The sequence below is a fragment of the Aristolochia californica genome, unplaced genomic scaffold, assembly GCF_029961685.1.
Source record: "Aristolochia californica isolate CCGP_79_NKW_82.1479 unplaced genomic scaffold, dmAriCali1.0.hap1 SCAF_10, whole genome shotgun sequence".
Taxonomy (NCBI): Eukaryota; Viridiplantae; Streptophyta; class Magnoliopsida; order Piperales; family Aristolochiaceae; genus Aristolochia; species Aristolochia californica.
In genome coordinates, this window is record NW_027181771.1 from 26,932,473 (window position 1) to 27,004,561 (window position 72,089).

The 72,089-nt window shown below is 36.7% G+C and overlaps 2 protein-coding genes and 1 non-coding gene across 3 annotated transcripts; 1 reads left to right on the forward strand and 2 right to left on the reverse strand.

Annotated features, from left to right (window-relative positions):
- Positions 1-19,571: 19,571 nt before the first annotated feature.
- On the forward strand, positions 19,572-19,678 carry LOC137943283 (small nucleolar RNA R71). Its single transcript, XR_011110622.1, has one exon. It is a non-coding gene; the product is annotated as a small nucleolar RNA R71 (small nucleolar RNA).
- A 3,997-nt stretch (positions 19,679-23,675) lies between these two features.
- Positions 23,676-24,348, reverse strand: LOC137943015 (uncharacterized). Its single transcript, XM_068788716.1, has 2 exons — positions 23,902-24,348; positions 23,676-23,750 (listed from the first exon to the last, which is right to left on the reverse strand). The coding sequence occupies exons 1-2, from the start codon at positions 24,346-24,348 to the stop codon at positions 23,676-23,678; spliced, it is 522 nt and encodes a 173-aa protein (XP_068644817.1).
- A 13,756-nt stretch (positions 24,349-38,104) lies between these two features.
- LOC137934944 (telomere repeat-binding protein 5-like) lies at positions 38,105-43,973 on the reverse strand. Its single transcript, XM_068779546.1, has 10 exons — positions 43,744-43,973; positions 42,103-42,334; positions 41,148-42,009; positions 40,811-41,020; positions 40,661-40,723; positions 40,467-40,546; positions 40,071-40,306; positions 39,638-39,952; positions 39,399-39,462; positions 38,105-38,553 (listed from the first exon to the last, which is right to left on the reverse strand). Exons 2-10 carry the CDS (start codon positions 42,181-42,183, stop codon positions 38,383-38,385), a joined length of 2,082 nt encoding a protein of 693 aa, XP_068635647.1. The 5' UTR covers positions 42,184-42,334; positions 43,744-43,973; the 3' UTR covers positions 38,105-38,382.
- Positions 43,974-72,089: the final 28,116 nt, after the last annotated feature.

Genomic DNA, 72,089 nt, shown 5'->3' on the forward strand with positions numbered 1-72,089 from the left:
ACTAGATCTTGCAACCACATTTTGCTTCTTGCTTCTCTATGTATCCAGGTTCCCTCCAACAAGAGTGCAATATCCAAAAATGAACTTCTTGTCATCAGATGATTTAGCCCAATCTGCATATGAGAAACCTTTAATGTTGAAGTGACCATTTTTCTTATAAAGTAATCCTCTTCCTAGAACTCCTTTTAAGTATGGTAATATTATTTCCAAGGCTTGCCAATGGGTAAGTTGTGGTTTATAAATGTACTGACTCACCATACTTACATCATATGATATGTCTAGTCTAGTTACCGCGAGGTAGATAAGTTTACCCACAAGTCTTTGATATTTGTCAATATCAATAACTTCATCAGAACTTGCACATAATTTAATATTCGAATCCATTGGTGTGTTAGTTGGGCATCACCCCATCATTCCCGTTTCTTCGAGGAGGTCCAAGACATACTTTCTCTGAGATAATATTATCCCATACTTGGACCGAAGAACTTCTATGCTCAGAAAATAATTTTAGAAGTCCAATATCTTTAGTTTTAAATTCATGACATATCATGTTTTTGGCTTCTTGTATGCTATTCACATCATTGTTAGTTAAAACAATATCATCAACATACACAACCAATAATATCTTTCTTTTGAGGTATCTTTAATAAATACCGAATGATCTACTGAGCACCAACGAAATCCAAACCGTAGTAGTGTTTGGCTAAATTTATCAAACCAGGCCCAAGGGGACTGTTTGAGCCCATATAATGACTTCTTTAAGCGGCTTATGGACTCCCCCTCAACCAAATAACCAGGTGGTGGAATCATATAAATTTCCTTGCGTATATCACCATTTAAGAAAGCATTTTTTACATCAAGTTGATACACGGGCCATGAAGAGTTAGCGGCAAGAGATAACAGGATACTACTGTGTTTAACTTGGCAACAGGAGAGCAATGGACCCTTTAGTGAAGAGGCGGGCCTTAAGGTGAGCAATGGACCCATCCAAATTACGTTTGACGATAAAAACCCATTTACAACCCTCTGGTTTCCTACTTGTTAGAAGCGGTGCGAAGTTCCATGTCTGATTTTCATCTAAGGCTTGCATTTCCTCATCCATAGCTACCTTCCATCGTAGATGTTTCAAAGCCTCCTGATAGGAATGCGAAATAGAGATGGAAGTAACAGATGCAAGGAACTGATAACATTTGGAAGACAATGGAAGGTGAGACATAAAGTTGGAGAGGGTGAGAAGTAATGCAAGTAGAAGGTTCTTTTCTTAGAGCAATGGGTTGAGTATCAAACTGTGGACCAAATGGAATAAGGGAAGAGGACTTAACTTGGTAGGATCCGAAAACTCCATAGGTGTGGTGTCGGCCGATGCTTCGGGGGGCATAGTGACATCAGCATTAGAGGGCAAAATTGGATGAGGAGTGGTAGAAGGCAATGAAAGACCTGGAGGATCGTCATTCAAGGAATAGAATGAGGTGTCCTAAAAAAAGGTCACATCCCTAGACACAAGTAACTGCCAAAGGGTAGGATTATAATAAACATAACATTTTTGGGTGTGAGAGTAACCCAAGAAAATGCACTTCATAGAATGAGGAGAAATTTTACTTTTCAAAGGATATGTGAAATGAACAAAACAAGCACACCCATAGACCTTTATGGGAAGAGAAATGGGTCTTGACTAGGAAATAATATAGAATATGGAATCTTATGACAAAGTAAAAATGAAGGTAACCTATTGATAAGGAAACATACCGTAAGTATTGCATGTGGCCAATAAAAGTAGGGTACCTTCATGGAACAGAGGAGGCCTCGAGCAACCTCAAGGAGATGGCGGTTCTTTATTTCGGCAACACCATTCTGTTGAGGTGTGTAGGCACATGATGCTTGATGGATAAGGCCATTATCTTGACAGAGGGACTGAAACTCACTAGACAAGTACACTTTAGCATTATCAGACCTAAGTAGTTGAATTTTGTTGCCAAAATGGGTTAATACCATAGCATGAAAAAGCTTAAAGATAGTAAATATTTTAGTATCTTTCTTTAAATAGATATAGCCAAGTAACTCGAGTAAAATTATCAACAAAGTAACAAAATATTTAACTTGAGAAATATTGGAGACACTCAAAGGTACCCATACATCAAGGTGTACTAGAAAAAAGGGAGCAACACTTTTATTGGTAGAGCAAGGAGAATATTTACTCCTCTGGTGTTTGCTTAATTGACAAACCTCACAATTTAAAGTAGACAAAGACTTTAAAGAAGGAAATAAATGCCGAAGAGAAGATGTAGAAGGATGGCCAAGCAGATTGTGCCAAAGTTGCGCCTCAGATGGAGAGGATGAAAGTGCAACTAACAGATGCAGATCCAAGTAATACAAACCCCCCTTTTCATGGCCTTCATGAATCACCCGCTTCGTTGTTAGATCCTGAAATACACAAGAAAAGGGTGAGAAGGTGACAAATCAATTTAGATGTTTGGTGAGCTGACTTACTGAGAGTAAGTTTAAAATGAATTGAGGAACAAATAGATCATCTCGAAGTGGGACAGAGGGTGTAATAGAAGATGATCCATTGCCAAGTACCTTGTTTTGGGTATCATTAGCTATAGTAACAAACTTATCGGGAATACATGGAGATAAAAAAATTAGCATATGTTTGTTACCTAAGAGATGTTCGGAGGCCCTAGAGTCTATTATCCAAGATGAAGAGGAGGAAGTGGAAGAAAACATACCTGAAGCAATAATGGTAACAACCATATGTAAAGTTGTAAGGGAAGACCCCATGAATGACTTCATCTTCTGAAATGTTTCATAGTTTTCATGAGTGAGAGTCATTTTCCTGGTTTGTGATTCAACCTTTTTTCCTGTTTATCATTGGTAATGGAGGCTGGAGTAGTTGTGGCCCATTTTGGTTTGTCTTGAGGCTTCCAACAAGTTTCCACAAGGGGGTTTTGATCACCACAATAAGTGCATATTCGAGGCTCTATGCAAGAGTAGCTAGGACAGGTTCTACCACCTCTTGTTCAGCCTCCTCTATAATTTATGCCACGACCTCGGTTGGAGGATAGTGTACCTCTATTACTTGAATACATAGTAGATGAAGCATCATTATTTGAGTTAGGAGACAGATCAGGGATTTGAAACAATGTGGCACTTATAACATCAAAGGACGAAAGTGAGGAGGAGCTATGAAGTTGGGTCTTAGCAACTTCAAGGTATGGTTTGATATTTGTCAAACAAATTGTTATCGCTAAAGCTTCCCTTTGGCTTTCTTGAATTGAAATATCAGTGGAATATGGTTGAGTGATCATCCACTCTCGAAGTAAACCTCAAAACTGAGCCAAATATTCATAAATATTGTCTCCTTACTTAGTATTGAGCATCATTTTGCAATACATAAAATAACTTTTGTAAAGACACCTTACTAGAGTATAACTTAGTACAAGTGTACCAAATCTGTTTGGCCGATTCTAAGTGGGCAACATTGTTGGCTATGTGCTCTTCCATACTATTAATAAGCCAACTAATCACCAAATTGTCATCCTTAACCCACTTTAGATAGGATTGACTTTCTTCATCAATCGGTGGTGAAGGCTTGGTTAAGTGACCAAGAAGGTTTCGAGTAATAAGAAACCTTCTAACTGATTGAGACTAACTAAGATAATTGGATTATCCTCTCAAGGGAGTGGTAGTAATTTTGAGTATGTCACTCTGACAACTTGTATTTTCTTCAGCCATCTTAATTTAACAAATACTTAACAAAGCACAAACAAGAAGGGCTACAATTCCAATTGAGATCCAATCAAACTAAAATCCCAATTTAGATGGCGCCAATTGCTATAATCCTCTATTGAAGAGCAGATTGGGATTGAAGTAATGTCACTTTTTACAACTTGAGAACCACTTAAAGCAATGATATGTTGTCCAAAAAAAAAGGTAACCCGACTATGGGAATTTTCCTCCCAATTCGAATTTTAATCCAAGAGGGACTTTTAAGGGTTCAAAAAAATTCGAACTTGTATTCAAACCAAGACCTCATTCTTGGGAGGCCCATGTTTGCCAAAATCCATAGTTCAAATTTGAAAATTGTCCTCTTAATCAAATTTGAACAATCTTCTTTCAAATACCAACCACTTTAAAATAAAGATAAGTTATTAATCTTATTTTAAATAAAGATAAGTTCTTAATCTTATTTTAAATAAAGATAAGTTCTTAATCTTCTTTCAAATACCAGCCACTTTCAAATAAATATAAGTTCTTAATCTTCTTTCAAATAGCAACTACTTTCAAATAAAGATAAGTTATTATCCACTATATCAGCCACTAAATCAGGCTCCAAACACACAAAAAACAGCGCCTTAAGTGGAGTAAATCAATTACTCATTCAAATATCAATTCAATTTTTTTTTTCTTCAAAAGCTCAAGAACTCGTGGCTGGTTCTTCACCCAAGCTTGGCTTAACTTGTCCTTATGACAGGTATCATATTTATCACTTACAAAGACACGTTTCCCTTACTCATTTCAAAAAATCCTTTAGGCAATGAAATTGCTCATAAGTCTTAAAGGGTTGGAGAAGGAATTAGAAATTTCCAAAATTCATAAATCACAAAAATTAACTGCTTTTTGAGCTTTGAAAAAGTTCCACAAACAATTTATTTATTTTTGGAGAACCCGAGTACTTTAAATCACAAAAAAACTTGATTTAATCCAAAAAAATGTAGTAAACTATTGGTCTTGAATAATGAGAGATCAAGCTAAGTCTTATGAAAGTTTCAAATCATTATTCCATCATATTACCATCAACTTTATAATCAATAAGTCTTCATAACCTTGTAGGCAACCGATTTTGATCAAACTTGCAATATTTGAGTGCAAGAAGATCAAGGTCATAATATCATTTAAACACCTAGTATTAGATTTCACAACTTCTTATATGAAATCCATTTATTTCTTTATGTAATATAGAGATTAAGGGCTCGGTACATAGTATCATTGGATGAGAAAAAATAACCAGAAATTACTTATCTTTCCATGGTTAAATCTCTTCCTCCAAGAGCACCTTGCATGAAACCTTCAAAGGTACTTAAGCATCACTTTAACGTGGGAGTCATAAATCATTAGTTATGATACCATGTAGAATTTAGGACTCCTTCATATTGATCTTGAGCCAAAGAGGGAGAAGAGGAGGAGAAGAAGGAGAGGAAGAAGAAAGAAAGGAGAGAGAGTTTAGAGATCAGAATCCAAGAGAAGAGAGAGGAGAGTTTGGATGAGATTGATAAGTGAAGAGAGATCTTATCCAAGGGCCTCTATTTATAGTTTTTAAAATTCCCTTAGGGCTACAACATTATAGGAGAAGAGACAAAAATAGACAAGTAATTACATATTTATGTCATCTGTATGAGAAATCTTCTTATTTACTAATATGCCACCTCTTGGATGTGTGGGCTTGAGCCCATATTATAACAATAACCTTGGTTTGGACCAGCTAATGTCTAATTTTTATGTGTTTTGATTGAGAGTGGTGAATCAGGTTCTTACTTAGACTTATGGCGCTCATTTTGTCACAATGGATAGGAATTTCTTTTTGCTCTAAGCCGTAATCATCTAGTTGTTGTTTCATCCAAAGAAGTTGAGCACAATAATTTCCCCATGCTATGTATTCAACTTCGGTAGTAGATAGTGCGACAGAGTGTTGTTTCCTGGAAACCAAGAGAGAAGCATATTTTCAAGTAATTGGCAACTACAACTTGTACTCTTTTCCTCAATTTTGCAGTTGCCAAAATCAGCATCTGAGTAACCGACTAGATCAATGGCTGAAGAGTGTTAGTACCAAAGACCTAAGTTGGGTGTCCCAAGTAGATAATAGAAAATTCTTCTTATTGCCACTAAGTGAGATTCTCTAGGATCAGATTGATATCTAGCACATAGGCATACCGAGAATATTATATCTGGTGTACTCGTTGAAAGGTAAAGTAGGGATCCTATCATTCTTCTATAAATATTTTGATCTATGGCCCTTATGGAGTTGTCCGAGTCAAGTTTCAAGGACAAACTCATGGGTGTGCTAATTGACTTAAGATTTTCAATGTTGAATGTCTTAACCAATCCCTTAGTGTATTTGGACTAATTTATGAACGAGCCATTTTTGGTTTGAGTTACTTGAGTTCAAGGAAGAATGTGAGTTCACCCATTAAACTCACTTCAAATTCATTTTTCATTACATTAGCAAATTCTTCACAATGAGAGGGATTTGTTGAACCAAATATGATATTGTCCACATAAATTTGAACGATAATTAAGTCTTGATCATGGTTCTTAATAAATAGAGTCTTATCTACGCTTCTTAATAAATAGAGTCTTATCTACGCTTCTTAATAAATAGAGTCTTATCTACGCTTCCTCTCCCTCTCCTATAGCCATTCTTTTTTAAAAATTTGCTTAGTCTTTCATTCCAAGCTCTTGGAGCTTGTTTTAACCTATATAATGAAGGTTTCAAGTAATAAGAAACATTTTAACTGATTGAGACTAAGTAAGGTAATTGAATTATGCTTTCAAAGGAATGGTAGTAATTTTGAGTATGTCACTCTTACTACTTGTATTTCCTTCAGCCATCTTAATTTAACAAATGCTTAACAAAACACCAACAAGAAGAGCTGCAATTCCAATTGAGATCCAATCAAACTTAAATCCCAACTTAGATGGAACCAATTGCTATAATCCTCTATTTAAGAGCTGATTGGGATTGAAATAACGTCACTTTTTACAGCTTGAGAACCACTTAATGCAATGATATGTTGTCCAAAAAAGAAAAGGTAACCCGACTAAGGGAATTTTCCTCCCAATCCGAATTTTAACCCAAGAGGGACTTTTAAGGGATAAGAAAATTTTGAACTTGTATTCAAACTGAGACCTCAATCTTGGGAGGCTCATGTTTGCCAAAAAAATCCATAGTTCAAATTTGAAAATTGTCCTCTTAATCAAATTTGAACAATCTTCTTACAAATACCAACCACTTTCAAATAAAGATAAGTTCTTAATCTTCTTTCAAATTATTGGAAGAACTCCCATATCTAAGAGTATTTTAAGATGGACCACACGACCAAGGAATGTCCACATATCTAAGAGTATTGTAAGATGGGCCACACGACCAAGGAAAGCCCACATTTCTAAGAGTATTGTAAGATGGGCCACACGACCAAGGAAGACCCACATATCTAAGAGTATTGTAAAATGGGCTCAAGCACATAAGAAGTAGGACCCACCATGATTACCACGAGCTAGCATCCTTATCACATAAGTTGGAAGATCAAGAAGGACTCACAAAGATAACCATAAGCCGGTTGGAAGATCAAGTAGGACTCACAAAGATAACCACAACCTAACATCTTTATCTTATGGTCACGTCCTCAAAGAAGAGTTTTAGTTTCAGTTATGTTTATCTTATATTTATATTGAGTTATTCAATTATGCTAAGACTTATCTTTAAGTGTTAGAGTTTGGGTGTAATTGGAACAAAGGTAGTTTTATTGTAATTGGACTCTACTACCTTCCTCTATTATAAATAGTGGTTCATGTGCTCTGATTATAATAAGTCAATGAAGTATTTCTCTTTTCCATAAATTCAATATGGTATCAGAGCAGGTTCTATGAGTTGACTTAGTCAACCCACAGAGGTAATGTGATTCTTTTCTGATCTATTATCTCTAGCAATTAGGGTTCGTATTTATTTTTTCTCTTTTTTTTTTCAGTCCCTATACCCGTTAGTTGTTTTATGTTTTTAACCTCTAAACTGAACTTTTCATATTGAAAATTATATATTGACGGAAATTTATTTGAGTCTTTTTCCAAGGAAAAATGAATGTTTTCAATCTAAATTATCTACAAAGATAATTCGATATTTGAATTAACGAAGGTCAGATTGCAAAAAAGGTTTGAGCAATAGTAGAAAGCTTCAACTTCTGAGGTATTTTATGCTACCAAGAACGAGACTTTATATGGATAATTTTATATTTAAAAAAATCTATAAATCTATTTTCTTACCTATTCAACCAATTCTCGATCCGAGTTATCTACCAAGAGAAATCGATATTTGAAGTAGCGAAGGTCAGATTGCAAAAGAGCTTCGAGCAGCAACAACAAGCTTCAACTTCCGAGGTACTTTATGCTATCAAGAACAAGACTTTATATGGATAATTATATATCAAAAGAAATATATGTAAGTATATTTTCTTACCTATTTAACCAATTCTATATAGTTAATTTTTTATATGGAGCTATTGATCTTGGAAGAGTCAATGGTCATGCTATCAGAAGGAGAAAAAAGTACATCGTTCGGCCAGATTATAGTGACCGAAATCTATCAGATTATTTATCTCAAAAGAAGTATAATTTATGAAGTGAAGTTATCCTTGAATAAAATTTATTTATGCCTAGTTTAAGAAGGAGAAAATTTCATGTTAATCTGATGTATATTTAAAGATATATTTACATTAGAAGAATCAAAGGTCATGCTGGTATCCTATTTCATTGAAAATCCGAATTTAGGCCAATTTTTTTGCGTCACTTTTGATTTGCTATATCAGGAAATATCTTACTTCTCCCTAGTTTGAGGGTTAATTAGTACATCTATGTTATTTGGGATATTGCTACATCTATGATACTTGGTTCAAGTTGGGATCACTGCCATTATCTCCCAGCTTGAGGGGGAGAAGTAGAAAAAGTACAAGAAAAAGGTATTTTATTCCATATGTTGTATATAAGTTTTATGTGACCAAAATATTCAAGAAAGGAGGAGCACAAATGAAGCTTGTCCATCTAAGAAGAAATTTTTATATCGAATTATTTCATGGGTCCTTTTACAAGGTTTATTATTTTGGTTTGTGTTATATGTGTTGGAAGATGGTTGTGTTATATGGGACTAAACCCATTTCACTTGCAGCTATTGTATCACTTTGGATGAGACATTATTATTGAAGAAGAGGTGGTCACGTATCTATGTTACATCATTGTGACACTTGAGAGTCGTTGTCCTGTGGAGGGACACGGTGATGGAAGAGTTTTATTACACTTCTGAGCATTGCGTATAGACCCACTACCTATAGAAGATAGCAGTGTGCCCGAAGCACTGTTATACGGTTTTGAGTGATTTTACTCTCATATCTTATGCCAGCTAGGCCTCATGGAAAAACCAATGGAGGATTGGAAAAACCAGCAGCGTGAGGGGGAGTGTTGGAAGATATGGAGGACTGTCATTTTATACAAAAATATCCTATACATGATTTGCAGCAAGTTGGGAGTTCATGATGTTCTCTCACCCCCAGCTTGAGGGGGAGTGTTGGAAGAGTTCACATGTCTAAGAGTATTGTAAGATGGGCCACATGACCAAAGAAGGCCCACATATCTAAGAGTATTGTAATATGGGCCACACGACCAAGGAAGACCCAAATATCTAAGAGTATTGTAATATGGGCTACACGACCAAGGAAGACTTACATTGCTAAGAGTATTGTAAGATGGGTCACACGACCAAGGAAGACCCACATATCTAAGAGTATTGTAAGATGGGCCCAAGAACATAAGAAGTAGGATCCACCATGATTACCACGAGTTGACATCCTTATCACATAAGTTGGAAGATCAAGAAGGACTCACAAAGATAACCATGGACCAATTGGAAGATCAAGAAGGACTCACAAAGATAACCATGGACCGATTGGAAGATCAAGAAGGACTCACAAAGATAACCACGAGCTAGCATCTTTATATTATGGTCACATCCTCAAAGAAGAGTTCTAGTTTCAGTTATGTTTGTCTTCTATTTATATTGACTTATTTAATTATGTTAGGACTTATCTTTAAGTGTTAGAGTTTGGGTGTAATTGGGACAAAAGTAGTTTTATTGTAATTGGACTCTATTGTTTTCCTCTATTATAAATAGAGCTTCATGTACTATGATTATAATAAGTCAATGAAGTATTTCTCTTTTCTATAAATTCAACATAAATAAAGATAAGTTCTTAATCTTCTTTCAAATACCAACTACTTTCAAATAATGATAAGTTGTTATCCACTATATCAGCCACTAAATCAGGCACCAAACACACCAAAAACCGTGCCTTAAGTCGAGTAAATCAATTACTCATTCAATATCAATTCAAATCTTTTTTTTCTTCAAAAACTCAAGAACTCGTGGCTGGTTCTTCACCCAAGTTTGGCTTAACTTTTCCTTATGATAGGTATCATATTTATCACTTAAAAAGACATGTTCCCTTACTCATTTCCAAAAATCCTTTAGGCAATGAAATTGCTCATAAGTCTTAAAGGGTTGGAGAAGGAATTAGAAATTTCCAAAATTCATAAATCACCAAAACCAACTGCACTTTGAGCTCGAAAAAGTTTCACAAACAATTTCTTTATTTTTGGAGAATCCGAGTACCATAAATCATAAAACAACTTGATTTAATCCAAAAAAGCCAAGTAAACTATTGATCTTGAATAATGAGAGATAAAGATAAGTCTTATGACAGTTTCATATCATTCTTCCTTCATATCACCATCAACTTCATAATCAATAGGTCTTAATAACCTTGTAGGCATCCGATCTTGAGCAAACTTGCAATATTTGAGTGCAAGAAGATCAAGGTCATAATATCCTTTAAACACCAAGTATTAGCTTTCACAACTTCTCATATGAAAGCCATTTGTTTCTTGATGTAATATAAAGATTAAGGGCTCGGTACATAGTATCATTGTATGGAAAACAATAACCAGAAATTACTTATCTTCCATGGTTGAATCTCTTCCTCCAAGAGCACCTTGCATGAAACCTTTAAAGGTACTTAAGAATCACTTCAATGTGGGAGACCTAAATCCTTAGCTCTGATACTATGTAGAATTTAGGACTCCTTCATATTGATCTCAAGCCAAAGAGGGAGAAGAGAAGGAGAAGAAGGAGAAGGAGAGGAAGAAGAGAGAAACGAGAGAGAGTTTAGAGATCGGATTCCAAGAGAAGAGAGAGGGGGGCTTGGGCGAGAATGAGAAATGAGGAGAGAGATTAGCGAAGGGCCTCTCTCTATAGTTTTTACAATGCCCTTAGGGCTACAACATTACAGGAGAAGAGACATAAATAGACAAGAAATTACATATTTATCTCGTCTTTATGAGAAATCTTCTTATTTACCAATATGCCACCTCTTGAATGTGTGGGCTTGAGTCCATCTTCTTACTATAACCTTCGTTTGGACCAGCTAATGTCTAATTTTTATGTGTTTTGATCGAGAGTGGTGAATCGGGTTCTTACTTAGACTTATGGTGCTTATTTTGTCACAATGGACAGGAATTTCTTTTTGTTCTAAGCCGTAATCATCTAGTTGTTGTTTCATCCAAAGAAGTTGAGCACAACAATTTCCCCATTCTATGTATTCAACTTCGGTAGTGAATAGTGCAACAGAGTGTTGTTTCTTGGAAAACCAAGAGACAAGCATATTTTCAAGTAATTGGCAACTACCACTTGTACTCTTTTTATCAATTTTGAAGCCGCTAAAATCAGCATCTAAGTAACCGACTAGATCAATGGCTGAAGAGTGTTAGTACCAAAGACTTAAGTTGGGTGTCTGATGTAGAATTTAGTTACATCGGCTTTAATACCTCGCAAGCGTACGAATCATTCATGTAATTTAGCGGGAAGCGAGGGTCATATCCACAGGGAGGACTGAATTTTGTGTATTCTTCAGTCAACTAGCCTAACCAAATATGATGAATTAATATTAACTAAACACTAATTATATCCTAAATTATCGATCAATCATCTGGTTAACTACCTACACAACAAGAAACATCAACTCTGGATTTTACGGTGATTCGTGCCTTTCTCGAGCGCCACGTAACCACGGATCTGATTTCTCAATCCTTGCGTCTAGCCCCTCTTGGGCGCATAGAGTGAAAGACAGAAATCGGATTAAAATACCAAAATCCAACCTCAATTATAATTCTACCCTAATTAGCTAATTTAATCAAATATTCGAAAAACAAATATTCCATAAATATTAATTATCAAATCAAATTCAATAAACATTCAAAACCTAAGTTCAAACTATATAAAAAATTAAATTAAAAAATGATGAATTACTCCCCTTCTCCTTCCTCTCGCTCGGGCAGCAACTCGTTCTCACGGGTGCTGCAATTTCCCAAAATCAATGGCTTCGGGTTGGCAAGAGTGAGTGGCCGAAGGTAGAGACGACGCCGGTGACGAAGGTTGGAAGCCGACGGACAAAGGTAACATCCGGCGAAGAACGAAACAGAGCCGACGTTCTCTAACCGGCTCTCTCGAGTCTCGGTTGGAGTCGGAATAGCTCCGGGACTGGTCAAAAATATGTAATAGACGCCGGAGGATAGTCGGAAAGCGGAAGTGGCACCGGAGAAGCCCTCTCGGATCACTTCTCGACCTGGCGAGTGACGACTGTCGAACTCACCTCGACGGAGACTCTCTTGAGCTCTCCTTGGGTTTGTTCTTGGTTGCTGGACTACGGTGGACGACGGTGGACGACGGTGGACGACGGTGGCGAGGCAAAAGACAGTGGCCCGGCGAACGACGGTGGGGAACTCCTCTCAGATCCTCCCTTGTTTCCGGTCCCAACTCCTCTGTTTTGGTCTCTGTTTTATCTTGACGTTGTCCTCTCACTCGTTCGACACTCTCCTTCCCTTTAATATCCTCTTCTTTATTTTAAAACGATTTGACCTAAAAATCACCTCCATTTCACTAAGGGCATTTTGGTAAATATCTCCTTCTCCACCAAAATTCTCCTAAAATTCCATAATTGAATCTATAAAAAGCATTTCAGGAAGAAATAAACCTTAAAAACAATGAAATATAATTCAGGAGAGAAAAATATGCAATATCGACAGTGATTAATGCCAAATTCAATAAATGCTCATTTCATTTGAAAACCGATAAATAACCACCTATAACACAATTATAAAGGTTATTCTATTATAATTAACCTAGCTCTCATGTCAGAATATGGCATCTATCACACCCCCAAACCTAAATCTTTGCTAGTCCCTAGCAAAACAACAATCGAACCAAAATTAAGCCCAGGAAAACAAAATGCCACTTTCGTAGGGAGCACGATTGCATTTAGCGCATGCAACAAGCCGTTAAACCCCTACTCTGCAGTAGTGGACGAGTTATGTCTCGTGAGGGTTTGCATGGAATTTACCCACAAAATTCATCTAAATCAATAATATAAAAAGAAAAAACTGAAGAAAATTTACTCCTCATTAGCATATGACTAACACTTAGTATCGTAAAATATCTGAAAATCATATGAGATCTTGCGCATTTTGAAAACCTGTGTAAAATATAGCATATTACCAATCCAAATACACTCATTGTTACTCCACCTGAACCAATGTGACCTATAAGCAATTACTTCAACAGAACAAAGAGGCAACAAATAACAATAAAATCCTGGTCACATCACAATTAAGAGAAAATAGTAGAGTAAGCCTGTTGTCTGACAATCTCACAAAAGAAATATACCAATTTCAATCTTGACTTGCAACTTCTTTCAAATTACAATTCATCATCAAAGTTAAGGAAACTCATTGCTTCCAGATTTAAAACCATTTTATGCTATTACCAGCGCACTTTTGCTATTACCAGCGTAATTTTTGTTTCACTGAATACTTCTGGTATTACCACCATTTTGTATTCGTCTTCACTGCACATGCACTTATTTTTAAGTAACTGACTGTTCCGGTGCATGTCCCTGGGTTAGCCCACCCTGTTTCTGAAGTTATCTGTCTTTTGCAAGCAAGAGCATTTCCATTTACATTCATACATTACAACAAGGAATTTCACTGAGGTATAAAAAGGAATGAGTTCAAACAGGCATACAAGACTATTCAGACTAACATAGATCAACACTAGATTTACATGTTCTCTTTTGCAACTAAGTTCCAAGTCTAATGCAATAGTAAGTTATCCCACTGAATTCTCATGGATCCCAACAAATGATATCATATTTCTAATAGGCATATTCTACACAGTTTTATAAAAAGTTTTGAAACACATTTGAGCAACTTATTTTAACTCTACTAACGTTAACCACATACTAAAAGGAGTAATTTGAAAACCACGAACAAAAATCAAAAGAAAAATCATTGTTAAGATATAAAGAGTCGTTCCTCCCCCCCGCAAACCTAAACCTGACATTGTCCTCAATGGGGAAAAGTTAAAACACTAGAACGACTACAAAAAAGGAATAACAACTTAGTCAGTTATACTCCAGCAGGGTGAGGGTTAAGCTCCCTCAGGGCTCCTAAATCCATAGGTGGGACCATATGTGTTTGGTCATCAACAATAATACCGAAAAGTCAATAAAGACCCCCAGGAATGATACATAGTCTCCCTCAAAAAAGGTTTACTCGTATCAGCCGTACCCGTAGGTAATCATCCGCAGATGAAACCGCTATCCCACATCACACTTTGATGAAATCTCCGTGTGACTGGCCACTCAAGGCAGCAGGAATCACGCGCTAAACACAAGTCCTTAAGTTACTCACCATAAGGTTTTCATTCAATACTTCAAGATCGAACTGGTCAATCCCAGAACGGTTGTTTGAGTACAGGCCTCTCAAACTAGGGACCAAAAGTCTGGTCATCGACTACCGGAACCATTTATGCTCTCAGCCAGCAAATAAGAATGAATAAGCCAAAAAAATAAAATAAAAATAAAACTGTAATGTACAAAGGGATAGAAACGTGGGGATTGCCTACAATGTGCTAAGTTTATAGTCGTAAGCAAGACTCTGACGCATTCAAGATGCTAAGACAGGTTCCTCCAAGAAAATCACCATCACCTCCTCCGGTGTGGGGACATTCTCAAGATACGGTTTGAGCCTCTGACCGTTAACTTTGAAGACCGACCCATCTCCGTGATTGCGGATCTCAGTAGCACCATGAGGAAACACCTATGTAACTTCAAATGGACCGGACCACCTGGATCTTAGCTTCCCTGGAAACAAATGTAATCGTGAGTTATAAAGTAAAACATTCTTCCCAACAGTAAAGACTTGCGAAAAATAGATTTATCATGTAAAAGCTTTGTTCGCTCCTTATACAGTTTGGCATTCTCATAAGCATCCTGACGTATCTCCTCTAACCCATTCAATTGCAATTTTCTCTCCTCACCCGCTTGAGTTAAATCAAAATTCAAAGCCTTAATGGCCCAATAAGCTCTATGCTCAAGCTCAACAGGTAGATGACATGCTTTGCCGAACACTAGGTGAAATGGAGACATCCCAATAGGAGTCTTATAAGCGGTTCGATAGGCCCATAAAGCATCGTCCAATCGAGTGGACCAATCTTTCCTATCAAAGCGAACCGACTTCTCCAAAATCTGTTTGATCTCCCTATTAGAGATTTCCACTTGACCACAAGTTTGCGAGTGGTATGGAGTGGACACCCGATGAGTGATGGAATATTTCTTCAATAAGGTCTCAAATGCTCTGTTACAAAAATGAGATCCCCCATCACTGATGATCGCTCTCGGGGTACCAAACCGATTAAATATATTTTCTTTTAAAAACTTTACCACCACTTTGTGATCGTTTGTCTTACATGCAATAGCTTCAATCCATTTAGAGACATATTCAACAGCAACAAGGATGCATTGATAGCCGAACGAGACAGGAAAAGGACCCATGAAGTCAATACCCCACACATCAAACAATTCAACAATAAGAATGGGGTTAAGAGGCATCATGTTCTTCCTAGACAAACAACCAGTTCGTTGGCGTTTATCACACACCTGACAAAACTCATGGGCATGTCTAAATAATGATGGCCAATAGAAACCACATTGCAAGACTTTAGCTGCGGTCTTTCTAGCACCAAAATGTCCACCACATGCGTGGGAATGACAAAATTCAAGAATGTTGGCAAAGTCTTGCTCATGTACACAATGCCTAATGACTTGGTCAGAACACACCTTGAACAAATAAGGGTCATCCCAAAAAAAATGTTTGACTTGGGAAAAGAATTTCAACCGATCTTGTTTACTCCAATAATCAGGAATCTTATGAGTTACAAGATAGTTGACTATGTCAGCAAACCAAGGCAACTGGGATACTTGGAGAAGTTGTTCATCAGGGAAGGAATCATTTAAAGGAAGGAATCCTTCCTGAGGTACTACACAGATCCTAGATAGATGATCAACAACAACATTCTGACAACCCTTCTTATCTCGAATCTCAAGGTCAAATTCTTGCAATTGCAAGATCCATCTAATCAAGCGAGGTTTAGTGTCCTTGATGGATAATAAGTACTTCAAAGCAGAATGATCAGTGAACACTATAACCTTTGACCCTAACAGATATGATTTGAATTTATTCAAGGCAAACACAACAGCTAGTAACTCCTTCTCAGTGGTAGTGTAATTCAATTGAGCATCATGAAGAGTGCGGCTAGCATACTGAATGACACAGGGCATTTTATCCTTCTTTTGCCCCAAAACAGCCCCTAATGCATAGTCAGAGGCATCACACATCAACTCAAAAGGCAAAGACCAAATAGGGGGTTGGACAATGGGTGCAGTGGACAAACATTTCTTCAATGTCTCAAAAGCATGAATACAGGCATCATCAAAGGCAAAAGCAACATCTTGAGCAAGTAAATTCGTCAAAGGACGAGAAATTTTGCTTAAGTCTTTAATGAAACGTCTATAGAACCCAACATGGCCAAGGAAAGAACGCACCCCCTTCACAGAAGTAGGTGGTGGCAGATTGGCAATTAGGTCAACCTTAGCTTTGTCCACTTCTACACCCCGCTCAGACACTACATGTCCTAAAACAATTCCTTCTTTCACCATGAAGTGGCATTTCTCCCAATTCAAGACTAAATTGGACTTAATGCAACGGGACAATACGAGTGAAAGATTGTGCAGACATGTATCAAAAGTAGAGCCAAACACTAGAAAAGTCATCCATAAAGATCTCTAAAAATTCACCAATCATGTCAGAAAAGATACTCATCATGCACCGTTGGAAAGTGGCGGGCGCATTGCATAAACCAAAAGGCATGCGTCTGTAAGCATAGGTGCCAAACGGACACGTGAATGTGGTCTTTTCCTGGTCTTCTGGAGCAATGGGAATTTGATTGTAGCCGGAGTATCCATCTAAGAAGCAATAAAAATTGTGGCCGGCCAATCGCTCTAGTACCTGATCAATGAAAGGTAGTGGGAAGTGATCCTTCCTAGTGGCGGAATTAAGTTTTCTATAGTCAATGCAGACACGCCACTTGGTGGTAGTTCTTGTGGGAATCAATTCACCACTCTCATTTTTCATTATCGTTATCCCCTCTTTCTTAGGGACAACTTGAATTGGACTCACCTAGGTGCTATCGGAAATAGGGTAAATGATTCCTGTCACAAGTAACCTGATGACTTCTTCTCTCACAACCTCCAGCATATGGGGATTTAACCTACGTTGGATCTCACATGAGACTTTAGTCCCCTCCTCCAAATGAATATGATGCATGCATATGGAGGGGCTAATCGCTTTTAAGGCATCAAGAGTCCATCCCAATGCCTCTCTATGTGCTTGTAAAACTTCAGTCAATTGTTCCTCCTGCTCAGTACTCAAATCAGAGGAAATAATGACTGGTAATGAGTTCATGGGCCCCAAGAACGCATACTTCAACGTGGGAGGAAGTGGCTTAAGATCTAGCTTGGAAGTTTCAAGAGGTTTGTCCAAGTCAAGAGGAAGATCCTGTGGATAATCAGTTGTGATAACCTCATAGGCTTCCTCCAACAGAGGTACAAAATTGAGTAAAGAATTAACCTCTCGGAAATATGTTTCCTCATCAAAATAGTCCATGTCTACAGATGTTATGCAAGACTCAAAAGATTCAAGAGTGGATTCGTCATCAAGCATAACAGTTTCTATCTTAAATGCAGGACTCAGATCATCAGACTCAAGTGGGTGGTGCCCGACATTAAATACATTCAATGAGACCTTAAAATTTCCAAAAGACAACTCCAACTCACCACTTTTACAATGAATGATAGCATTAGATGTGGCTAAGAAGGGACATCCTAGGATGACAGGAATTTGGTTGGTCACATTGACTACTGGTTCTGTATCAAGAACAATGAAATCAACCGAGAACAGAAATTTGTCCACTTTTATCAAAACATCTTCAACTATTCCTCGTGGTATCTTGACAGAACGGTCAGCTAGTTGAAGTGTGATGGGAGTAGGCTTCAATTCCCCCAAACCTAATTGCTGGTACACAAAGAAAGGAAACAAATTCACACTTGCTTCTAAGTCAAGAAGAGCTCTCTGGATGGTATGTTCACCAATGACACATGAAATTGTGGGACATCCAGGATCTTTAACTTTAGGAGGAGTGTTGTGCTTCAGAATTGAGCTTACATTCTCAGTAAGAAAGACCTTTTTGTTAATATGGTGTTTTCTTTTCTGTGTACAAAGGTCTTTAAAAAATCGGGCATAGGCAGGGACTTGCCTAATAGCATCAAGAAGTGGAATGTTAATGTGAACCTTACTAAACAGTTCCAACGTTTCATGCATGCTATCTCCTTTCCTAGGTGGGCCCGATAACCTCTACGGATAAGGAGCTAGTGGGACTTGGTTAGGGATCTGCTTGGCTATTGGTGGAGAACTTGGAGGTTCTCCACCCAATGATGTGTCCCCATTGTCATCCTTTGACTCCTTAGACTTAGTGGTCCCTACCCCATTGTTCAACTCACGACCACTCCTAAGGGTGGTTATGGCTTTGGCTTGCTCATGGTGGGTTTGGAATTCAACCCACTCTCATGTGTGCTTTTGGGGTTAGGAATGGTTTGACTCGGGAGTCTATTTTGTGCTTGTTCACTCATGTGGCTGGCCAACTGACTCACTTGCATTTCAAGTTTAGCAATGGAGGACTGTGTATTCTGCATGAATAATTGAAGTGTGTCCTCAAGTGAAGGTTTTTTGTGGAATCAATGGCTGTTGAGTGAAGTGTGGGCGCGGAGCTTGGGGTTGAGTAAACCCTGGAGGACCCCCAACCTGTGGGCCCTTGGACCATGAGAAATTTGGGTGCCTAGACCAACCCGGATTATATGTTTCTGAAAAAGGATCGTTCCGATTTGGTCTATGAAAATTCTGGACTGCATTCAAGTCCTCGATGAGCTCTGGGTAGGATGAACTAGATGGACACATTTGTGTGGGATGAGATGAACCAGAGCATATGGCACAGACAGTAGATGGGTTAGGAGCAGGTGAACTCTTGGACAACATAAGGGCATCAATTTTTCTAGTCAACCCCTCAATCTTGGCCATGAGCATGGGTGTTTCACTAACCTCGTAGAGACCCCCTCTTTTGGCTTCGTGGGATCTCCTATCAACATTAAATGACGAACCCCATTGCTGAGATTGATCACTCAACGTTTCAAAGAAGTCCCACCTCACTAGCACTCTTACCCATCAAACTCCCACCACTCGTTGCATCTACCATGGATCTAACCTGGGGTGTAAGTCCTTGATAAAAGTATTGCACTCAATGCCTTTTCTCAAACCCATGATGCGGACACCTACGGATCAAATCCTTCCATTTCTCCCAAGCTTCATAAAAGTGTTCACCCTCTTGCTGCATAAAGTTGGAGATTTCTCTCCTGAGGGCTGTAGTTCTCTGAATGGGAAAGTACTTGGATAAGAATTTTGTGACTAATGTATCCCATGAAGTAATGCTGCCCACCTCCAAGGAATTAAGCCAAGACTTGACCTTATCCTTAAGTGAAAATGGAAAAAGTCTTAACCGGATAGAGTCATCTGAGAAATTCTGGAATTTAAAAGTTGCACAAATATCTAAGAATTCCTTGATGTGGTAATATGGGTCCTCCTTCTCCAACCCATAGAATGTAGGGAGGAGTTGGATCACCCCCGGTTTCAACTCATAACTGGCGGCAGTAGTGGGTGGCAATATAATGCAAGAAGGTGATGTGAAGTGGGATGGGATAGAATAATCCCTCAGGGCTCTACAGTCACCTGCTGCAGGTAATTGTAATGGTTCGCCCTGATTGGCCATGGTAGCTCCTAACTTGACTTCGGGTGTTTTCCTACAAATATGTTCTACCTCTTCAACAAAGGGAGATAATGGTCCACCTAGGGAGCGGCGCCCGTGCATAAAAACCCAAAAAGAAACAAAATGTACTATCAAATTAAGCTAACAAACTCACTACTAAAAATATGAACTAACTAGAAGAAATAAAAATAATTCCATAAAAAACACCAAGCTAAAATTAAGAAAGCAAAAAATAAAAAATAAAAAATAAAAATAAAAATAAAAATAAAAATAATAAAAATAAATAAAATAAAAATAATCCTAACCTAAGACTATGGAGAACAAAGAAATACACTTAATACGTGCCTCCCCAGCAACGGCGCCAAAAAATTGATGTAGAATTTAGTTACATCGGCTTTAATACCTCGCAAGCGTACGAATCGTTCATGTAATTTAGCAGGTAGTGAAGGTCATATCCACAGGGAGGACTGAATTTTGTGTATTATTCAGTCAACTAGCCTAACCAAATATGATGAATTAATATTAACTAAACACTAATTATATCCTAAATTATCCAGCAATCATGTGGTTAACTACCTACATAACAGGAAACGTCAACTCTGGATTTTACGGTGATTCATGCCTCTCTCGAGCGCCACGTAACCACGGATCTGATTTCTCAGTCCTTGCATCTAGCCCCTCTCGGGCGCATAGAGTGAAAGACAGAAATCAGATTAAAATACCAAAATCCAACCTCAATTATAATTCTACCCTAATTAGCTAATTTAATCAAATATCCGAAAAAAATATTCCATAAACATTAATTATCAAATCAGATTCAATAAACATTCAAAACCTAAGTTCAAACTATATAAAAAATTAAATTCAAAAATGATGAATTACTCCCCTTCTCCTTCCTCTCGCTCGGGCAGCAACTCGTTCTCACGGGTGCTGAAATTTCCCAAAATCAATGGCTTCGGGTTGGCAAGAGTGAGTGGTCGGAGGTAGAGACGACGCCGGTGACGAAGGTTGGAAGCCGACGGACGGAGGTAACGTCCGGCGAAGAACGAAACAGAGCTGACGTTCTCTAACCGGCTCTCTCAAGTCTCGGTTGGAGTCGGAATAGCTCCGGGACTGGTCGGAAATATGTAATAGACGCCGGAGGATAGTCGGAAAGAGGAAGTGGCACTGGAGAAGCCCTCTTGAATCACTTCTCGGCCTGGCAAGTGACGACTGTTGAACTCACCTCGACGGAGACTCTCTCGAGCTCTCCTCGGGTTTGTTCTCGGTTGCTGGACGGTGGTGGACGACGGTGGCGCGGCGAAAGACAGTGGCTCGGCGAACGACGGTGGGGAACTCCTCTCGGATCCTCCCCTGTTTCCGGTCCCAATTCCTCTGTTTTGGTCTCTGTTTTCTCTTGACGCTGTCCTCTAACTCGTTCGACGCTCTCCTTCCCTTTAATACCCTCTTCTTTATTTTAAAACGATTTGACCTAAAAATCACCTCCATTTTACTAAGGGCATTTTGGTAAATATCTCCTTCTCCACCAAAATTCTCCTAAAATTCCATAATTGAATCTATAAAAAGCATTTCATGAAGAAATAAACCTTAAAAACAATGAAATATAATTCAGGAGAGAAAAATATGCAATATCGATAGTGATTAATGCCAAATTCAATAAATGCTCATTTCATTTGAAAATCGATAAATAACCACCTATAACACAATTATAAAGGTTATTCTATTATAATTAACCTAGTTCTCATGTCAGAATATGGCATCTATCAGTGTCCCAAGTAGATAATGGAAAATTCTTTTTATTTTCACTAAGGGAGATTCTCTAGGATCAGATTGATATCTAGCACATAGGCATACCAAGAATATTATATATGGTCTGCTAGTTGAAAGGTAAAGTAGGGATCCTATCATTCTTCTATAAATTTTTTGATTTATGGCCCTACTGGAGTTGTCTGAGTCAAGTTTCAAGGACAAACTCATGGGTGTGCTAATTGACTTAAGATTTTCGATTGTGAATCTCTTGAGCAATCCCTTAGTGAATTTGGACTGATTTATGAACGAGCCATTTTCGGTTTGAGTTACTTGAAGTCCAAGGAAGAATGTGAGTTCACCCATTAAACTCATTTCAAATTCATTCTTCTTTACATTAGCAAATTCTTCATAATGAGAGGGCTTTGTTGAACCAAATATGATATCATCCACATAAATTTGAATGATAATCAAGTCTTGATCATGGTTCTTAATAAATACAGTCTTATCTACGCTTCCTGTCCTATAGCCATTCTTTTTCTAAAAATCTGCTTAGTCTTTCATACCATGCTCTTGGAGCTTGTTTTAACCTATATAATGTTTTATGTAATTTGTATGCACAATAAAGCTCACTCACATTTACAAATCCTTTGGGTTGTTCAATATATACATCTTCTTGTATGTACCCATTTAAAAATGCACTCTTTACATCCATTTGGTACAACTTGAATTTCATGTAACAAGTACATGCTAGGAGGATTCGAATTACCTCTTGTCTTGCCACGGGTACATAAGTTTCTTCAAAATCTATACATTCTTCTTGGTTATATCTTTTGGCAACTAACCTAACTTTGTTTCTCATTACTTGAATTTATTCAATTGCTTTGTTGGTAAAGACCCATTTTGTTCCAATGACTTGTTGATTTTTGGGTCTAGGTACTTGAGTCCAAGCTTTGTTTCTTTTAAATTGATTCAATTTTTTTTTTGAATTTCCATAACCGAAAAGTCATCTTTTTCGGCTTCGGCAAAACATTTGGGTTCTATTTGAGAAATGAAGGCACTATTTGCCATAGTTTCATGAGTTGCTCTTCTAGTTGCAATCTTGCCTTGAGGGTCACCAATAATTTTTTCTAGAGGATGATCAGCCATGAACTTATAGTTCTTTGGCTTTATAGGTGGCACTTCTTGGTTATTTGGGTCAATTGGGTTCTCTTCAAGATTTTGGTCTTGAGGTTGAGATCTTGGGGATGATTCGAAGGGGTTTCCCTCTTTGTCATAATAAATTGGAGTTGGAGTTGGATTTGGCGAATCTGATTTGTTAAACTCAACATGAACCGACTCCTCTACTCTCATAGATGTCTTGTTGTAAAATCTATAAGCTTTGCAATCAGTAGAATAACCCAAGAAAATTCCTATATCAGCTCTAGAGTCGAATTTCCCTATTTTTTCCTTTGGTTCTTTCAATATGAATACTATGCATCCAAATGTTTTGAAATAAGTAATATTGGGAAGGGTGCCCATATACGACTCATAAGGATTTTTATTGGGAAGTGGCCATATGCGATAACATGCGGTGTTCACAGCTTCGGCCCAAAACCTATGTAGCATGTTGTATGAAAGAAGCATAGCTTTAGCCATTTCAATTAAGGTTCAATTTATTCTCTCAATAAAACCATTTTACTAAAGAGTTCAAGGGGCTAAGAATGTATGGTCTACACCATGCTTTGTGTAACATTTCTTGAAATGTGATTTTTCAAATTCTGCTTCATGGTCGCTCCTAATTTTCATAATGCTATAACTTTATTCCTTTTGAAAATTTTCACATAATTTAACAAAGGCAGGAAAAACATCATTCTTGTGGGCTAGGAAATCTACTTATGTCAATCTTGAATAGTTGTCTTCGACCACTAGGGTGAAATACTTCCTATTTAAGCTTAAGGTTAGGGCAGGTCCAACTAAGTCAATGTGGATTAGTTGAAGAGGATGAGAGGTAAAAACTAAATTTTTAGCTTTGAAAGAAGTTTTATGATGCTTTTCAAGTTGGCAAGCATCACAAGGTTAGGTTTCTTTCTTACAATTTTTTTATCTGGTAGTCCTCTCACTAGGTTTTTTGTTGCTAATTTGTTTAAAGAATCTATTCCTATATGTCCTAGTCTCTTATGCCATAACCAAGATTCATCAATTTCGGCACCCAAATAGATGGTACTAGTTGATGGTATATTGACCATGTTAGCAACATAGAGATTTCTGTTTCTATGTCCCTCTAGAACTAGTTTGCCATTTTCTTTCTTTACTAAGCATTTGTCCTTTTTAAATGAAATCTTATTCCCTTTATCACATAATTGACTAATTCTATGTAAATCATGCATCAACCCTTCAACATAATATACATCGGATAAGAAAGTGGTTGAGGTATAAATTTTACCAATTCCTTTTATGGTACCTTTGCTACTGTCTCCAAAAGTTATATGATCTCCATCTTTGGGGTTGAGTTCAATGAACTTCTGTTTATCACCAGTCATGTGCCTTAATCAACAGCAATCCAAAATCCAAACATTTTTAGTGCCTTGGCTCAAAGACTTACCTACACCATAAGAGATTTAACCCTTAGAAACCAAATTAAGGGTGGTTCCCTTTGGGTTAACATTTTAGGTGTTAGGTGATTTGGGCATCCAAGTTTGTTTGCCCAAGTTCTTTGGGTTACCACAACCTTTTCAGTTGATTTGGGTACCCAAGTATGTTTGATGTCGTTTTAATTCTTAACCTTGCAAATGTAGGAATAGTGACCTGACTTATTGCAATAGTAGCATCTAATATGAGCAATGGGAGAGAACTTCTTATTTTTCTTTGTTTTGTTCTTCCCAACCTTCCTCTTGGGTGTGGATTTGAGAGAGAAAAGTTTGACTTTCTATTCTAAATCCAAAATTTTCTTCTCAAAAGCAAGCCTATCACATGATAGTTTGTCCATCAATCCACTTTGTCTTAAAGCATTAGTTATGTGACTTTCATTTGCCTCCTGCAAGACAATTAGCTCTTCCTTGATCTCATGTAATCGAGCATTGCATTTTTATACTTATTTAGACTATGAATGGATTTTTCCAAAAGTAATTCAAGTTCATGCTCATAGTTTGAGTCACTTACCTCTTCGGAAGTTGTAGACTCGTAATAATTTTCTTCAAAAGTCATGAGTCCTACGATACTTTCTTCTTCTTCTGAGTGGCTAGACTCTACCTCAATTGCATCCCAAGCTGAGATCAAAACTTTCTTCTTTATGTTCTTGGGATCTTTGCTTGAGGTTGGGGTTCTTTCTTCAATTTAGGACATTTATCCTCACAACTAACACTCATTGAAATTTCATCTAGATACGAGATGATGTTTCCATATAAGCATAAGTGCATACAATCATTAATTTCAGTGTTATTACTAGATGTATTGCACAGAGAGTTTGAAGAGCAACATTCTTTGTTCCAAGAAAAGTCAATTTCTAATTTTTCCCGTAAATCCTTGGCTGATTTACAACATGTGTAAGAATCAACTATTTCATCACTCAAGGAACTCAAAATGAGTTCCATAGCCTTGGCAATGTCAAGGTCATCCCAATCACAAATAGTTTTTGGAGTGAATCTTCCCTTTACATTTACTCATGATAGCTTCCCATAGTTCATATCCAGTGGATTGTAAGAAGTGCTCCATTGTTAGTTTCTACCATTGGTATTGTGTAGTAATTTCTACTTGAGATGCCATATATCGTTTTCAAAATCAAGGAGATTTTGAGTTCAATTAATATCTTGGGCTGCTCTAATACAAATTGATGGCCCAAGTGGCTTCTCAAGAGGGTTTAAATTGAGATATTCAAATTAAATCGATTTGTATGTGTAATCAAAATTTCATGCGTAAAAGTAATTCAATGAAAGTAATAATATACACACACCATAGGGACAAAAAAAAAAAATTGTTCTCAATGTTCCCCTAGTAGTAGTCACTGCCCAATAACCCTTGTTTGGAAAATTTTTTGCTATTACGCTCTAATAGCTGGAAAATTATAAAGAGATGTCGGCTCTCTTTGGTCATGTGTAGTTCAATACACGATTTGAACACAAACCAATCTCCCCAAGAGATTGCGGCTATATTCTAGCTCTAGCTAGGTCTTTCTATCTAGATTAACTGGTTCTAGATAAACCTTTCACAAATTCATGAAGAGAAAGAGAAAAATTACACCCTCACTTGGAGAGATGCTTCTCCTTGAGACATTCAAGTTGCCTCCTCCTTTTTTGCACATTATGCAATGATCAAGGAGCTTGTACTATGATGCGTGCAAGGATGATTGAAAGTGATAGAAGATTTTCAATGGTAAGGCTCTCTTTCTTTCTCTCCAAAACACTTTTGATGAGAATTTGCAAGATAAAGATTTGTAACTTGAGGATATGTCAATTAATGCTCATTCACTTCTTTGGTCATGGTTTGGTGGGGGTATTTATAGCTTCCCCAACTCAAACTAGGCGTTATATAGCCATTTAAAGAAACCAAACCATTGATTGGTCAATCAATGGTAAGTGATTGATCAATCAATCGATCATAACAACTACTTTTCTATTAGATAGTGACTTATTGATCGATAGACTGATTGATCAATATGTTACCTTTGGTCAAGAAAAGTTAAGTTAATCGATTATTTCCAGTGGTTGATCAATGAATTGAGATTCCCTCTAGCTGTGCATTACAATTATGGTCGATCAGTGTATTTTCATTTGATTAATCAAGTTTGAAATCCCTTACTGGCATGGTTCTAACTGATCGATGAATTTGGAGGGATGATCGATCATGCGTTATAGGGAAATGATCATGTCCTATATGATCGATCAATCAATTATAGTTGATCGACCATGCTTTATATTTCTGACTTGCATAGTTCTGGATGATCGATCACAGTTAAGAACTGATCAGTCATTCCAATGCCAAATTAAACATTTATATTTTACAAAGCATGATAATTTCTCTCTAAGTGCTTTAACATGTTTCTAAGTAATGTGTATGATGATTTTAAACATGTGTATAAGAAATTTATATCATAAAGCTTTGATTTCACAAGTTCTTAAGGAATAGGAGTTAGAATACTCTCTTACATAAATTGATTGAGTTAAATATTTGTCTATGATGTTTGAACTCGAGTCTTCTTGTTATCTTCTTCCTTGTGGGTGCTTCTTCAAGAGATGTTCTTCAATTGTGTTTGAGTTCTTCATTTTGGCTTTGAAGCTTTAAACCTTGAGATGCTCTTGAAGGTGGACTATCTAAAATACGAGATTTTCAAGTTATTAGCTCAATTAAGTTTTGTTATCATCAAAATCAATGTGGGAGTCAACCTACAGTAAACAATATACACTAATTAAAGGACTAAAATTGAGTTCTCTAGAGAGATTCAACAAAATCAGTCACAAAATCAACTGCGATTAGCATTCAATTGATATCCTATATGAACTAGTAGTTTAGTTGAATCAATCACAAAACTATCGTCTTCACTCATCCTTGTCCTCACCTTCTTGAAGCATTGGGGAGCCCTCCCTTAACAAGTCCAGTTTCTAAATGAAATAGATGAAGGTTCAATTACACAAACTAAAAAAAGAGGAACATTACCAATTAAAATCAACATAATAGACATGATGTTGAGCATGACCAGTACATAAGAATACAAAATAAATTATTGTAAACATATTTAAATAAGTTATTAATTACCTTTCTTCAACTTGGAAAGTTTTTACTTTATCATGGTATGCTAGCTCATTACAACCACGACACAACCTTTTGATTCGAGAAGCTTATTTCATTGCCTTCTCTTTACCTCCCTTCAATCTCTTACAACTACCTATTGTTTTCAAAATCTCAGGAGGATAGATTAAAAGATTCTTTTTCCTTTGCTCTTTCTCAAATTCATTTTGCACTTATTCAAGTAATTGGAACTCAAGTAACTGCTAGTGAAGGGAAACTTTTTTCTCTTTTACAAATGCATATGCTTCATCAGAACAATTTATTATATATAAGCAATCAGTCCAAAGAAGTCCAACCTCACTGCTTCTGCTAGGTGTTAAGGGCATTACATCACAACCACTATGATCCAAACTAATTTTTATGCTTTGTTTCCATCTGTTCATGATGTAATGCTCAGCAAGTTGATCCATATCCTCGTTTCTTAAAATGATAAGAATGTGCTTACAAGGGATACCTTCAACCTCAAACTTCATACAAGGACAACAAACAAGTTGTTGATGTGGATCATATAAAATTCTTTGACGAAGTTCTTTTGAGGATGTACCCACCCCAAGCAATTTTAACCAATGTATTATTGAATTTCCCTCCCTTTGTGAACCAAAGTTCATACTCTCTTTTAATTATTTTTTAAACTTCAAAAATAGGCCTTTTGTATACCTTTCCTATTTGCTTCTCAACATTAAATTGGGTAATGATTTGAGGCTTGGTATATGATGTGTCATTATCAACCTTCTTCACTTGTTGCCTTTGTTTCCTTATGGTTGCTTCATAGTTGTGAATGAATTCAACTAATAATTTTTTTATTTAAGTAAGAGTCAAAGAAAGAATTCATACTTTCACTCCTTTGGGTGGTCCCCATTCCAGCCATAAATATGTGTTTGCAATGTAAAGGAATCCATTGAATCCGCTCACTAAAGATTTTGTGCAACCTATCATTATGGTCTAACTGAAATATCTCATTAGTATATAATCATTTTGCTTCAAATTCTTCTAGCGTGACACAGTTCTATACAAAATCTACAAAAGCACACTAGAATTTTTCATCACGAGCAACATGATCAACTCTCTCAACAACCTTATTTAGTAAATGACACATATAATACCTATGAAAAGTATTTGAAAATACAATTTAGATTGCATGTGCTTAAAATGGCACAAAGGTGTTGGTTGTACATGGAAATAAGAGATTGTTGATATAGCCAAATAGATGCACCCTCCTCCTTTAACCACACTAAAAAAAATGTTGTAGACTATCTGTTAAGTACCTAGCCAATACTACCCAAAAGACCGGCTTGGTAGGTAGCGGAAAGCCAAGTACTTAGCTCAGAACCGTAACATCACACCCACCTTCACAAGCCGATGGCCACGATGGCTTAACACTAACGACACGGTCCACTATTACATGGTCGCCGAAATTTGGGTCGACGCGATTGCCCACGCCGGGAGTCGAACTCGCGACGTAGCACCTACTCTGATACCAAATGTTATGTACCTAGGCAATACTACCCAAAAGACCGACTTGGTAGGTAACGGAAAGCCAAGTACTTAACCCAAGACCATAACACTATCCATGATGATTGACTCCAGTAAAAGGTGCAAGTATGAGTTTATATTAGATAGAATCATAAGTAGTATCAAAACAATTGCTTCACCAAAAAGGTGATATGCCTTCCTAGCCTCTCCATCTATCCAAAAATAGTGAGTTAAACTCTTCTCTTTATCCATTTCATACGAATAGTAAAATGAAAGATTTACTCTTGTAGATCCTTGAAATGATCTAACAACATTTGAGCATTAGTCTCTCAATTCTTGTCTCATGTCCCTTCATAATTTCTAACATCTCTTTAAATATACCCAACTTTGTCATATCCTCTAGTCAAACCTCAAAGAAAGAAATCTTTTGATGTAGAAAAATTAGTATTCTTAAATTTATGAAACAAGTTTTTATGCACTTGTGTAATTTGCCTATATAAAGGCAAAAATTGCCTTTTACGAGGAGTCGATAGGACAAGGTTGTGGCCCACCACAAATTTCACCACTTTTGACTTCTCATCAGAATCTTTAGTGAATCTAATTAATGCCCCACGCCCATCTCTTATGATTCCTTGACTTCTTCTTTTGAGGATTTCATCAAAATTATGATTTTTCCATACATATCCTTCTTTTAAATATGTAAACATTCTTCATTTATTTCTTTGGTATTCAGATGATAATTCACAGAGTTTTTACGTACACTAAGTCCTCTATCCCTTGCATAATTATGATGAAATATTTTTACTTCCTCAATTGAGTCAAGAAGAACGTACTCTAGGCTTTTTATCTTCTCTTACCGTTGGATTCCATACATTGTCCAATATACAATCCAAGTTGCCTCCACCCTTAGATAACTCTTCACATATGTTTGATTCTTTATAGCAATCCATGTCTACAGTAAAGTACATTAACGCATTAAACCAATTCATAACTAACATACACAAAACACATAACATAATAAATAATGATAAATTTCTTCACCTTCAAAGGGCATGATATTTATTATAAAATTACAACACATTGACATAAGAGATAATTTTAGTAGCTCATTCACATGTAATTTTAAAATTTTGACAGTATGCTCACACATATTAGTTCAAAAATTATTTTACAAAAACTCATACAATCATTATCCTTTTCCGTAGATTATCTATCTCATAATTATGACTCAACATCCAGCATGCATTTACCACAAGATGGTGTTAAGTTGGGTCCAAGGCCCATCCTAAAATGACTAGCCAACTTAAAAGCCTCTTTCCCAACTAATAAACTCATGATCTTTGTACTAAATAATCCATGTGGGACTACTGCTTAACACTCCCCCTCATGTGTAGGCCCTCTATTATAGCTCTACAAGTGGATAATTTGGGTGGAGACCCACATATGAGTACCTCCATGGTGTTATGCCTTTGATGGAGTTGAGATATCCTCCATGGCATTATGCCTTTGATGGAGCCATGATATCCTCCAAGCACCAACGAGTTCTCGAAGGAAATGATAATCTAATTCAATATGTTTGGCTAACTTATGAGAAACTGGATTAGAGCTAAAAAAAATTGCACTTTTATTGTCACATAAGAGAAGAAGTCATTGTGAAATAGGAATATGAAGCTCGCAAAGGAGATGCGTAAGCCAACGAAGTTTGGCTGCAACGTGCAAAAGAGCACTATACTTAGATTCATAGCTGGAACGTGATACTGTAGGTTGCTTTTTAGCAGTCCAAGAAATCAAATTGTCTCCAAGATAAATGGAATTATCAGAGGCAGAGCGAAGAGTATCAGGACAGCCTGCCTAGTCAGGATTAGAGTAGCAGATGGACAAAAGGTAAGGCCAAAGTGAATGGTGCCTTTGAAATAGTGAAGAATACGCTTAACAGTAAGAAAAGGATCTTTAGTGGGACTACTGCTTAACAGATGGCAATTGCATTTACCACAAGCTTGTTTGCAATTTTAGAGGTGCAACTTAGACAGAACTGAAGAAAAAATGTTCGTGTGAAAAATATTCCTTCAGAAGAGGATTAGAAGATGATGCAAACTAGAGAACAAAAGGGTAGAGCCAGAAATTTTACTTGATATTTTAGCCACCTAGCATATCGGTAGCAAGAAGTCAGAATGGGAGGAAGTATTGATCTGGTGTGGACGAAGTTTGATGAAAATGGAGATCATGCATGTGGATGGGGATGGAGGAAGCAAAAGCGTTGGTGGAAGAGGAAAGACATAAAATGGGAGGAAGAGATGAGGGCCGGTGGGAATGGCATTTAGGGTTTAATCATTGTAGAGATCATGCATGTGGGTGGGGACGGAGGTAGAGACAACATTGGTGGAAGAGAAGTAGAATGGTGGGAAAAAGGGTGATGGGTCAAAATTCTCTTTTTGTGTGAAATTAAGAGCAGACTATTGACCGCCACTTTGAGTTGATTGAATAGTCTCTATTTTGCACCTTAATGCCTTCATGTCCAATCATCTCCATCTATGAAAAAAATGATATTTTATATATACAAGGCTGATCCATTACGAAAAATCATTTGGTGTAAAACATATGAAATGGATATCAGTTGTCCGATCATTATGGTTGAGATAGTCGTTGATCATGATCGGACGGCTGAGATAGCCATTTTGTATGTTTCACACCAAATGGTTTTTCGTATTGGATCAGCTCTCTCTCTCTCTCTCTCTCTCTCTCTCTCTCTCTCTCTCTCTCTCTCTCTCTCTCTCTCTCTCTCTCTCTCTCTCTCTCTCTCTCTCTCTCTATATATATATATATATATATATATATATATATATATATATATATATATATATATATATATATATATATATATATATATATATATATATAAAACTCTGTCTCTCTCTCTCTCTCTCTCTATATATATATATATAGATAGATAGATACTAGTATCAAATTTAACATAAATGATGGAAATGATAGTATATATGATTGAAAAAACAATTCTAAGTTTGCTTAATAACACCAAATAACAATCTTGAATTAACATACTTTAATAAAGCCGCAATAGACAGTATATCCAATACAAATATTTGTTGAGCGTAGGTTGACTCCCACATTGCTTTTGATGATAACAAAACTTAATTGAACTAACAACTAGAAAATCCAAGTATTTCATATACTTCACCTTCAAGAGTTAAAGCATCTTCAAGTCTAAAGCATCAAAGCCAAATTCAAGACCTAAAGCACAAGAAGACAATGAGAAGACTAGAGATCAAGTGTAATAGACAAATGTCTAAACTCAATCATTTTTGTAAGAGAGCATTCTAAACTCCCTTTCCTTAAAGTACATTTGTGAAATTGGAGCTTTAGGTTATAAATTGTATATAGACATGTTGAGGATCATCATAAACATCATTAGAACATGAAAGAGAACTTAGAGAAAAATTTTCATGCTTTAAAAAGTCTACACTTTTAAATTGGCAATGGAATGATCGATCATCCACTGGCATTGATCGATTATCCAGAATTGTGTAGGCTAAAAATATAAAGCATGATCAATCAACCTTAGTAGATTGATTGATCATCCAAGACATGGTTATTTCATGCAATAATGCATGATCGATCATCCCACTTGGATTAGCCAGTTATTACTGTCTACACAAGCTAATTTCACATGGCATGGTCGATCATCCTATCTGATTGATCGATCAGTCAAAACCTTGCCAACAAGGGACTTCAAGCATGATCAATCATAGGACAATACATTGATCAATCATACTTATAATGCATAGTTAGAGAGAATCTTGATTGATCAATCATCCACTAGCAATGATCGATCTACTTAATTTTTATGGATCAAAAATTACATAATGATCGATCAGTTCATCGATCAATAAGTCACTATCTGACAAAAAAGTAGTTGTTATGATTGATTGATCAATCAAAGTAATGATTTTTGAAAATAGGTAAATAACGGCTAGTTTGAGTTGAGGAAGCTATAAATACCCCCACCAAACCCTGAGTAAAGGAGAATGGATATTTATTGTCATATCTTCAAGCCACTATCCTTTATCTTACAAATTTCCATCAAAAGGGCTTTAGAGAGAAAGAGAGAGAGAGACAATCTATGAAATTCTTATTCTTTTTCAATTCTCCTTGCATTCATCATTGTACAAGCTTCTTGATCATTTCACGACGTGCTACAAAGGAGTAGGCAACTTGAATCTCTCAACAATAAGCATCTCTCCAAGTAAGGGTGTATCTTTTTCCCTTTCTTTTTATGTATTTATGTTAGGTTCATCTAGAACTTGTTAATCTAGAAAGAAAAACCTATTTAGAGCTTGAATCTAGCAACAATCTCTTGGGAGATTGTCATTGTGTAAATTCGTGTAGTGAGCTACATGTGAACAAAGAGAGTCAGAATCTCTTTTGTAATTTTCTAGGTATTAGAGCTAATAGTGAAATTTTCCCAAGGAGGGTTCTCCGGCGATGACTACCACTATGGGGACATTGATGACAAAAAATCTATTTGTCCCTATGGCGTGTGCATGTTATTCTTTAATTTGAATTGCTTTTATGCATGGACTTTTAATCACATGCACAAGTTGTTTTTAATTGGAATTCCTTTCAATTCACACCCCTCTTGAGAAGCTACCTGGGCCAACATCCCAACCAAAGGTTTTTGGCAGTGACTACCAGTAAGGGAACATCGATAAAAAAAAATCTATTTGTCCATGTGGTGTGTGCATGTTAGACTTCACTTTGAATTGCTCTTATGCATGAATTTTTAATCACACGCACAAGTCATTTTAATTTTAATTTCTCAATTCATCCTCCTCTTGAGAAGCCACCTGGGCCAACAATTGGTATTAGAGTAGGCCAATAACTTAATTGAATTCAAAATCCCCTTGATTTTGGAAAAAGATAAATGACATCTCAAGATAAATTGCCCCTTCCCAAAGGAAACTTTGCCAATTATCCACCTTTGTTCAATGGTACACATTATGGACATTAGAAGGTAAGAATAGAGTTCTTCCTTCAATCCATGGATTGGAACATTTGGCATGTAAACAAGAATGACCTTTTGAGCCTCAAAAAGCTTTAAAATGGCATTCCAGTTGCAAAAAAATTAATAAGCAAACTAAAGAAGATAAGGAGCAGCTCAAAACAAACTCCAAGGTCATAAACCTTTTGTTATGTGCCTTAGGACTAAATGAGTTCAATAGGGTCTCCACATGTAAGACCACTAAAAAAATTTGGGAAAAACTTGAGGTCACGCATGAAAGAACCACTAGAGTTAAAGACTCTAGAATCAGTTTATTGATAACCCAATATGATGAATTCAAAATAAAACTGGGTGAGTCAATTGTTGAGGTCAACTCAAGGTTCACTCATATAATAAATGAGTTGAATATATTAGGAGAAGAGATTTCCTTATATAGGTAAAATTACAAGCTTCTCAAGGTACTTCCAAGGTCATGGGAGATGAGGAAGACTGTCATCCGTGATAATGCTAATTTTAGAACTATAAGCTCGAAAGAGCTACTAGGAATCCTTCTCACATATGAGATGGAACAAAAAAATGTAGAGGAAAAACAACCTAAGAAGAAGAACATTGTTTTTAAGGCCAAAATGTGTGGTGAAAGTAACTCTAGTGAAGAGAGCTCATATGAAGTGAGTTTCATAGCTAAACATTTTCAAATAATGTATAGGAAGAAGAAGAACTTCAGTAAAGGCCAATTTAGAACTCAAAATGATAAATTTCAAAAGAAAACTAATGTTTATTTTAAGTGTAGTAAATTAGGACATAGAAGGAACAATTGTCCTTAATTAGAAGAAAGAACCCCGTCCTCAAGCAAAGATCCCAAAAGAAGAAGAAGAAGAAAGTCTTGATCACATCTTGGGATTCAATGGAGGAAGAGTCTAACCACTTGGAAGAAGAAGAAAGTGACATTAGACTCATGGCTTTTGAAGACATTGTTAATGAGTCTACAACTTCCGAAGAGGTATGTCTCTAAGCCAAGGCTCCAAAAAAAAATTGGATTTTGGATAGCGATTGGTCAAGGCACATGACCGGTGACAAAAAGAAGTTTGTTGAAGGCAATCCCAATGATGGTGGTCATGTAAGTTTTGGAGACAATAGCAAAGGTACCATAAAAGGAATTGCTAAAATTGGTACCTCCACCTCTATCATATCCATTGTGTATTACGTAGAAGAGTTGATGCATGATTTACTTAGCATTAGGCAATTATGAGACAAAAGAAACAAAATTTCATTTGAAAAGGAAATTTTTTTAGTAAAGAATGAAAATGAGGAACTAGTTGTAGACGGACATAGAAATAGGAATCTCTTTGTAGCTAACATAGTCAATATACCCTCAATTAGTGCTATCTGTTTGGATGCAAAGATTGATGAATGTTGGTTATGGCATAAGAGACTAGGACATATAGGAATAGACTCCTTGAACAAATTAGTGAAAAAGAACCTAGTGAGAGGACTACTTGATAAAAATTTTGTAAGAGAGGGACCTTACAATGTATGCCAACTTGGAAAACAAGACAAAATTTCTTTCAAGGCTAAGAACATAGTTTCAACCTCTCATCCTCTTCAACTAATCCACATGGACTTAGTTGAACCTACCAAACCTTAATTGAAATGGCTAGAGCTATGCTATAAACACTACATGTTATATCATTAATCAAGTAAGCATAAGGCCACTTCTCAACAAAACTCTGTATGAGTTGTATATGGACACCTTCTCAACATTACTTATTTTAAAAACCTTTGGGTGCAAAGTGTTCATTTTGAAATAACCAAAGGAAAAATTAGGGAAATTTGACTCTAGAGCTAATATAAGAATTTTCTTGGGTTATTCTATTCATAGCAAAACCTATAGAGTTTATAACAAGACATCAATGAGACTAGAGGAATCGATGCATGTTGAGTTTGACGAATCCAATTCGCTAAATCCAACTCCAACTCCAATTTCTAATGAGGAAGAGGAACCCCTTCAATTCATCTCTAGGATCTCAACCTCAAGACTAAAATCTTGAAGAGAACCCAAATGATCAGAATAACCAAGAAGAGCCACCTACGGAGCGAAAGAACTATAAGTTCATTGCTGATCATCCTCTAGAACAAATTATTGGTGACCCCAAAGGCAATATTGCAACTAGAAGAGCAACTAATGAGACTATGGCAAATAGTGCCTTCGTTTATCAAATAGAGCCAAAAGTTTTCGAGGCCGAAAAGGATGACTTTTGGATTATGGCAATGCAAGAAGAATTGAACCAATTTGAAAGAAACATGGTTTGGACTTTAGTACCTAGACCTGAAAATCAACGTCATAGGAACAAAATCGGTCTTTAGGAACAAAGCTAATGAAGAAATCAAGTAGAGAGAAACAAAGCTAAGTTAGGTTCCAAATGATATAACATGAAGAAGGTATAGATTTCAAAGAATCCTATGCACCCATGGCAACACTAGAGGCAATTCGAATCCTCCAAGCCTATGCTTGTTACATGAAGTTCAAATTATACATAATAGATGTAAATAATGTATTTTTAAATGGGTATATCCAAGAAAAGGTATATGTTGAACAACCCGAAGGATTTGTAGACATGGGTAAGCTTGACCATATATACAAATTATAGAGAAGATGGATAGTCAAAATTGAATTTTTAACCTATCTCTCCTTCACAAATCAAAACTCTTTCCAATGAATTTCCAGAGCTCCATTGACACCAAATCTCCATTCCACCTTGGATTTTGAAAGATTTCTCATCAAATTCAAGGCTAAAACCCTATTTTTCACACTTTCTCTCAAAATCGAAAAAAACTACAATGATTAGGATGAAGATCATTGCAAAGAAGAATACTCTTTGAGGAAGGAAAGTGATGCTTGCAAGGAAATGCCAAACTTGAGGGAGTACTTTCGTACTAGACCTCAACGAGAAAGGTATTTCTCAACATTTGCCCCTAAATGCATCGTTGAACCGACAAGAGTTGACATTCCCTTTTGTGAGAGGGAAATTGAAGGATTTGCAGAGCTCTTCCGGCCCTATAGAGGCTTATTGGAGAGAGAGAAGCCAATGTATCCCTCGTGAAGGTTGTATTACATAAACTTGGAAATTGTAGTAGCATTAAGCTTGCTTGCTGGAGCTTATAGCTCCAGCTATAATTTACAAGATTAACTTGGAAATGTGTCCCTTTATCTTGTAATTTATAGTTCCATCTTAAGCTTGCTCGAGCCTCTCTTGAGAACCTAATTTACAAGATTTTTTGAAATAGATTTTATTTAACTTTTGTTTTTTAAAATGTAGTAGTATTCAAACATAAATTTACCATTACAATGTTAAAAACACACATTTTCAGCCAAGAAAACTTTCCCAAACAATGTATAAATGTAGCAAGAACGGAGGCTTGAAGGAAAGGAAGAGAAAGGGCAATGCCCTCCCTCGCCTCTTTTGTGGTTTTTCATTTTAAGATTCTTTGTTTTTTGTGAAAAAAATATGAAGAGAGTAAGTATTTAAAAATAAATTTCTAAGCCCAAAAGCTGGATTTGGGATTAATTGAAGGTAGACTCGCAAAAAAATAGAAAAGAAAAGTTGCAGCTCACGATTCAACGAGTAACGAAGGAACTTCACAGAGTTATTCTTGGACGGAAAAGGACGTGGCGGGCAAATGAAGTAAAACTTATTCTCTCGTCAGTGCATACGCCTGGTACGAGTCATGTGGTGACCAACCAGACCAAATTCACCAACGCCTGCTCATGTCTATGATCATGGCTGACATAGCAAACCGTTTAGAGAAAATAGCAGAGCTGCCAGAAAGCCAGGAACGTCACGTTCCGGTTCCGGCTAAAGTTAATAATCAAGAAAATAAGCTTCAAGAGAAGACACAAAAAATGAAAGGAACAAGATATAATACAAAAATGACAATGAAAGAATTGATCCTTGAATGAGATTAGTCCCTAACAAATCAAAAACATCGACCTTTTTTTCCCTTTTACCTTTCTTTTAACAAAAGAATTGAATCAAATGGAATTTGAATCAGATAACACAAACACCGGCAACATCAGCAGACACACGGGCGTGTTTGACAATTCTGTTAGCAGGCTCCTTATTCAGTCATGTACAAAGCGCCATCCCAACTCCCCTCTCCCTTAACAAGGATGAGACGAGAGAAATTCGCCTAAGAATCAATCACGGTGAGAATATTACAACATCAATTAATCTCGTCCTCCCCCTTTTTACATTGATAAACAAATCTCCTTCTCTTCTCTTTCATGTCTCATTCTGAAAAGATTTTAGACGAGCAGGCAGGTCTCTCCCTGCGGTTTGACCTGCTGTTTGGCTTGTTGATGAGACCAGTAGGCATGGGCAGAGAGCACCCTATCCAACAGCTCTTGTGGGACAGGCTCACCCCTCCTTTGTTGCGGGGAGATTCTTGCCGTGTGCACCAGTGTCTTCCATTTATCCTGTGCACCCCACCAACCCATCAATCAGAGAATAACATGGACAATTAATTGGCTCCACACATGAAACATTTTACGGACAAACTTTATAACCCCTCCCCTCACCATCGTCAACATGGTAAGATAACCCAAAGACATCAAATCCTGCCTAGAAAGCACATCAACCATGGAAATCATCTTTCTCAAGAAATTATCCTGAGCAAATTCAGTAAGTAGTGAATTGCCCATTGAACAAGCAGATATATCAATATTTTTGAAAAAGATATTGGCAATGAATCCCTGATTAAGTACTTCAGTCCTAGCATTCAAGACACCAATATAGCCGCCCTATTGATATCAGCAGTGCCCATCTTTTTCTTTTTCCAAGAAAAATCATGCGCATCAGTGAAAAATATAGTCTTAATCTTTGGCGTGAAAAAAAAGGAGTTTTTTCTAGCCAAAAGAAATGTAACCAACTCTAAGCTGAGTTAAAACAATTGCACCCTACTTCTTATTAATTGACCTAGAAGCTTAATTTCCATATGCAGATATATATATATATATATATTGTTTTACATTATAGAATGCAAAAGAATAATATCTGTGCCAGTGGATATCATTTATGCTCTTTTACTCATTTTTTTTTAGAATCTAAGCTTCTCATATGAAATTGGTTACAACAAGTCATAAATGCTGCAGCCTATTATGCTTCTTCTGTTACTAACAAATCTTAACAATGAACATAATGGATGGCAACAACAATTGGGTTCTTCTGATTTCACAACTATGCAGTATCAAGTTTGCACCCTTTCACACACTTCAAAACTTGAACATGACATCCTATCAGAATCAACTATAATGACAGATACCTTCAGGTCAACATAAGTACGATGCTTTGCATTCTCAAAGGCACGCAATTTGACATCACGCCACCTGTGAAATAAACGATTTTTCAAGAGTAATGAACCGCACTATTGATTAAGTGAAACTTAAAACAAGCAAGCATTGCCAAAGCTAAAAGCTCAGATATAAATGCAAAAGAATTGCTGTAAGCCAGGAATCATCTGTCAGCATGAAAAATAAATACCAAGTGGATATATGCTCAGACCTTCCAGTACCAAGTTTCTCAACCGCTTGCACAAGTGCTTCTACTTCTGAAACAGAGAATGGCCTTCTGATTCGACGCTGAACAAGCTCAGCGCGACGTGATTTACGGTGTAGAGGAACCACAGCCAATGCTTCTACACTCATGGGTGAAATGGGCACCATAGCTCTGGAATTTGCAGATGGTTTATCCAAAGATACATCAGTAGGACATAGCACTGAATCATGATCACTTTCAATGCAGTTGCCCAAATTGGTCAGTGGTGGATCTGGGGTGGCATCAGATGCCCCTTGATCAGTAGGAGGAACTGCTCTACACCTGACAACAAGATCAAATTAAGTTCGTCAACAGAATGCTGCAAGACACAACATCCAGTTCAAAACATATATAGAGAGAATTTTTTTCCTCAAATTCAACTTTGTAAATCATCTAATACCTGTTTATTTGTTGAGTTGCTTCACAAGGGGTATGATCTTCAACACAAAGAGGCGTTGGAGAAGAGCATGAAGGGTAGGGTTCCAGTGAAAAACCCAAAGTATCCAACTTGTCACTACAAGAAATTTCAGTTTGGAATAATGTTATACTGTCATCTCTAATCTTCTTCCCCTGAAGCAGAACACCTACTCGTAGGCCACTTCCAAGTATAGCATTAACAGCCTCCAGAACAGTCCTCTGCAGATACATTATAGTTCAGAAATGCAATATGCTCAGTATCCGTTGAAAATACTGCATATTACATATACTCTGAATAAGCGATGAACTTCTTTATATGTCAAACAATTTAAGTTCCAAAAAGAAACCCAGGCACAAAAAATGACATGGAAACAAATACCTTCAGTGAACCAACAGTTGCATTTTCAGGCATCTCGATGAACAGCTCTGGTACCTTAAAGGACTTGATACTAAGCCTCACTGTACAAAGGAATGAATCTTCTAAGAAACATGGTATCAAGAATGACTTCTTTCTAAGCGCGTAAATATGATCATGTTGGTGTGCATATATTTAAGTCATAAAACTGAGAATACCATGTGAATCACCAGATTCAAAAGATGATTTCTGACATGCCACAGACGACGAGCTCCCAGTTGCTACATAAAATAGCAAATCTCTTTAGTCAAGTGAAGATCATAGAAAGGAACAAGGAAAGGACAATTGAACAAAAACATCAAACTCACCACCATTCATGGTTGCAAATGAACCAACAGGTTCCCCATTACTACCCTTCTCTGCTGAAATATATATTCCGTCATTACTGTTGCTCCTAACAGATGTTGAAATTGAGCATCGCTCATACAGTTTCCTCCTTTTAAAAGTAGAGCCCCTTTGAGTCCTTTGGCGTGCATAGCACATTTTCCTACTTCGGACAACAGGCTTTGTTTCTGAATCTGCAACACATTGAAATAATTACTAAACATGGAAGCATTCTGATGATTAAACCATCAGATCCTATATTTATGTTTTCCTTGTACCATAGATGGTTGTAGAAAGTCAACAACATGTACCTACACTTACCAGAATTTGAGAGATTAGCATCCTTCACCACTTTAGGAGATGCTTTCCAATACTTGGATGCCAAGAATTTCTTCATCCTCCGGTCTCCAAAGCAAGCAGGAGGTCTGTAAGTCTTCCTGGTTATGGTGCTAGGTTGAGTGCACCCTGAGGAATTTTCGTCATCATCTCTACTAACTACACGAACATTATTATGGGACTTTGGGAGGGGGCCACCATGAGCAATGTGGTCCCCACCTAAAGGAACCTCAACACTACTGTCTGAACTAACTAATGCAGGGGGTTTGGTGTCTTCCATCTGATCATCTGAAATGGGTGAAATTCCAGTTATCACACTCCCAATCTTTTGATTTTCAGTTTCTACTTTCTTCTCAAACTCTGCATGTACTTTGCTCTTGTGAGACTCAGCAATGCTTGGGGAACCCCTCTCAAAGTTAGAATTACCTTGGCTTCCACCAGGAAATAAACTGAATGCATTCATAACTTTGTCGGTAGACTCCTCTGGAAGGACAGTCTTCTTGCATCCATCAGAGTTTGTTATTGTTGATGTATGTTTGAATGAGTCATCATTAAAAGCATGGGAATGATCCTTATGTATACCGATATGACTGTGCTTTTGCAATCTCCCATTAAATGCAGAGACACTCTCATCACAACTTCCTTGATCATGAGGTTCCTGCTTTAAAGGGTTCTCAATGTATGGTTGTTCCTTTTTTATGTAATCTTTTTCAATTGCTAAGTCAGCTTTGGTAACTAACTGACTTGAAGAAGTTTCTTTCTCTTGCAACAGCTTTCCAGCTACCGTAGCCAGTAGATCAAATGCACACATTGGGTTTTCAGCCTTCTTTTTAAAAGAAGATTTCCCCTGAAAAATAGACAAAAGCCATTCAGATTTGAGTTCTTATACCATAAAGAAACCAGAAAAAAAGTTGATGCAGTAGGTGAACAGTTAGTGTACCCTAGCCGATCTTGAAGCTCGGGGCATGGTGGGCACCTGGTAGCCATTAAATCCATAATACAACCTTTTCTGAAACACCATATCTCAGTTACTCATACCCAAAGGAAACTACTCAGCAAGTGCAAAGAAACTCCATCATTGAACCCATTCATGAATTCAGAAATAACCCCATATATTCATTCAACATTCTGCTGATGCCGTCACTGGAATTATTGGTCCCAATCATAAAACCCTACAGAAATAATAAGTTTTAGACGAACCTCTAGCTGGAGAAACCAAAGTATTGCTCTAAAACCCATGCATAAAAGGACAGCTTATCATATCATATAGAGAAATGTGAAAATTATCATACATGGCAGGAGAAACCAAAATATTGCTCTAAAACCCATGCATACATTGGGAGCTTATCATATTAAATAGACAAATGCGAAAATTATTATACATGGATCAAACGGAGTGGTCTTGTTTACAAGTTTTAAGCCCAGGAAGATTCTTTTCTTCTTCCAGACGGAAGATGATACAGTTTTGAAAATAAATTGCAGAAAAATATTGCAGGACATCCATGTATCAGCGAGCCTAACTAGGATAAATTAGAGTATGATAATTATACTTGAACAAAATAATAAGTCCAGTAAAAGGAAGCCTCGGCATTCGAAGTCATCAGATATGAAAAACCGCTATGTTATGGTCACAAAGTATATTAAACCTCAAGAACTCGGAACAACAAAACACGAGTACGCTATAAAGAGGAATAGAAACCAGAATTGCTCTTCAACGGGTCGGGTAAATGGCTTTTATGCTCATAAGAAACGCATAAAATGGTGAGAAGTTAACTAAGTCGAAATTATGTCCTCTTTCAATCATAAAACGAAACAAACTGGATCAAAGAAAAAAATCTCACACAACAAAGAATTATCAACAAAATTTAAAGGCATATCACTAAACCCAACGTTAATTCGCCGAAAAACAATGAAAGCATCAGAGATCTCTTTAAAAAAACTCAAAATTTAAGTCAAAGATCTCACATTTTAATACCGCAAGAAAATCGCGGATCAGTTATTCAATAAAGACAATTCATCCTCACCTGCTTAATGGATGTCCTAAAAAATATTTCGCAAGATCAGAAGATAATTAAAAAGAAAAAGGAGATCTTAAAAGGTTTAACAAATGTTTCGTGAAAATTTTGTAATATAAGGCCGTAAGAAAAAGGCTGGAAAACAGGATCTAAATGAGGAGAAGGTATCAGCGGCAACCTCAGGCAAAAATCAAACGAATACCAATTTCAGATCCCATAGCCATCATTGCGTAGAAAAATCAAACCCAACTTTCAAGAAGAATTTAGAGAAAAAACATTTAGTGCCACGATCGCTGTCTGGTAAATTCAGCGAATCTAGATAAACTTCAAAATTGTTGAAAAACAAAAAGGAACAATTGACGCTCCATAGGAGCAAAATCTGGAGAAGACTCGGATCAGACTCTCAAAACAGAAAATTCACCTCAACAACAGTAAACCCACCACAGAACCGTAAAATTCACCGAAATTAAACACAGAAACAGAACACCGACGCGGAAAGAAGCCAGATAAGAAGGTCGAGTCATTAAATTGCACGTCGTAAGAGGCCTCAGATCGATCAAACCCACCTCGTCCCATGAAATCCTTCAGACTCTCCCAAGGAAATCCTTCAGAATCACGTAGAAATGGGTGATCCGTGACGAAGAAAAGAGACTAGCTCCCTCGAATTTCATTTCATCCAAATTCGCTCGTATTCCTTTCAAATTTCAGATCAGGGAATTGCATAAAATTTCGTAGAGGTCTCTGAACCGATATTCTATACATGCAAGCCTATTTTATCCTTCTCCCGTCCCTCCTGATCGCCAAAACCCCTGAAAACCACCCCTTTTGCTTAAACCCCAGCTCTTATACCATTTGATCTCCCCACACTGGACCCTCCGGTAAAAGCCCGTCTTTCACCAGCTCAGCCGGTCGACGAAACCACTTAGACCGGTTCCAGCCATCGGCTAATCCACTCGCCATCCCAAACAAATAACGATTCCCGCCACGTGGAGGAACTTTGATTTCAACGGCGACGATTTGGGTGAACGACCAAGTGTTCCGAGAATAAGGTTGTGATGTGTGTAAAAATATAGCGGACGTTTCGGATGGGGACATGCCGTAAAATTCGTTTTTTTCGATTTCTTTCCACTAAAAGGAAAAAATTGCATTTCGCGTGCCTTTCATTCTTCCGAGCAACCTACCACGAATGCTTCTACTTCTCGGACTACCCATCAAACAAAAACAAAGTGGGGGGCCTTTCTAATCCAACGGCTCACGAGATGTTGTGCGGGCCCACCTCAAACGGAGACGAACATAGCAAGGTTGGTAAAACCTTGTTTGCATGATCGTACTAACTGAGAATGTAAGATGATGGACAGGTGAACCAGATTTTAGGATTATTAGCACATGCTCCCCTCCTCACTTAATTAGAGATACATGTTAAGGTTACTTTCTGTGTGTCTGCGCCTAAAGTCATTGGTAACAGATGATAAGTTAGTTCAAGTCAATGACGACAAGGGCATTATCGTCACTCAATTAGTTAAAAAACTAAGCTGGAACTTAATACATTTAACTCGAGATTAAGCTCTGGTACTAAACTAATAATTTCGAGGCGAATTGGGCAACGCAATCCGCAGACGACAAGGGCATTATCGTCACTCGGTATCTTATCCAGACGTGCAAGGCGAGCAGCTCGTGGTTTTCGGCCACGTAGGATTAAAGAATGCTCCACGTCACGCAATTGGGAGGTCCAGGTGCATTATCTGAAGAATTTCAAGGATAGGAAATTTCTCCATCGTTTCAAACTTTTAAACGAGTCGTGGGAGCCGCGGACGGAGACGGCGGGGAAGGCGACTTTTCCGTCACAAGTCACGGCATGAAGCTGAGGTGGCGAGGGTGGGAACCACAAACCAGACGACGTTAATTTCGGGGATAAGAAGCAGTTGGAGATGTGGTGTGGGTTTTTTTCCCTTGGGGCCGCGAGGATGGTGGGACCGTTTTATTGAGGATGTCGAAAAACGACGCCACGACCGCAAGGACGGTTATACCGCCACCGCTGTCGCTTTCTGGACACCCGTCACGCGTCAACAGCGTCACGCCTACTACTCGATCAGTAAGTTTCAGAGGACACGTGGCGCCGTACCTGTGACTTTACGAAGGCAGGAGGTAGAATTGAAACAGACAAGAGTCGTGTAACTCGAATTTCTCGGCCCCGTATGTTTTAGCGCGACAACACTCGCTTCCGTTTCTCGGATCGCCCTTCCATTTGAAAATTCGGAGACTCAGACAAAATTCGCGGGCGAGATTCCCTCTCTCTCTCTTTGCATACGCCGCGATCGCGGGTCCGGGGTCTCGATGAGTTTAAAGTTGGACTCTTTAATGGTGAAAGCAGACAAAGGTGTTTAGTCAGATGCATGGGACCTTGCAGGGAGGAGTCCAGGATTTGCCGGTGATGCCTACAAGGAGAAGGGAGGCCATCGGAAAGAAGGATATTCTGCTGAAGAGCCAGTAGATTCTTGTCAACTGCTGCCATGGCTGTCCTTCTTTCGCCCAAAAAGGAATTTGATCCAAAGAAAATTTTGAACCGTCCGTGTATAAACGGTTTCTGGGTAAACAATTACCAGACTATCCTTCTCACTGGTATAAAGAAGAAAAAGTAATCACTTCTAGTGCCGGCACAGAGCGTCGGTTATTTGTCTGTCCATGACGAGGCCCGCAAGACAGGTTCCAAAAAAACTGGACGTTCATGTTCATTACTTCATACCGATTTTCTGGGAATAAGATGGGTCATAACTCACAGGCCACAATTGATGATTTGATGTCGTTTCGAGTGGACAAATTTTTCGGCGAACCAATCGAAAATCACCCAAGAGAAGAATCTTTTCTCGCAACTGCTTACAATAAATATGGATCTGCCGTTCTACTTTCCTATTAACAAAAAATGAAAAGTAAGAATTACCGTCGCTGTCACGCCTCCTCCACTGGCATTCGTCGGCGTAGTTAAATTAAAATGGCGATAAACGAAAGCGAAACAAAAAGCCGGGCGAGCGAGAAAGAAAAGATAACAAAACTGGTAAAGTCGCTTGGAATGGCAGGAAGAGAGCAAAGGGCAAAACGTGGCTATCTCGGCCAGAGCTTCAGCAACAGACAACCTAATCTGACTACAGCCGAATTTCAAACCAGAAAGAGTCCGCAACAGTCGAATCGACGAGCCGAGAGGGATCTAATGGCAAGGATCGATAGACTAGCCCGGTCGGGTTAACTGGTTCGGGAAGTTAAAAGACTACAGCGCTTTCGTGGCGTGGCGTCGAAGCGAACGTGTGAGCAAGTCAAAGAAGGCTCGCAGATGGTAGCTTTGGCGAGTTTTCGGATCTCGTCGTTCCACCTTGAATTGTTTTACACGGAACAGGAACCCAGTAGCCGGTTAGCTTCGGGATTCCTTCAAGACCGAATTAAAACCCTTCTGGGACCATTTGAGCGCCGATAGCACTTGCAGACATTATCTGGAGATCTTTTGAAAATAAATTTTACTATTTGCAGGGCCGAGATTAAAGATTAGTTAATTGTGTCGTAAGGAATGAGGTGGGATTGGCATTGGATCATGTTCGTTGTCAGGTTTCTGGCTTAGGGGGGGGTGAGGAAGCCCAACCTACCCAACCAGAGATTAATTTGATTTAATCTAAAGAGAAGATAAGATGTACTATTATAAGCGGGGTATAGTATTAAATAATAAATAAAGGCACATGCGGAGTGTCCGAGGGTCGTTTCGTGCTGCTTCTTTATGGGAATAGTCATGTGACAAGGATAACCGCACTTAGCTGTAGTTGAGGCAAAGGGCCAGGAGTGCAAGGCAGGCGACTACTCTTCTCTGTTTCTCTCTCGATTAAGACAACGACGCTGCTTTGCGAAGTTTTCTTCGAGATCACCGCCCTCTTCGAATAAAAAAACATGAGGACTTCCTGTATTTCCTCTTTATGTATCGGATAGTGTACGTCGAATAATCCCCAAAGATGATGCCCGTCAGGTACATTCTCACATATTGCTTTGCGTCGGGTTTAAGATTATTCCAATATAGCATTCGGAGCAATAGATGAGTAAATTTACACATTCATCCTTAATATATTAGTTAGTATTTAATTTTTTAAAACAAAAATCGAAATAGTACTCACTTAGATTTACAATTCACTTGAGAAAGTAGATGTGTTTGTAATTATCGTGATGGTTACTTTCTTAAATCAAAGAAAACAGTTGATGGTTTTACCTTTTATGGAATCCATATTATGCAACCGATTAAGTTTCTAGTCATACCCATTATGAGAAATTTGAAAAAAAAATAAAAATTTGTCATAGCTATAGGTAGGTAACGATTTTCATTCTTTTATTCAACTCTGAATTATTTATTTATTTATAATCCTTTCATAGAGAAATAGGATAACATATGGTATCAAAGCAATAAATTGTGCTTATAATGTAGAAATTTTAACTTTTTTTGTATGTCATTCATTGCATAATGGCTGGATTTGCGCGAAACGACTGTTAAGCGCTCTATGAACTAGGTATTGTCAACACAATGAAAGCAATCACCCTGCATGGGCGTGTATGACTTGCAGCCAGCTCTATGCACCAATAACTTTACTAAGCACGAGCAATATTGTGGAGGCTTGTTACATGAAAAATTTACAAATGAATAAATATTTTTTTACATAATAAAAGAATGGTGGGAATTATAGTTTTTCATATTTTTAGAATATTTTATATTTTTAGACGATTAACCTCTCAAATGGTATAGTCATAAAATTAATCGTCTTAACAACATTGACTCTATGAAACATAAAACCATAAGTTACTTTCTCCCATTAAAGAAATAATTGTCAAAGGTAGTTGCTTAACCACAATTGCTTTCTTACGTGAATTGTAGATCTAGGTGAGTACTACTTCAATTTTATTTAAAAATATTAAATAGGATCTAACATTTTCCCACTCGATCTGAATAATTGCAAAATTATGTTCAACAACATCTAGAATTCACTAATATTCTAAGTTTAAACCATACACTACAGGAAACATGGAGATAGATCCTTTAATTAAACAAATATTACCTTCCATATTAAGTATACAATTTTTCTTTAAAAAGCTTTTGATGTAGTTTCTCAACTTTATAAATAAGTTTCAAATGCTTGTGAGTCTTATCATACACAATAATGTTTGTCATTCTTAAACACGCATATATGCAAGTTAAAAGATAAGACAAATCATAAGTAAAAAATTATTTTAAGAAGTAATAAAATACAAGTCATAAGATTAAAATAAAGTAACCCATCCGACCAAAGTCTAGTCCTAGTTACATAATCACTAAACAAATATTGTGGTATGTCTTTTGTCAATGGGTCTACAACCATTTGTTCAATGCGAATGTGTTTTATGAGCACTTCATTTGATCTTAAACTCTCTTTGATAGTTAAGTACTTAATATAAATGTATTTACTTCGACTTCTATTTTGATTGTTATTAATCGAGGACATAGTCATAGAATTATCATAATAAATTTTCGATGGTTTAGAGATTGTATCAACAACTCGAAACTTCAAAAGGAAAATTTTCATCTAAATACCTTGTAATGCAGCCTCAAAACAAACAACAACCTCAACTTCTATGGTAGAAATAACAATTAGAGATTGTTTTACACTTTTTCAAGATACTACTGTTCCAACTAACATAAAAATGTATCATAAAGTTGACTTATGTAAGTCAACATAGTTAGCAAAATATGAACAAGATCACTTTTTTAAATTAATGCTACAATAAGTGAGTAGTTTGATATCCTAAATCTCTTAAATACATTATTAATATAAACTTATTGAGTCAATCTCAAGTCACCTAGTGATTTATCTCTATAATCTTAATGCCAACGACTTAAGATGCTTTGTGCATAGCTTTCATATCAAAATGTTGAAAATTTTTTTTTTTTACCTAATATATCAAACTCATATCATTGGTTGCAAGGAAAATATCATTTACATATAAGACCAAACATATGATTTTACTCCCACTAACCTTGTGGTATATGCATTCATTCATAATGTTTTGAACAAAACTTAATAAATAAATAATATTATAAAATTCAAAATACCATTGACAAGAGGCTTACTTTAATCTATATGTAAATTTATTAAGCTTGCAAACGAAATGACCACCATCACTCTAGGTAAACCGTTTAGATTCACTCATATAAAACCTCTTCATTTAAGTCTCCATTGATAAATGAATTTTTACATCCATCTAATGTAAATCTAAATCAAAATAGGTAACTAATGTTATAATAATACGGAAAGAAATTTTCTTAGAAATTTGAGAGAATGTCTCTTGGTAGTCAATTCCTTCATTTTGTGTGAACTCTTTGGCAATGAGATGGACCTTATATCGTTTAATGTTGTCTAATGAGTCCTTTTTTGCCTTAAAGACCTATAGTCAACTCAATAAGATCCTAGATCTGATTATTTGCCATAAAATTCATCTCAAATCATAAGCTAGCTTTACTATTTTTTACCATTTTTAAAATATCTCAAAGTCAATTTAAACACTTAGATCATAGTTTTATTAATGAAGTTACACCACATAGTCACTAGAAATGCTTGGATTCCTTGTTCTAGTTGATTTTTCTCAACTTTGTATCAGCAATTTCTTTTAGAGGCTGGTATGTAACGAGATCTACCTCTTCAAGAAGCAATTACATAACAAAACTTACATGTTGTAGGTGCATGCAAAGCTTGTTGTTGAACCTCAAGAACTAGTTATTCAATATCTAACCAATTGGGGAGAGTGTTGTAGCGAATAACCATTATATTACTTGTTGAAGGAGTTGTCTCAGAAATATGAGCTTCCTCCAAAATGATGTTTTGAAGTTGATCACTTTCACTGTCAACACAATAATTATAATTTTTATTTTATTTTTGCATTTCTAGACATAACAAACCTAGTGGTATGGACAAGACAATTAAATTTGTATTCCTTGGATTTTTCAATATAGCCAACAAGATAAATACTAAAAGTCCAAGGATCCAACTTCATTTGTTGTGGATTATAAACCCAGACTTCAACTAGACAAACCCCAATGCTTACATAATTTAAACTCAGGTTCCAATCTTTTCATAATTCAAATGACATTTTAGGAGTCATCTTAGTTGGAACTCAATTCAAAATATACACCTTTGCCAAAATGAGGCAGAAAATTTGGAGTTGTTGAGCATACTCTCCACTACATCCAATCATATCTTGTTTTTTCTTTCTGCTGCACTATTCTGATATGGTGAACTAGATATAGTGTATTGCACAACAATATCTTTGGACACTTCTTGAATTTTTAAGGGTGAAACATCCTACCCTCTCTATAATTTAGAATATATTGGTATATCAGACATATTTCAAGAGGCATTGGATAGTACATGTTTAGACTTTTGGATATCCAACCCTGAATACGGTGCTTAATATTGATATGTGACATCTTAAAAATATGTACGAAATTAACCAAACGGCTTGAGTGAAATGTTAGAGTTGAGGAGAAAAAGAATAAAAGAATATATGGAGGTTTCAATTCCAAAAGGAATAAATGAAATAAGAAAGCTTCACCAATCCGATAGCACAGATGAATATTTCTTTAATTTGTTATTTAATCTATGTTTCTCCAACATAGAAGGCCAGAGGGGAAACGGACAGGGGACAATGAGGACACAGACAAGGCTCTGCATGCTCAGGGACAGATTTGCGTATATTCAAAACAACTCTTGTTCTGTTTATTGAGATTTGACAGGCATATCTACTCACATGCGCAGCACGTGCTTGATTCCATGAGAAACAGCTACTAACGTCTCAGTTTTTTATTTTTATTTTTTCCTTTTGTTCCTTTTTAACTCACATGTCTCCTCCATTGATGATCGCTAAAGCTGTCTGAGCCCTCTGTGGTGTCTCGCTGTTTCCGATTCATCAGTTTCACCAAGGACAAAAGGCAGCGCAACTGAAAATTAAGAAACGACCAAAAAGGGTAGAACGGTGGGTTCTGTGTAATACGTCTTTTATCTCTTGATTTTTCTCTCTCTTTCTCTGTTTTTTCTTGTTTTGGTTCAGAGAGTAGAATCTTCTTCCATAAATGAAAAAGGGGAAATGAGGAATACGCAGCAGCTAAAGGGGTTGGTAGGTAGGAGTTCAGATCGGTCGATCATACAGTGTTAGTCAAATGGATAGGATCGAATGCCGACTGACAGTCGTAGACGGCAGCCGATTTGAGATAAAAAAAACAAAAAAAAAAAAGTCAATAAGATGCAATGCAGCAAATGATAATAGGAGCTTTAGCTGACGATGATGTTGAAGAAGAAAGAATTAATTTATGCAAATGATAATAGGAGCTTTAGCTGACGATGATGTTGAAGAAGAAAGAATTAATTTATTTATTACAAATTAATTTATTAAAAATAAAGAGTTTTTTTTCAAGATAATAGTAATATATTTATTAAAAATTAATTTATTTTAAAAAGAAAAAAAAGGGATGAAATCTTTTCTCTTACTCCTATTCAAGCAAGAAGAGGAGGCAGAGATATCTGGTGTTTCCCATAAAATAATCCCTATGGTCTAAGCATGGAATTTTTGGTAGGATCTTTGTCCCAAAACTAGCATTTGAATGCTAAAAATAGAAGCCCCTAGAAGTTGCCAAAAGCCCTCAACGTGGCCCACCATACAAATGATAAACCTAGAAATGCAACAAAAGTGAATTTAGCTAAGATAAGTCACTGAACTTTATAAGTGATATACAATAGTTATTAGCAACTTAAATAAAAAATTTAAGTATTTTCTTGTGATTTTTTTATCAAAGATTTAAAATGTTAATTGTTTTATCATGAGAAACGGTTTATCATAATCGTGGTCTCAACATCTGGCAGTTGCAACTCTCTCGATAACACGAAGCCATGAAGAACCTTGATGGGAGGTTGGCTTTTCATCTACGGTTTGGTCCCCTATCTCGTAACTCACTCACCCCTTCAATTTACACCATCACTGAGAGTGATGAGAGAGCGGAAGTGCCAAATAGAAGTAGAGAACGACAATGATTTATATAGAATCTGATCGTATGGAGGTAGGTAAGATTTCAGGCTTTAATTTACCATTTTATTCAATGAATTTCATGCGGATAATTACAAATTCATGTTTAGTCTAACAGTTGGTATGAGAGCAGACCTCCGATCCTACGTATCGATTCCTTCTCACTCTGTTTCTGTGAGGAGCGTCGTTTTTACGACGAAGGCAGACTCGAACGTCAAATAGACGTCAATGCGTGGTCGTGATCACCGCAAGCACCGCTTGGTGTCAGAAATGGCCAACCTCAAATTCGACAAAGGCAGACCAGTGTTCGGGTTGACTCGGACGGGTGGCGTTGGCTCGCCATTCCAACTCGTTGAAGCGAATCGTTTGAGAGAGGAACGAGCCGACTTGGTTCTCAAATTTTATTTTGCGCCTGCGGGGATTCGAACCCGAGCGATGGCAACAAATTTGGCGCTAGTGACTATTAGGCCACCGGCCGTCGTGTGTCAAATAAGTTGAAAATTTTATATTTATTTCCTATAATTGTTTTACGCCATTTTGGCATATACTTAAATGCATGAAATTAAAGTTATGCATAATATTATAGTTTTTAACTATGTGTATATGATGAAAATATTTTGTGCATAATGATAACATGCTAGTGTTAGTTAATATTATGCAATTCATGCTATTCTCATGTTAATTTTGTATTTATGCGATTTAATGTCCAGTGATCCATATAATTTTTTATTAATTAGAGAGTATCCACAACATCTTTAATTTAATAAAAGAATATATTATATTTAGGATCACATAAAGAATATTAGACATTAATTGTAATTAATTTTACTTGATATAATAAATTTTATCCCGTAGGAATTTTTATTATATTTGAGTTTATTAGTTAGGATAAAATATCAAATTACTCATAATTTACCCACATGAATTATGAATTGATAAATAATTTGATAGTTTTATCATAAAGAAAAAGGAGACATTAATTGTAATTAATTATAATTAATATAATAAATTTTATCCACAAGATTTTTTATTATATTTGAGTTTATTAATTAGGATAAAATATCAAATTATTCATAATTTACCCTCAAGAATTATGAATTCATAAATAATTTGATAGTTTTATCATAAAGTTTAATCATAAAGAATAATTGAATCTGTTTGAATTAAATTTTTTAGCCCACATGCATTTTTTTTATGTTAATAGATTCAATTTTTAAGCATGATTTACATTAGTAAAACATGATATTTTATTCAGGCCTCAGTTTTAACATAAGCATGTAATTTGTAATTTTATGTAGTTTTACAACCTGCAAATTTCTCTGATATACATTGTGATATCCTAGATATTAAGGGAGATAACTATAAGGTCTGGAAAGAGAGAATTCTTCTTCATTTATGGTGGATAGACATAGATTATGCTATTAGGAAAGACGAACCACCAGCAATTACTGATACCAACACTGTAGCTAAAATCATGCTTTATGAACGATGGGAACGATCTAATTGCTTCAATATAATGTTCATTAAGACTAGAATTATTGCTAGTATTCGTGGTTCTATTGATCAACATGAAAATGTCAAAGACTTGTTGAAAGCCATTAATGAACAAATTGTCACTTTAGATAAGGTACTAGCAAACACCCTAATCATGAAGTTCTCATCCCTAAGGCACACCAGAATGAGAGGTATGCGCTAGCACATCATGCAAATGAAGGATATTGCGGCTCAATTGAAGAAATTCGAGGTTGAAAAGTCTGATTCTTTCCTAGTGCACTACATCTTGAATACCCTTCCGCACCAATATGGACCCTTCAAAGTTTCATGCAACACACATAAGGATAAATGGTCAATTAATGAACTTTTGACCATGTGTGTTCAAGAGGAAGGGAAACTGGTGATGGAACAAGGAGAAAGTGTCATGCTGGCAATGCATGGAAAAGACATTTCAAGCCAAACAGAAAGAAAAGGGTAAAATACCCCCCAAGCTAGTATTAAGAAAGATTCTAAGTGTTTCTAAAAAAAGGGACACATGAAGAAGGAATGTGGCAAGTTTCAGAAATGGCTTGCGAAAAAATAATCCAACCTCATTTGTTTGTTATGAATCTAATATGGTTAATGTCAATATTAACACTCGGTGCATTGATTCTGGATCAATAATCCACATCTCGAATTCCTTGTAGGGTTTGCAAAACCTAAGGAAACCAGTGGGAAGTGAGTATCACATTTTCTCAGGTGACAAGATGAGCTCACATGTGGAAGATATAGGAACCTTTTATGTTCCAATTTTTTCTAGAAACTTGATTTCAGTTTCAAGGCCTCATGAATATTCCTTTAATTTTTCAGACTCATCTTTCAATTTATATTATAAGTCTGATTGTGTTGGGAATGGTACTTTGTTTGATGGTCTTTACAACATTAATTTACAAAACAATGCCACTTATGATTCAATGCATGTTCACACTGGTACTAAAAGAGGTGTTATTAATGAGGATTCCTCTACATTGTGGCACCAGAGATTAGGTCATATATCCATGGAAAGAATTAAAAGATTAGTAAATGAAGGAGTACTTAATACTCTGGATTTTACTGATTTTGAGACTTATGTAGACTGCATTAAGGGAAAACTAACTAACAAGTCAAAGAAAGGTGCCAATAGGAGTTCAACCATATTAGAGATTATACATACTGATATATGTAGTCCAGACATGGACTCACATGGTTAGAAATACTTCATATCTTTTATAGATGATTACTCACGATACATGTATCTCTAAATGCTTTATAACAAGAATGAAACATTAGATGCCTTTAAGATCTTTAAGGCCGAAGTAGCAACACAATGCGGTAAGCAAATTAAGATCGTGAGATCAGATGTAGGTGGAGAATACTATGGTAGATACACAGAGAATAGACAAACACTTAGGCTATTTGCAAAGTTTCTTCAAGAACATGGGATTGTTGCTCAACATACCATGCCTGGTTCACTGGACCAAAATGGTGTACCATTTGCAAAATTTTTCTCTTGTATCAAAGAAAGATTCTTTGTGCATTATTTTGGCATTAGTAGCCCATTTTGACTTAGAATTTCAACAAATGGATGTGAAAATGACATTTCTCAATGGAGATCTAGAGGAGAAAGTTTACATGAAACAACTTGAGGGGCTGAAGGATTCCCCTCTAGTGATGGTGAGCAATTGGTTTGCAAGCTAAAAAAAATCTATATATGGATTAAAACAAGCATCCCATCAATGGTATTTGAAATTCCATAATGTAATTTCTTCATTCGGTTTTGTAGAAAACATTATTGATCAATGTAAATACCAGAAGATCAGTGGGAGTAAAATTTGTTTTCTTTTTTTTATATGTGGATACTATTTTGTTAGCAACCAATGATAAAGGTTTTTTGCATGAGGCGAAACAATTTCTCTCTAAAAATATCAATATGAAGGATATGGGTGAGGCATCTTATGTCATTGGCATTAAGATTCATAGAGACAAATTTCAAGGTATCTTAGGTTTGTCTCAGGAAGCTTGTATTAATAAAGTTTTAGAGAGATTTTGGATGAATGATTGTTCACCAAGTGTAGCTCCCATTGTGATGGGTGATAAGTTCAATTTGAACCAATGGCCGAGGAACGACCTTGAAAGGGAACAAATGAAGGATATTCCATATGCTTCTACTGTCGAAAGCCTAATGTATGTTCAAGTCTGCACAAGACCTGACATTGCTTTTTCTATAGGAATGTTGGGACGATATCAAAGTAATCCAGGTTTAGACCACTGGAGAGCTACAAAGAAAGTAATGATATACCTTCAAGGAACCAAAGACTACATGCTGATGTATAGACGAACGGACAATCTAGAAGTAATTGGTTACTCATATTCTGAATTTGTTGGCTGTATTAATTCACCTAAATCAATATCCTTTCCAACCTTTCCATAATTCAAATGACATTTTAGGAACAACCTTGGTTGGAACTTGGTTTAATATATGCACTGCAGTCTTAAGTACTTCAGCCCACAAGGATTTAAGAAGATTGGAGTTGCTAAGCATCACCATGGTGTATGACTTAAGAGTTTCATTTCTGGGCTTAGAATTATGGATTTTATCTCTAGGCCATTGAGAATATATTGAGACCATTCAACTGTTGTTTTTATGGCCAAGAATAATAATAGTGGAAGTCGAAGTAAACACATCGACATAAAGTATTTGGCCATAAGAGAATGTGTTAAATAAAAGAAAGTGGTCATTGAACACGTAAACACTGAATTAATGATAGTTGATCCTTTGACTAAGGGCATGCCACCGTTTAAATTCAAGGATCATGTCATGAATATGGGACTTGGTTCCATTATGTAATTTTTCATTGTATGAACAATGTTATTTCAGTGAAATTCTTAATTATTGCGATGTTTTTTCTCATATTTATGTGCACCTTAATTTCGAGAAAATTTATCTATGTTGGACCAAGAGTAAACATAGGGTTTATTCATAAAATATAAGAAATAAATACATAGTAATACATGGAAGGTAATAATCGTCATTAGAGGACCTATCGCTATTATTCATGTATTTATTACTTAAATTTAGATTATCGATGGGTTTAAGATTATATTAAAAGTTTGGACCAAGTGGGAGAATGTTAACCGTTTTATCATGAGAAACAGTTTCTCAAAATTGTGGTCTCAACTTCTGGCAGTTGTAACTCCCTGCAGTTGCAACTCCCTCAGTAACACGAAGCCATGAAGAACCTTGATGGGAGATTGGTTTTTCATCTACGGTTTGGTCCCGTATCTCGTAACTCACTCACCCCTTTAGTTTACACCATTGCTGAGAGTGATCAAAGATTTTTATTCAATGAATTTCATGCGGATAATTAGAATTCATATTTAGTCTAACATTAAATTATTTTACAAGTGAACAAAAGTCTTCTTCTAAACTTCATTTTTAATGTATTTTATTATATAAATTGAGATGTTTGCGATAGTGGCCACAACCCTTTTCCAAAATATTCCATACTTTCAAGTCAGATTTGGAGGTCAATTTGGGAGTTTAAAATTTATTAGTTTTCATAAAAATTAAATTCATTTGACTTTTTATTTTTAAACTATTGATATGTCGTAAATAGGACTCATGCTAGAGGTAATCCTAATGTTGAACAAAACATATTCCATTATCTAACAAGTCTTTTTAAGTTTTTATTTTCAATTCTTGTGTTGATTGAGTTGTTTTTATATGTCAAGCAACATAAACATTTTTTTTTTAATCTTTAGTTGTTTTAGTTTGTGATTTGGGTTGAAGTTGATGCTCTTAGTTTATTAAATCACTGGTAAACCAACATGTTATATTGACTCAATATCTCTTCCACCCTTTCATATAATTGAGTCACATTTATGGGGAAAAGTACAATAGATTGCATTTGAATGATGTTCTTGCTAAACTTGAGCCATTGTAGTTTAAAAGTCTTATTTAATGTTCAATAAATCTATTTGGTGAGGTGTTAATTTTAAGACAAAATTTTGCTGTGGAGCTATTTGGAAATTGGACTTGGAGCTTTGAAATCAATTGAATTTGCGTACCTTGAGCTACCAATCACTTTGGGGGTTATATAGGAAGAGTAATTTTTATTTGACATTTGTATTATAAAATGAACCTATTTTAGAAGCATTTTATATGTTTACATTATAAGCAAGGAACCCTTGCCAGTATACCCAATCAATCCTTGTGTAGGCAAGACCATAAACTAAAGTCACCTTGTTTGCATAGCCTTCATGACAGGATATGAGAGGCTAAAAATCCCTTTGTGGGTCTAGGCTTAAGTAGCCTAGTTGACCAGTCATAGATCCATTTATATGTTTAGGCTTGTGAAACCTAGTATGCTATTGTAAGTCCCTATCTCGACATTATTATAAATATTTGTGAGCATTAGATGTAATTTGGCCTGACTGGCCTTCTTGAAGTAAATGTTTGGTCATTGAATTCAACTCCACCGTGTTGAAATATTTTAGGAGTGGATGTAGCAACGTAAGTTTGGGTTATGAGCCACTATAAATTGAGATGTTTTATGTTATTTTTCTTTATTTGTCTTGACCTTAACTTTTATATTAATTTACAAATAAAATTTCACATCAAAAGAGGAATAACACAAGGCTTAGTAAAATGAGTTAAAAAATCACACAAGCCTATAATCAAAAGGTAATAAAGAGGTAATAAAGAGCAGGTTAGGTACTTTACTATCATAGGGGGTACACATGCCGTTAATCACTACCCATTAAGGGGATAAGTGGTTAGATAATTTCCATAGGGTAATAACATAAAAGAGACATCTTGGAAGGCTGCCATAGTCAAACTTGGCGAATAGGTTGTAGTTAGAAAATGTTTGGGAAGACAAAGAGAAGAATAAAATAAGTAAAATAAGATAAATTAACTAAAGCAAATGTAAACATTTTCAAATCACATGCCTAAAATACCCTTAATTGACATCATATAATTAGATAGCAACATTCTAGTAACAAAAATACTACTATAACATTACACTTCTTGACAAAGGAGAGGGATCTATATTGCATGACTGACATATAGGCGGAGTGAGGGCATGAAATGGCCAAAGAGGGGATCACCCTTCTTCCATGTGCAGTAAGAATGGAGAGTAGTATGTGATCATTTATGTAGGAGAGACTTCCTTCCTCAAATATGTAATTTTAACTGTTTTATTTTTTATTTCATAAAATATAACAAACATCATGATGTTACATTGGCTCAACGAGTGCTTTTTCTTAGAGGCTTGGCCTATGATAGGTGCTCTTATAGGAGTACACTAGATGGAGATCTTGAGTTCAAGTATCCCTAGGCTTTGAGAGTAACTTAATTCATAACAATTTTTTTTTCTTTTCCTTATTGAACAAATTAAACCAAAAATGGTATCCTTTTAAATTCAATAGTTTGGTCGGAGTTTACGATATCAATTTAAATCTATGTTATGGTGGCATGGTCAATGTTGGTTTTGTAAGCCAAATGGGGGTTGGGAAAATTTAGTAATGGAAATATCATTTTTGGTTTCTAAACCAGTTTTTTAAAATAAAATAGAAATCTATATTGGAATTATAAGTTATATATGTAAATTTTTTTATAAACATATAGAGAGGGGGGTGAATTGAGAATTTCAAATAAAATTATGAGTAAGGCATGTAAACAAAAATCATTCAATAAAAATTTAACATTCACACACCGTAGGAGACAAAAAGATTTTTTTGTTATCGATGTTCCCCTTATGGTATTCACCGCTCAAGAACCTTTGCTGGGAAAATTCCAATATTTCAAAAATCTAATAGCTGAAATTTACACAAAGAGATTCTGGCTCTCTTTAAGCCATGCGTAGCTCAAAGTATGCTTGTTAAATTTAGGACCCTAAGATTAGAACCTTGAGTAAAGTAAGACAGGGAGAGAAGCAGAGAAGAAGAGAAGAAGAGAAGAGAACTTGGGTAAAGAAGGGAGAAAGAGAGAAAAAAGAGAGAACCTTTTGGCTAAGAGAGCTTGGATGAATTGAGAGAAGGGGAGAGAGACTTGATTGTCTACCCCAAGCCAAGGGCCTCTTTATAGTTTTCTTGAGGATGTTACAATGAGATGATGCTTTATTTAATATCATGCTACTCCTCTTGGATGTGTGGGCCTTCTCCATACTCGTGTGGGCTTGAACCCATCTTCTAACACTCCTCCTCAAGCTGGGGGGTGAGAAAACATCGTAAATGCCCAACTTATCGTGAAATGGTAGATAGGATTTTGCAAGCGACCGACTTTGTCAGGATTTCTGCAACTTGTCCTTGTGAGGAGATATGTCTAAGGGATAATATGCTGGCTTGGAATTTGTCTCGTATAAAGTGGCAATCTACCTCAATGTGTTTTGTTCTTTCATGGAGGACCGGATTTGAAGTGATATTGATCGCTACTTGATTATCGCAATGTAGATTCATAGAAGCTCCATGATAAAATCCCAGTTTAGTGAGAAGAGACCTGATCCATAGAAGCTCACCGACTGTGTGTGCTACTGCTTTGTATTCTACTTCAACACCAGACCTTGCAACTACATTCTGCTTCTTGCTTCTCCATGTAACCAAGATTCCTCCAACCATTGCACAATACCCAAAGGTGGATTTCCTATCATCCGGGGATCTGGCCCAATCTACATTCGAGAATCCTTCAATGTTAAAGTGACCATGATTTTTGTAGAGAATCTCTCTTCCTGGAGCTTCTTTCAAATAACGCAATATTCTTTCTAATGCTCGCCAATGAGTAAGTTATGGTTTTGCATGTATTCACTTACCACACACACTACATATGATATATCTGGTCTTGTCACACATAGGTAAATAAGTTTCCTCACAAGTCTTTGATATTTTTCAACATCCACATCTTCTCCAGAGCTTGCAGATAATTTGGTATTTGAATCCATGGGGGTATTTGCCGGTCTACATCCCATCATTCATGTCTCCTCTAGTAGATCAAAGACATATTTCCTCTGAGATTCATGCTTGGACTGTAATACCTCAATACCCAGAAAGTATTTTAGTAGTCCAAGGTCTTTCGTCGTGAACTCTTCACATATCTTCTTTTTGGCCTCTTGAATTCCATCAAAATCATTGCCAATAAAGACAATATCATTAACATAGATTGCTAGAAGTACTTTCCTTTTGGGAGTGTTTTTAATAAATACAGAGTGGTCTATCGAACATTGGTGAAATCCAACCCGTATCAATGCTTGATTAAATTTATCAAACCACGCATGAGGAGATTGTTTTAGACCATATAGAGATGTCCTTAATTGACATACCGACTCCCCCTCAGTTACAAATCCAAGTGGTTGTTTCATATAAATTTCTTTTTTATTATCCCTATTTAGGAAAACATCTTTCACATGAAGCTGGTTGACCGACCATGAGGAATTAGCAGTGAGGGATAACAATGTACATAGCGAGTTCAATTTTGTCACTGGAGATAATGTTTCTTCATAATCGATCCCATTACTATAAGTATAACCTTTGGAAATGAGGCGTGCCTTAAGGCAAGAAATTAATCCATTCATATTATGTTTAACCAAATATACCCACATACAACCAACATGTTTCTTGCATGAGGGAAGAGGAACTAGAGCCCATGTCTGATTTTCATATAGTTCCTGCAATTCTTCCACTACCACATTCCATCCTGGATGCTTTAGAGCCTCCTGAGAGGACTATGGAACAGAGAAGGAGGAGGTAGATGCAAAAAATTGGCAACATGAAGAAGATAAATGATGGTGAGACATAAAATTAAATATGGGGTGAGAAGTAGAGGGACAAGTGATAGTCCAAGGTTCTTTCCTTAAGGCGATCGGCCGAGTATCATATTGCAGTCCAAATGGAACAAGAGTAGAAGGAGATGGACTAATTCAATGGGATCGGTAAAATCCGTAGGTATGCTATCGATCAATGCTTCATCAGGTTGAAGAGTTTCCGTAGCACGGGCACAACCAGTCGAGGAGAGGCTTGTACAGATGTGAGACTTGAAGGAGCATTGTCGAAGTAGTATAAAGTATCCTCAAAGAATGTGATATCCCTAAACACAAGTAAACTTTGGAGAGTAGGATTATAGCAAACATAACCCTTTTGTGTGCGAGAGTATCCTAAGAATATATACTTGATAGGTTTTGGGTCAAATTTACTTCACTGAGATGAGGTAACATGAACAAAACATGTACATCCAAAGACTGTCAAAAGAATAAAAAGTGGTTCATCATTAGGAAATAATAAGGAGTATGGGGATTTATGACCGAGGACGGATGATGGTAGCCTATTAATGAGAAAGCATGCAGTAAGTATGGCATGTGGCCAGTAGAAGTATGGTACTTTCATGGAGTATAATAAGCCGTGGGCTACCTCTAGGAGATGACGGTTCTTCCGTTCTGCTACACCGTTTTGTTGAGGGTGTAGACACAAGATGTTTGATGGATAATATCATTTTCTTGATAAAAAGAGTCAAGATCATTAGAGAGATATTCTTTGACATTATTAGAGTGAAGTACTTTTATTTTCTTACCAAATTGAGTAGCCACCAAAACATGAAAGAATTTAAAAATAGATAAAATTTCAGATATCTCTTTAAAGAGGAATATCCATGTGACATGAGTAAAATCATCAATAAAGTGATAAAGTACATAACTCTGGAAATGTTTGAGACACTCAAGGGTCCCCAAATATCTATGTGGATAAAAAAAAAGATAGCAATACCTTTAAGTTCAATCCGAGGAGAATATGTGGTCCTTTGGTATTTGCTCAATTGACACACTTCATAGTTGATGGTGTTAAGGGATGTCCCAACCGAATGAGCCATAGTCTCACCTCCGTGTGCTTGGTTGAGACAAAATTTATTTGAAGCACGTCCAGGTAGTAGAGCCCCTCCTTGTTCATGACCTCCACCAAGCACCCGCTTCATTGTTTGATCATGAAACACAAAAAAAGTGGGTGAGAAGGTGATGGAACAATTAAAATATTGTTAGAATGTGGGACCCACCATTGAGCATGAGTTTGTGGGACCCACCATGAGGACGTGGGACACCAAGAAGAGTCCTCACCCAAGCTAGCATGAGTTAATAAGATAAGAAGCACAAGCTGAAATGAGTCAGAAGACTTGAAGATCAAGTGGGACTCACAAAGATACCACGAGCTGGCAACCTTATCGATATGGAAGATCATGTGGAATCCACAAGGATAAGGCCTCGAGTTGGCCTCCTCCCTTATATTCATGTTATTGAAGAAGAGTTCTAGTTCAACTCATATTAGACTTCTCGTAGATTGTGTTGATAGACTTATCTTAGAGAGTTAGAGTTGGAATATAATTAGGAGATTGAAAGGCTAATTGTATAAGGACTCTATCTCTCCCTCTACTATAAATAGAGGTGTTTTAATTTGGAATTAATCAATTTACACATCTCCTTCTTGAGTAAACTTCTCTCTTTGCTTGGTGCACATATCTCTTTTCTTTTTTTCATCTCTCTACCCGAGAGCTCTTCTTCCCTTTTCTTCTTTTTCTTTCTCCTTTCTCTTGCTCAGAATATTGAAAAAGGGATCCTAAATTCAACATGGTATCAGAGCATTCAATTTAGGATCCCTCGTCAAAAGGAATGCTCTAAAGAAGTGATGATCAACACCACTCAAAGAAGGCCCTTTTGTGAAGGAAGATCACAAACAGTGAGATAAGTGCTTATTTTTTTTCCTTCATGTTACTGGTTTCCAAATTTAGAATTTGAGTGTGTGAATTCTTTTCATCTTATTATATTGTGGATATGCATGCCTCTTCATCTAGAAGAAGCTATCAAAATAGTTTTGTCAATTTGGAAATTCTATTTACCGAGACCAGTCTATGATCAGATTGCTGGACTTTTTTTTCTTGGGAACCAGTGTCCCCTGATATAGAAGTTTGTTATTGAATCTCTTATGAGTGGTATTAGAGAAAAAAATCAGAATAATAGTTTAGCATCAATGCTAAAAGTTCCCCATACATCGAGTTGTTTGAAGAATACTACTTGGTGTTATTGTTAGAATTTTTTTTGAAGAAGGGCCTATCATGGCTGAAGAGAATATGAATATCAAAAGTGATATACTAAGAATTACCACTATACCCTTACTTGATGTATCAAATTTTATGAGTTGGTCCACATCAGTTCGGAGGTTTCTTATAACAAAAGACCTACGTGGTCACCTCACCACCCGAGGACCACCTATTGATGAAGATGATATTTTTTATAACAATTAGTTGAAAAATGATACCTTGGTGATTAGTTGGCTAATCAACAACATGAAAGAACATGTCTCCAATAATGTCCTTCATCTTGACATTGCTAAAAAATTTGGGAGACATGTGCTAAACTGTATTCTTGCCTGGATACTCTACATAGACCATATGTTATTTTCCAAAGGATATTGAATACTAAACAAGGAGAAAATATCCATGATTACTTGGCCCACTTTAGAGGTTTTCTTCAAGAGTGGAAGTTAGCTCAGCCTTCAACCACATATATTTCTATACAAGACAAGTAGAAGGAAGCCTCAATTATTGCTATTTGCCTTGCAAATATTAAACCCAATCTTGAGATTGCCAAGAGTCAACTTCTGAGTGCTTCTGTTGTTCCCAAGTTTGATGATGTCTGTGCAACACTATTCTGTATTCCAAACACTTCTTCCTCCACTACTGATGTATCATCCACTATGTATTCCAATCATAGAGGACCATCATCTTATTGTGGCAAAGGCCGAGGCAGAGGTTATAGAGGAGGCAGAGGAAGACGTGGAAGGACTAGTACTAGGAGAGCATATGGGAACAAATGTACTCATTGTAAGAAATTTGGCCACACTATAGATCAATGCTATTACAAGGATTACACGACATGCAGTTACTGTGGACAATATGGTCATTATAAAGAAATATGCTATAAAGCCAATGGACACTTAGAATTGACAAAGGCTAATCAAGCCTTTGTAAGTGATACAAAAGAAGAACAACCCACAAATCAGCAGCACAAAAACTTTTATTGATGAAGAGTATGAGCTATTTTAGAACATGAAGACAATGCTGGGTTCTTCTCCTAGTTCCTCCGCAACTACTACTGCCACTACTGCTTCAGTTATGCTATCTGCCTCATCTTCATCCTGGATAATTGACTCAGGAGCCTCCGAGCATCTTATAGGTAACAAAAACTTATTACATTCTCTATCTCCGAGTCTTTCACACAAGTTTGTTACCATAGTTGACAGTTCTCAAACCAAAGTCCAAGGGAAAGGATCCACTTCTGTCACACCATCACTTTCGCTCGCTGATATTCTTTTCATTCCTACCTTCCATTTGAATCTATTATTTTTTAGTCAGCTGAAAAAATATTTTAATTGCTCTGTTACCTTCTCACCCACTTCATGTGTATTTCAAGATCTTATAACAAAGCAAGTGATTGGTGAAGGCCATGAACAAGGAGGGCTTTACTACCTAGACATGCCAAAAATGAATATGGTTTCCATTAATGAAAATGAGACAAGGTTATGGTACAATCGGTTGGGACATCCATCTGCACTGTCTCTTCATTATATGTTTCCTTCTCTTAAAGTAAGGTCAAAATTTCATTGTGTGGTTTGTCAATTGAGTAAACCTCAAAGGAGTACATACTCTCCTTGTCTAGAAGTCAAAAGTGTTATTGATGATTTCACTCGCACAACTTGGTTGTTTATATTTAAAGAGCATTCTGATATACCATTTATTTTCAATTCATTTCATGCTATGGTATTCACACAGTTGGTCAGAAAATAAAAATTCTCTGGTGTGATAATGCAAAAGAATATGTTTCCAAAAACCTTAACTCTCTTTGTCAAGAGAATGACATTATCCATCAAACATCATGTGTCTACACTCAACAAAATAGTGTAGCCGAATGGAAAAATCGTCATATTCTTGAGGTGGCTCGAGTTTTATTATATGTCATGAAAGTTCCATACTTTTATTGGCCTCATGCAGTCCTTACGGCTTGCTTTCTTATAAATCATCTACCATCTTTCGTTCTTGGTAATAAATCTCCTTACTCTAGATCATTACCAAATGATGATCCGCTTTCACTACCTTTGAAAGTCTTCAGATGTCAATGCTTTATTCATAATTCATTTTCTAGACGCACCAAACTTGATCCTAAATCTATCAAGTGTATCTTTTTGGGATACTCTCGCACAAAAAAGGGTTATGTTTGTTATAGTCCTACTCTTCAACTTTTATTTGTGTCCAAGGATGTAAAATTTTTTTAAGACTCCTCATTTTATTCTGATAGTGCTCCTCTTGGTCTGTCCTCAGTACCAGGTTACCCTTGATCGGTTGTGCCCCGTGATACAGAGATTATTCAACCCCAGAGCAAGTGGCCGACACCACACCTATAGAGTTAACAGATCCAACAGAGGTAAGTCCTTCATCCCCAGTTATTTTTAGCTGTCAATATGATATTCATCCTATTGCTCTAAGGAAAGAACCTAGATCATGCACTAGACCTTCTACTTATCATCACATTTCAAATTATGTGTCTCATCATCGCCTCTCACCTTTATGTTGTTAGTTTCTTTTTTCTATTTCCTCCATATCTGTTTCACAGTCCTATCAGGAGGCTCTACAACATCCAGGGTGGAAGGTAGTAATGGATGAAGAAATGAAGGCACTTAATGTCAATTAGACATGGTCATTGGTTCCTCTTCCAACAGATAAAAAACCTGTTGGTTGCAAGTAGGTTTATACTATCAAACATAATCCGGATGGGTCAATTGCACGACTGAAGGCTCGACTGGTTGCCAAAGGATATACTCAGTGTTATGGAATTGATTATGAAAAAACCTTCTCTCCAGTAAAAAGGAACTCTGTATGTATATTATTATCTCTGTCGACCAATTTATCATGGACGTTATATCAACTTGATGTGAAAAATGCATTTTTGAATGGGGATATTAAAGAAGAAATTTATATGCAACAACCACCTGGGTATGTAGTTGAGGGGGAGTCAGTATGCCACCTCAAAAAATCTTTGTATGGTCTAAAGCAGTCCCCTCATGCATGGTTTGAGAAATTTAGTCAAACTCTCATACGGGCCGGCTTTTACTGATTCTCTGGAGATCACTCAGTATTTATTGAAAACACACCAAGAGCTAAGATAATTCTGGCTGTATATGTTGATGATATCATTTTAACTAGTAGTGATTCTGAGGGCATCTAGAAAACAAAGGAAAAAATATGTGCTGAATTCAAGGCGAAGGATCTTGGACTACTCAAATATTTTTTGGGTATTGAAGTATTACAACCCAGACATGGGATTGCGCTATCCCAAAGGAATATGCCCTTGATCTACTAGAGGAAACAAGAATGATGGGATGCAAACCAACATACACTCCTATGGATTCAAATACAAAATTATGTGGAGGCACTGGAGAAGATGCAGATATTGGGAAATATCAAAGACTAGTGGGAAGACTTATTTACTTGTGTATAACAAGGCCGAATATATCATATGCAGTAAGTGTGGTAAGTCAATACATGCACAAGCTATAACTTAGTCATTGGCAAGCACTTGAAAGGATACTACGATATCTGAAAGGAGCTCCAGGAAGAGGGATTCTCTATAAAAACCATGGTTACTTCAACATCGAAGGATTCTCAGATGCAGACTGGGCCGGGTCCCCAAATGACTGAAAATCTACTTCGGGATTTAGTACGATGGTTGGAGGGAATTTGGTTTCATGGAAAAGCAAGAAGCAAAATGTAGTAACACGGTCTAGTGCAGAAGCAAAATATAGAGCCATGGCACACACTGTTAGTGAAATCCTATGGATAAGATCTCATTACTGAATTGGGATTCTACTAAGAAACTCTGATGGATCTATATTGTGATAATCAAGCAACACTACATGTTACATCAAATCCAATCTTCCATGAAAGAACAAAGCATATTGAAGTGGACTGGGTTTTTTATACGAGAAAAGTTTCAAACAGGTTTTTTTATCTCTAAGGCATATATCTTCACAAAGTCTAGTTGCAAATATTCTCACCAAACCGGTCACTCACAAGATTATGTCTACCATCTGCAGCAAGCTGGGAATTTATGATATTTTCTCATCCCCAACTTGAGGGGAGGGGGGGGGGGGGGGGGGGGGGGGGGGGGGGAGGGAGGGTGTTACAATGTGGGACCCACCATGGTGCACGAGCTGGTGGGACCCACCATGACGACGTGGGACACCAAGAAGAGTCCTCAGCCAAGCTAGAATGAGTTAAGAAGATAAGAAGCACAACCTGAAATGAGTTAGAAGACTTGAAGATCAAGTGGGATCCACAAAGATACCACGAGCTGGAAACCTTATCAATATGAGCTGGAAGATCATGTGGGACCCACAAGGATAAGGCCACGACCTGGCCTCCTCCCTTATATTCACATTATTGAAGAAGAGTTCTAGTTCAACTCATATTAGACTTCTAGTAGATTGTGTTAATAGACTTATCTTAGAGAGTTAGAGTTGGAATGTAATTAGGAGATTGAAAGGCTAATTGTATAAGGACTCTATCTCTTCCTCTACTATAAATAGAGGTGTTGCAATTTGGACTTAATTAAGTTACACATCTCCTTCCTGAGTAAATCTCTCTCTCTTTGCTTGGCTCACATCTCTCTTTTCTTTTTTTCTTCTCTCTACCCGAGAGCTCTTTTTCACTTTTCTTCTTTTTCTTTCTCCTTTCACTTGCTCAAAATATTGGAAAAAAGATCCTAAATTCAACAAATGTTATGTAAGCTGACTGATTGAAAAGAGGTTCAAGGGAAAGGTAGGAACAAAGAAGATATCTTTTAGCGAAAGTGCTGGTATAACAGACTCGGTTCCTTTCCTGAGAACTTTAGTTTGGGATCCATCAACTATGGTAATAAATGTATTGGAAAGACAAGGGGAGAAATAGTGTATTAGACCTTTGTTACCTGTGAGATGATCGGAGGTCCTTGAGTCAATAATCCAGGATGAAGATGAGGTAGTGTCAGAGAGCATACTTGAAGCAGTGGTAGTAGCAATAATAGTGGAGGATCTTGGTGGAGAGAACATCAAAGTTTTCATTCCCTGGAATAGGTCATACTCATCATCAGTGAGGGTCTTTTTGTCTGACGGTGGAGCAAATCGGTCCTCCTTTGTGCCACTAGCTGAGGCTTGATTAGCTGTGGCCCATTCAAGCTTGCCATGGAGTTTCCAACAATCTTTGATGGGGTGGCCGAATCTCCCACAGTGAGTGCATTCCTTGTTGTTTGTTCTGGAGGGTCCAATCCTTCCATCTCTTCCTCGGGCTCCTCTATAACTTATACTATGGCCTCGGTTGGTAGAGGATGTGCCTCTATTACTGAAGTACATGGTTGATGATATTTTAGTAAGAGAGGGGAAGAAGAATCTAGAATTTGGAGTAAGGTGGCACATATCAAATGTGGGAATAGTGGAGGACCTGTGGTGTTGAGTTTTAGCAAGCTCAAGATAAGGCTTAATATTCTCTAAACAGATAGCGATTGCTAAGGCTTCCTTCTACTTGTCTTGAACAAAGACATCGGTGGAGTAAGGCTGGGCTAGCTTCCATTATTGAATAAGGCCTCTGAACCTTCATAAGTATTCATGTAAGTTGTCTCCTTGTTTATTATTAAACATACTTTGAAACACATCATACAACTTTTGTAGACTATCTGTGCTGGAGTACAATTTGACACATGTCCCAAACCTATTTGACTGTATCCAGGTGGACAACATTGTTGGCTGCTCTTTCATGCGGTTGATGAGCCAACTAACCACCAAGGTGTCATTTTTCAACCACTTATTGTAAGTACTATCTTCTTCATCAATAGGTGGTCCGAGTTCAATTTGGTGACCTAGTAGGTCTCGCGTTATAAGAAACCTTTTAATAGATTTGGACCAGCTCTAGTAATTGGATAACCCTCTCAAGGGTAGAGTGGTGATCTTGTGGATATCACTCTAACTACCAATGTGTTCCTCAGCCATTGGAAAAAAAAATATTTATGATCTCTTAAAAAAACAAAGAGAGACTAGGAGACATTAATTATAAAGGATGGAGGAAAGATGTCCAAACCTTGGATAATTGAACTAGCCTGAGTTGATATTGGGATTAGGTCCATGTTCCATCCACTAAGTAAGAAGGATAGGTCGAAGATGACTTCTTCCTTAGAAAAAGGTGATAGTCAATTTATTTGCCAAATCATGATCTTTAGAAGATCTTCCATAAAATCAGCCACTTTCCAAAATTATTTCAATTTTTCTTGCCTTAATTTGTTTAGAAAATGATAAAAAATCAAATTATTTGTAATCTTAAAAAAAAAAGATCTCAAGCATCTAGAATAGAAGATCTCGTGGCTGAAAAACAATCTTCTAAATGATGTTGTTTCCTCAAATTGGCAATAACTTAGCAACCAATGAAGACACCTCTCCTTGCCTTTTTCTCTTGAAATATTTTGGCAAGGAAAATTTCTACTGATCTCAACGTGGAAGGGAGAAAAAAGATAATATTCATGCAAGAAGAAGAAAAATTTTAAGAAAACTCGTGGCTTTGAATCAAAACAATCAAGAGTCTCGGTTCTTCAAAAAACAGCTTTCCAAAGAAGCAATGAGGGAGGAAGTATCCAACATTATCATCATCTTAAAACAAACAAAAAGGTTTGATCATAATAAGCACGAGAGAGTAGCCTTACAAAATTTTCATGTACGAGTAGAAACTCTCCATGCAAAAAAAAAAAAAAAAATCTCAATATAAACTGATTTCAGCCAAAAACTTGCAAATCGACTGAAAAAATCCAGCCTTCACATGTTTCTTCCAAATCGAGAGATATGAATCCAAAAATTCTCATAGGATGTAGAGAATAATCTCTAAATCATCTTCTAGAGATAAAAAACCAAGATCAAGAGGCTATCGCTGGATAATAATAACAAGAACAAGCAACTTGTCTCACAAAGCTTCAATTTTGCTTCACAGGGAGCTGCACATGAGTAGCTTTGATTATAGAATCTTCAAAGCATCATCTTGGCGGTGGATCCTAAAATAAACGCTCTTATACCAAGTTGTATTTTAGACCCCATGATTAGATCCTCGAGCAAAGTAAGAGACGGAGAGAAGAAGAGAAGAAGAGAAGAAGATAAGGAGAGAAGAAGAGAAGAGAACTCAGGTAAAGAAGGGAGAAAGAGAGAAAAGGGAGAGAGCCTTTAGGCTAAGAGAACTTGGATGAATTGAGAGAAGGGGAGAGAGACTTGACTCTACCCCAAGCCAAGCGCCTCTATTTATAGTTTTTTAGAGGATTCTATAATGTCAATAACGCCCTTAGGGCTATAAGATTTAGATGAGAAAAGACATATGTAGACATGTTCTCCTTGATTAATTATATTTTTCTGCCATATTTATGATATGACACTTTATTTACTATCATGTGGCCCCTCTTGGCCTTCTCCATACTCGTGTGGGTTTGAGCCCATTTTTTAACAATGCTTTTACAAACTCAATCTCTCCAAGATATTGGCTAAATTCTAGCTTTATCTAGTTCTTTCTATCTAGATTGAATAGGTTCTAGATGAACCTTTCACAAATTTAAAATAAATAAAGGAAAACTCACACCCAAATCTTGGAGAATACCTTCTACTTAAGACATCCAAGCTTCCACTTTTTTTCAGCATAGAGTAAAGTGTTTGGAAGCTTGTCTATGATGATATGCAAAGAATAGATGGAGGAAAGAGACTTGAAAATGCAATAGCTTATCACTCTTTTACACAAATAACACTTTTGAGAAGTATTGCAAGATTGAGAATAAAGGTTTCAAGGATTTGCCAACAAATTCTAATTAACTTCTCTACATGTGGTTTTGGTGGGGTATTTATAACTTCCCTAAGCCAAATTAGCCATTTCTTTTGCCCATTTGCAAAAATCAGACTGTTGATTGACCAATCATTGGAAAGTGATTAAGTGATCGATTATAACGGCTCTTTTTGTGTCAGGATGTGACTTATTGATCGATGGATTGATCAATCACTATATTACGGTTGATCCTGAAAAGTGAAATTGATCGATCATTACTAGGGGATGATTGATCAATCAGATTTTCCTTTGGTTGTACAATGTAAGTATGATCAATGAATAAACTTCATATGATATATCATAATTTATGTGCCTGACTGACCTGCATACTTCTAGATGATCGATCATTGGCAGAGGTTGATCGATCATTCTAGTGCCTGATTAAATTGACTTTTAAAGCATGAGAATAATTTAGTCTAAATATTCTAA

Bases quoted from the DNA above. Each gene is read 5' to 3' on its own strand.
- LOC137934944 (XM_068779546.1), bottom strand. From the start codon at position 42,183: ATGGTGTTTCAGAAAAGGTTGTATTATGGATTTAATGGCTACCAGGTG. The intron at 42,010-42,102 runs GTACACTAACTG...TCTATTTTTCAG, and splicing joins GAGCTTCAAGATCGGCTAGG to GGGAAATCTTCTTTTAAAAA. The intron at 39,463-39,637 runs GTCTGAGCATAT...TTTATTTCACAG, and splicing joins GAGAAACTTGGTACTGGAAG to GTGGCGTGATGTCAAATTGC.
- LOC137943015 (XM_068788716.1), bottom strand. From the start codon at position 24,348: ATGACTGGTGATAAACAGAAGTTCATTGAACTCAACCCCAAAGATGGA. The intron at 23,751-23,901 runs GTAAGAAAGAAA...AAGCTTAAATAG, and splicing joins GACTACCAGATAAAAAAATT to GAAGTATTTCACCCTAGTGG.